Genomic DNA, 70,298 nt, shown 5'->3' on the forward strand with positions numbered 1-70,298 from the left:
ATAAAGATTATCAAAGGTGAAAAAAATGGAGCAAACTTAGAATCCCTACTACATGGCATGTTGTTGTTACGTGCCGTCGAGTCGTTTGCGACTCATAGTGACCCTATGTACAACAGCCCTAAACCGTGCTCTATCCTGTGCCAATCTCATTGCCTCTGACACACCCATCCCGATTACCCCAGTCACGGAATCAATCCACCTCACAGAGGGTCTTCCCTTCCTGCGCTGTCCCTCTACTCTACCCAGCATGATGTCCCTCTCTAAAGACCTGTCTCTCCTAAGGAGAGATACATATGAAGAGATTAAATATGGCTCAAGTCAAATGTACCTTAGTCCTTAAAGTAATAAATCTTTCTTTGCACTGCTGCTTCTATGGGTGGTGTTGGTGGCTTCAAGTAAAAGAAATTCTTTGACTTCAGTCTTAACCATTTATCTCTGACAAATACTCACTTCTAAATATCCCAATTTTGCCTCTCTTTTTCTATGTTTTTTCCTACTCTTCTTTTCTATCATCCTATCTATGTGAAGTTTGACTTCCTATCCAATTGCAAGGGAGCTCCAGTGGCCTAGGGCTAAGAAACTGCGCTGCTGTCATCCCAAAGGCATGAGATTTGAATCTACCAGCTGTTCTGTGGGAGAAGGTTGGGCTATCTCCTCCCATACCTCTGAATACTTGCTTGAGGGTCAGCTATGGGTTGGCTCTGACTCGATGGCACACAACATCCAACTATACAAAAATGTTTGTGTCTGTCAAAGCGGTCATTTCTTCACTCTGTGAACAAAGATGTCATACTGTCAGGACCATACCTATCCCTCAGTAAATCTTTTGCTTTTGTCTTAAATCAACTCAACGATATGTGGGGTTTTTTTGTTTTTTTCTTTTTTATATTTGCCCTCCAGGTCCCCCTCCCCTAAGACAGGACTAAAGCATCAAAAGCACCAAAGAACACATCCAGACAAGTTCCTCCATTCTTTATGTCTGCTGCCTGAGGGCAAGCTGCCACTCCTGGGGTTTGCCAGGGATTTGTAATCTACTTACAACCACATTCTTCCTGAGGGCAAGCTACCTTTTCCTGTACAAAGGTGCATCATTGGTTTAATTGCTTTCCCAGCAAGCACTGGGGAAATAACATTAAGCCCTAATAGAGTTTGAGTTTGTGTCAAACCCAAAATGGAATAAAAGCTCCTGCCGAGGACTTCAGCTTTCTACATAGCAAGTGCTTTAGAATTTAAGCTCTAGTGAACTTTTTAAGAGCCACTTTTAGAAAGCAGAATTTCTTGAGAAGAGGGGAGGAAAAGTAGATGGCAGAGGGGTGTGTATGTCTGTGTGTGTGTGTGTGTATGTGTGTGTGTGTGTGTGTTAGAGAGAGAGAGAGAGAGCAAGAGTGAGAGAGAGAGTGCGCATGTGTTTCTTCAGATAGTTTTATTTTAATGCTTGGGAGAAAGACATGGTAGTCTGTGATTTCTGTGATTATACCCTTGGAAATCCTATGTTGAAATTTGACTGTCCTGTAGGGTCACTAAGTTGAAATGGACTCAATGGCAATTTGGGTTTTAATCAATGAATTAGGAAACAGAATACATTTCCTGCTGTATGGGAATCAGATTACACCAAATAGTTTCAAAAGTACATTTATGCTCAACATATGTTGTCAAGGAACTGCGAATTGAAACAGTAAGATCCAAGACATTGATTCTTCTGTCATCCTTATTCCTTGTTCCAGCTTCATAGCAAATTTATGATGGCCGTTTGAATTAGGTGCATCTTAGCCTTCAAACAGACATCATTACTTTTCAGCACTTTGGAGAGGTCCCCGACAGCCAACATCCCCAATGCTGTATGTCTTGATTTCCTGGCAGCCAGGTGTCAAGGGTTGTGGATCCAAGTAAGAAGAAATCGCTGACAACTTCAATCGTTTCTCCATCTATCATGATGCAGCCTATTGGCCCAGTGGTGAGGATTTTTCTCTCTTGATTTTTTTAATTTTTTTTATTTTATTATTTTTGTGTGCGTGTGCCGTCAAATCAGATCTGACTGGTACAGGAGGAGATTGTCCCTCCTTACCCGGCAGAGCATCTGGTGGATTCGAACCGTTTGCCTCTGGGATTGTAGTTGCAGCTCCTTGCCACTAGGCCACCAGAGCTCCCCCTCTCTCTTGATTTTGAGATGTAACCCATATTGAAGGCCATATGTAAGCTTTGATCTTCTGCGGCAAGGTTGTGTCATCTGCATAACCCAGGTTGTTGATGAGTCTTTCTCCAATCCTGATGCAAAAGACCCCCGAATGGTTTAGGATTCAATAACTTCTATGTAGTGATCTTCTTTAAATTATTAATTGTTTTTAAATTTTTATTATTTTGTATATGTGTACCGTCAAATCAGATCTGACTGTTACAGGAGGAGATTGCCCCTCCTTCTCCAGCAGTGCATCTGGTGGATTTGAACCGCGTACCTCATGTTGTAAGGAGAGACAGGTTTTTGAGAGGGACATCATGCTTGGTAAGGTGGAGGGACAGCGCAGGAGGGGAAGACCCTCTATGAGGTGGATTGATTGATTCAGTGACTGGGGTAATTGGGATGGGTGTGTAAGAGGCAATGCGATTGGCACAGGATAGAGCAGGGTTTAGGGCTGTTGTACATAGGGTCGCTATGAGTCGCAAACGACTCGACGGCACATAACAACACCACCACCTCTGGGAATGCAGTGCAGCTTCCTGCCAGTAGGACACCAGAGCTCCCTTATGTAGTGGTCTTCTAGGAGTGATTATTCACTCTTGGGAGAAGCAGTCTGTTAGAGTGACTATGCAGTATTAGAAGAACCACTGTTTATTTTTTTTTTCCAGTGTTAGAAGAACCAGTATTTATTTTCTCCCAGCCATTTGTCGAATAGTAGGAAAAGAATACAGGTATTTCATTTGCACTTTACCTAAGCCCTGCCATGATTGAAGTGGAATAGAAATCAACCGTTCTTGCCTGTAGTAACCACAAGCCATCAAGAGGGGGCATTCGTTCAAAGGCCCCAGGGGGCGGGTCTCCCGAGCGCGCCTCTCCGTAGCGGCGTGGTACCTCTCGGCTTCCGTAGATCACGGAGCAAGATGGCAGCTTCCGAGACGGTTAGACTACGGCTTCAATTTGATTACCCGCCGCCAACCACGCCGGACTGCACTATCTTCTGGCTTCTCGTCGACTTGGGCCGATGCCGAGTTGTCACGGATCTCATTAGTCTTGTCCGCCAGCGCTTTGGCTTCAGCTCCGGGGCCTGCCTAGGCCTCTACCTGGACGGGGGGTTCCTGCCTCCCGGCGAGAGCGCCCGCCTGGTGCGAGACAACGACTGCATCAGGTGTGCGGTGGGCTGGGGGCGGCGGGGCGCGCCTGCGCACTCGGGCGAAGCGAGCGCTCTGCTGGCGGGGCACCCAGGAGGGGTCCTGCACCGGGGGCGGGGGACTGGGACCCTTTACAAGCATCATTGTTAGAAATGCAGATTTGTGAGACTCAGAGATTTCTCCTCGTTCCAATCATGCCGTGTTCAGCAGTCTGCCTTTAGAATGCCCATGCCTCCCCTGGTGCTTCTCATGTGGATGATTGCAGAACAGACTTGCGAAAGCATCCATTTGATGCATGGTCAAGGCCCGTTTGTTTCAGCCTCGATAGCATAGTGCCTAGCGTGTTGCGTTGCTCATCAGAAGTTCAGAGTGGTTAGCCCGCCAGTGGCCAAGAGAGGACTGGGCAGTCTCCCGCTCCCGTTTAGATTTTACAGATTCTGAAACCTGTTGGAAGTAGCTGTGAGTCAGAATCAACTGGAAAGAAGTGGTTGGGGCTATTTTTTTTGGGGGGGGGGGATTTATTTTTGTCTTTTACACTTAGCCAAGCGTTTGACATATATGTACCAGAGCTGTGATCTTCCACGTGGCAAACCTCAGGGTATGGTGAAAGGGACCCACGTAAATGGAGAGGAACAGGAGGTTTTCATTAAATACAGGTTGGCTAGCCTTTTTTGTTCACTAGCAGCATCCCAGAGATTGCTGTGTCTCGCACGTGTTTGGGAGAGTGGGGTGGTGCTTAAATAGGTATTTGTGTCCAGAAGAGTTGTGAATTGGGAGAATGCAAAGTAGTTTTAAATGTGCTTTTGGAAATTTAGGAGGTCTGGTGGCTGTATGTTTAAGTCATTGGGCTACTAACTAGAAAGTCAGTGGTTCAAATCTGACAGGCACTGCTTGGGAGAAAAATGGAACAGTCGGCTTCCCTAAAAATGTACAGCCTTGAAAACCCAGTGGTAGTTTCACTCGGTCCCAAAGAGTGGGAATTCACACCACAGGTTTGTGGGAATGTTATAAAATGATATATAGTGAGGTGAGCAAAGAGACGAAATTGTGGTTTGAATTGACCAGATGTGATTGATTTGTCCCAGTAAAACGGTGAGACATAATCATTCTAGTTGAGATAATCTTGGGCTCATTTATTGAAAGCCTTTATAGGTATTTACTGATTTTTAAAATTACAAACTACATTTCTTTGATTCCAGAGATGTAGACCAACCTGCTTCCTCTTTGCTGTTGGTTATTGTTAAATAGTCATGTCCCCAGAGTGTGTCAGAGTCAAGATTTCTTCAGAAGATCTGAGAATGTAATTTGCAATGATTATTGTTCTTTGAATGTGTGTCTCTCTCTTTCAAGTTAGAAATACTATGATTATTAAGGTGTTCACCACCTCCTCATGATAATTTAGAGCAGTTTAAATTTCTAAAAGAATATTGTTTTCTTTTCTGTGAAGTATGTCCATTCTCCCTGCAGCTTAAGGGCCATTGTCAGGTTTGTGTCCCGCTATTAAATTTGCCATCTGAACTGTCTGTCCCCTGACTGATGAATGAATAACTTGCCTCTAGCTGACTCCATTTATACTTTAACTAATGGATCTCTGGCAATTACATTATAATTAAGGTAACAATGTAAAAAAAACAATAACCAAAAACCTGTGAAAACTGTTGTTGTTGTTATGTGCCATCGAGTTGCTTGCAACTCATAGCGACCCTATGTACGCGAGCTCTGGTGGCCTAGTGGCAAGAAGTTGCACTGCAATCTCAGAGGTGTGCAGTTCGAATCCACCAGATGCTCTGCTGCAAAAGGAAGGGCAATCTCCTCCTGTAACAGTCAGATCTGATTTGATGGTACATACATAATAAAGAGCTCTAAACGCCGTTCTATTCTGTGCCAACCTCACCATCTCAAACACACTCATTCCCACCATGCCAATCACAGAATCAATCCATCTCATCGAGGGTCTTCCTCTCCTCCTGTTATAAGTAATAAATATAATCCGATGTTGTCATTAGGTGCCATTGCGTCAACTATGACTTATGAACAAGAGTCGTACCTTTGAACCTTGTCCTGGCCAGTGCCATCCTCATTATCTCTGATACTGGAACCTACCGTTACAGATACTATGTTGATTCATCTTATTGAAGACCTTCCTCTCTTTCCCTGACCCTCTACCTTTCCATGCATGATGGCAGTGAGGGTTGGCAGTGGGAGTTAAGTGGACAGTGTCTGAACCAGACTGATACTTCGAGTCCAGAGAGGATAATTTCAGTTCAGGTTGTGTAACTCTGGGTCTTTTGAAACTGAATTTTGTTTCACAGCATGTTGATGATTTCTAAACTTGACAGTCTTGAGAGCTACTTCTTCTCTGAGCAGACCAATAAAATTAGACCATTGCCGCTTAAATTTCTAGAGCCTTTGAGGTCCCTTCCCACCTTTTTATTGAAACAAACAAAAATCTTCATCTTCATTGCTATCAAGTCAGAACCGACTTTTTAACTGATCCTCCAGTGGGTTTTCAGAGGCTGTAAATCACAGGAGAGATTGGAGCAGCTTTCTCCCATGGGGCAGCTGGTGGATTTGAACTGCCAGCTTTTGGATGCCAGCACACAACAAACAAAAAGTTTGTTTAACAAATACTTCAAAATAGGTCAAGATAAAATGTGCTTCATTCCTCTTCTCACATATATCTTTTCCAGAAGTACCATCTCTCAAGAAATATTTTCAGTTAGGTTTAGAATACATCTTTCTAGATCCTCTCTGTACATACATAAGCATATATTTATATTCTTTTTTTTTAAATTTGTGTGTGTGTGTGTGTGTGTGTGTGTGTGTGTGTGTGTGTACCATCAAATGGGATCTGATTGGTACAGGAGGAGATTGCCCCTCCTATATTCTTTTCTTTAGAATGAATAGGGAGCTGTGTGGCTGGTCTAAAGGGGCCACCTCCCTAGCACTTTTAATTATACAGCAACTCCCAGGGAGAAAGATGAGCAGTTTACAGCCTCCGAAACCCACTGAAGGGTCAGCTGTGAGCCAACTCCAACTTGACTGCAGTGAAGTGTTTCTTTTTTTTTTTAACAGAAAACTTGGATTTCCATTTATTCATTATTGCACATTTTACTCCCTGCCCTACCCCAGTTCACTTTTCTTTCTTCCCCCCCCCCCGTTTTTAATTTTAATGGAAGTTTATAGAGATTTTGGATTTCCATTCATTCATCGTTGCACACTCTCTTCCCTGCCTCCCAGTTCGCTTTTCTCTTTGAAAAATACAAAACAATTTTTTCATTGTTATACAGTCTCCCTCCTCCCCACCTCCCCAGCTAGTCCGCTCTACTGTGCAGCCTTCACTCTAGACTCTTGTCATGACAATAATACCTAATCATGTACTCTTCCTAAACAGTTCTCTCCCTCAAGTGAGGTGTTTCTTGTGACAACTTCAGTCTTTTTATCCATTTATCACAAAGTTCCTTATTGGTCTAATAGTGGGGATTTTCATTTTCTTTTTTAAAATTTTCATTTTCTTGATGTTGAGATGTAAGCGTGTCAAGCCCTCTTGACTTTCAGCAAGCAAAGTTGTGTCATCTAGATAACACAGGTTATTCATGAGTCTTCCTTCAATCTCGATACTACGTTCTTCAGCATATAATCCAGTTTCTTGGATGGGAGTAGAAAGAGTGTGAGCTTCGAAGTTAGATAAGTTGAGTTTGAATTCCGTTTTTGGTACTTAATAGCCATTCATCTGGGGCATGTGACTTGTCTGAAGTATAATTTTTTTATCTGTAAGATGAAGGATACGCACTTCATGGTGATGTTAGAGGAAATTTACAGAAAATGTGGGGATACAGTAGCTTTTCAGTAAATAGGACTGGTCATTTGAAAGTTGACCATTAAGTGTCTTGTAAACATTTTGTCAGTGTCTTTTGTCCCCAGGGTTCTGACAGTTTCTGCAGTGATGATTTGTAGAGTCCTCTCAGTGTATAACTACATCTCAGAGAATATGTCTGAATGACTCTTTCTCACTGTCTCTCTTGTTCTCTTCACAGAGTTAAACTAGAAGAGAGTTGTGTTACCGACAGTTCTGTAGCAGCCAGTTATGGTGTATTATCTAGAAAAACAAAAAAACGGACATTTAAGTTTGTGGAAGATAAAGAAAGTGATTCAGGTGACACATATCCCAGGAAACACTGGAAGCAGCAGGAGAACAGTAACAGTAATGATGAGATCATGGATAAGGAACCCAAAACGGTCACAGATCAGAAAGTGAGGAAGAAAACCAAGAGGAATAACAAAGCAGCATGTGAGGTAGTGAGTGACGATGACAAAGAGACCAAGAGAAAAGCATCTAAGAAAAAGGAGAAAGACCAAAGTAAAAGGCAGGTCAAGAATCACAAACCTCCTAAAACACAGGCAGTTAAAGAACGGACCCTCTTGAACTGTAGTCCTCTGAAAGGTTCGCCTGCTCGAAACAGCCATGCTAAAGTCAAAAAGAAAGGTATGGTGAGCATCTGTGCCAAAGAGAATCCCAGTTCCTCATCAGACTCTGAGGATTTGAGCACATCAACCAGCGATGGCCTCAGCAATGTGGGGGTCAGGCTGCCCTTGGAGAAGAGCACTGGATCATCGAAGGAAAGGCCCTGCCTGAAAAGCACAACCTCAAACAAAGGAGTTACAAAAACGAGCTTCAACCAAAACGCTGTCAAGAGCAAGGCAAATAAAACATCATCTTCTAGTTCAGATTCCAGCTCAGAGTCAGACGACCAGAGCAGAGAGAAACAGGGACCCCAGGAGCAAGCTGCAGATTTCTCAAAGACCACCACAAGAGGTTGTCCAGGGCCATTGAAGTCACAGACCCCAGATGCCCCTGGATGGAAGCATTCAGATTCAAACAGTGGCAGGCAGGCTCCCGGCCCTCCTTTCAGCTTGTCTCTTCCCGCCAATTTGGGAAGAGGATGGGGTCGAGGAGGGGATCTTCTTCCTTGGAAAGGAGCTAGGGGTCGGGGCATGCGGGGCAGAGGCCGAGGACGGGGACAAGCCATGTCCTCTGTTTCTAATAGAAACAATGACTATCAGCCCCAGCAGCAGCTTAACGACATCGTAACGAACTCCTCTGTGATCATCCAGGCAAGTACCACTACCTCACTTTCCCTCTCACCCATGTGATGTGCCTTGAGTTGATTTTATGGGTTTGGATTTTCTCACCAGTAACAAAAGTCACATGATTAATCCTGTTATTTTTCAGAATCCAGTAGAGGCACCCAAGAAGGACTACAGCATGTTACCGCTGTTAGCGGCCCCTCAAGTTGGAGAAAAGATTGTGTTTAAGGTACATATTAAAAGAGTTACTACAGCGCAGTACTTTCCCTTCCAAATAAACTGACTGAACTAGTAAGGTTAGAAACATTTAATGTATACATTAAAATAGAAATACATCCTTACATGGTAACAGTGGGCTTAAGCATTTCAGAGATTGTAAGGATGACTCAGGATAGGGTCACTATGGCACTTAACTACAGGTCAGCTGATATTTTCACTGGAACCCTTACTTTGTCCTAGGTTCATGATAGGGTCCCCAGAGTAGTTGAAATAAACTTCCCCCCATCGGTATGTGAGGCACCATGGGAATGTGTGAGTTTAAGAACTTATGTATTTATGGTGCTGTGTATTTTGTTTTATGGTTGGACTGTTAATCAGAAGGTTAGTGGTTCAAATCCTCTATCCTGCTCTTCAGAGAAAAGATGAGCAATCCCTTTCTATAAAGATTTGTAGCCTTAGAGTCCCATTGAGGGCCGTTTAGCCACGAAGAGTTTGAAACAGCTCACAAGCAGTGAATTTGGGGGGTTGTGTGTATGTGTATTTATATATTTTTAAATTTCTTTTTAGCTTTTGGAACTAACATCTGATTACTCTCCTGATATCTCTGATTACAAGGTATGGCCATTTATTAAAAAATATGAAGTTGCCAAATATTAAACAAATCATATTTAATACTTCTATAGGTAATTTTTTTTAAAGTATATCATGTCATAAAGCAGAAAATAAAAACACTAAAATGTAAAGTCTGATACCTGCCAGCACTGTTTTCCTCACACTTGGAAAAACTGTGAAATGAGAATGCTAAGCTTATTTTTTTTTTTTAATAGCTACCTTTTGTGTGTGTATTTAAATCAGCTTAGAAATACAAAATTATCTGAACCGCTCTCTCTAATGATCCTGCTTTGGAAGAAAATAATTTCTATGTAGTTTTCAACGAAATTTTCTTTTTATCATTGTCCTGTGTTTTATATACTTGTGAACCATTTCTGGTCATGCTCTAATACCATTTCTTTGGCACTGTCAGCTAACTGTAGGTAATGCTCACATAGAAAGCATGACTTAATCAAATGGATCATTTATGAGTTTTCTTCCCATTTTTCCCCACTCACGAATTTGTTGTCTCACTAAACATCTGTGGCCTTATTTTTTACGGTGAGTGCCTTGATGGTCAGTACTCCTTTGAATAATACAGCATCCTTGCTTGTTTTCCCCTCTGCCTTTTTCCTTCGTTTGTCACTTGGCAATCCAGTACATTGGTGTCACCTTTAATTGTAACTGTTTTCTTTTGCTGAAATAGATTAACATAGTGACTAATGATGGGTTTAGACACATAAGAGATTGTGGGGATTGGGCAAGGTGGGACAGGATTTCATTCTCTTGTATGTCAAGTAAAACCTAGAAGTAGCACTGACCAAGTGGAACCTAAAAACAGTATTCTTTTTCTAGGATTCCCTGTGGTTATTGATACCTTGGCATTCCCTCCATAGTGTAAATTGTTAACAGATTCAGCTGCTAACCAAGTCTCATAGGAACATTGGAAGAAAGGCCTGGTGATTTTTCTTCCAAGGAATTAGCAATTGAAAACCTCTGGTCTGGCACAGTGGGGTTGCTGGGAGTTAGGATCCACTCAGTGGCAATTGTTTTTTGGAGTTGGGTTGGGTTTTGTTTTTTTTTCCCCTTCCCTCACCCCATAGAGATTTTATGTATATTCATTTAGAGGGTTTATCAGTTCACATATTTATTTGTATTTCCTCTACATGTTGATTTAATTTCCATGTTGAGGACTTTCTTAATGAACATAAAGTTCACTGTTATAACTATTAAAAAATGTATATTTCAGTGGTGTTTAGTATATGGACATGCTGATTTTTAACTTGGATTTTTATTTTTGAAAGGAAGGAAAAATATTGAGCCATAATCCTGAGACCCAGCAAGTCGATATAGAAATCCTTTCATCTTTACCTGGTGAGTCTTTTAGGACGGTATTTGGGAACCCAGGCTTTTCTTCTCTCAGCAGTGATTGTGCACAGAATCTCTCCCGCTTTGCCAGCCTCCTGACCTCCTGTGCTCTCTCTCACTCCTCTGTCCGCTCTGGGGTCCACACCCCCACCACTACACATGGAGTCATGAGTTTATTCAGAGCCTGGTGGGTTCATTGCAAAGCTGTTAGGCTAATTGTTCTTATTGCTATACATATATATTTAATAAATTATATAAACTAATACAAATTGATGGATACATTGAATCCTGACTCAGGAGTGTTGATTTAAAAAAAAATACTGTTGAATTACGTGGAGCTAGATCAGCTGTAAATGGGGGAAATTCTGTAAAAAAGCAAGAATCCTGCCCTCGGATTATCTTGCAAATTTCTACATTCTTCTGTCACTTTATAAAAAGGCCCCAGTTGGAAAGTAAGGACATTAGAGGAGTACATTATGGGTGTGGTTTATGTGAGAACATCATCTCTATAGCAGTCCCTTATTCATAGACTACTAGACTACTTGAATCTGGTTCAAAAGATTGGCAAATAACATATTTTTGTGCATTAAGTTAAAATAAAATGGTTGAAGTATGAGGACGCACACTCTTACAGGTGCATTATTATCATCATTTGTTCCCTGTTTTATCCCTGATCGATTCCACCCAGGACTGGTTCTGAAAGAGGACCTTTGCTCTATAGGACTTAATTTTGGAATGAGATTCCTAGCCAGAGAGCAAGGGAGATTTTTTTCTATGGCAGACTCCATAAAGCAGTTGTTTTCAGTCTTTAAATAAAATAGTAAAAGATTAAAAACTCAAACAGAAGCTTGTCAGGAAGTTTTTCCAGTAAATTCCCTTCTTGATGCAAGAAGCGGATGTAGCTTATACTGGTTTTCCAGCTCCTGATTAGGTTTCATTTGTGGACGCCCCTCTTCTCAGGAAGCAGAGGAGTTTGTCTGTGAATCTGTGGGCACGACTGGGTCACTGCTCTTCAGATGATTGGCAGTGATGACATCCAGTTAGAACTTTTCTTCTTTAGGGCACCAAGAAATTGCTTTGCCTCTAATAGAAAAAAAGGCAGTCTTTGCATGGTTCCAATGTACATGAACTTCATCAGTTACTATGATTTAGTCAAATCATACAGTCCTCCAACAACATGGAGTTCAGATTGCTGTTACTGCAATATGTTAAAGGAGCCCTGGTGGTGAAGTGGTTAAAGAGCTGGACCATAAAGGGAAAGGTTGGCAAGTAGATGTCAGGGGAAAAGGTGGGACAGTCTCCAGGGAGGTTTTACGGCCTCACCCACAGAGTCAGAGTTGGAATCGACTTGATGTCAATGGATTAATGGTATATTAATGTGCATAATTGAATAAGGTCCTGCTGACATTTTAGCCCATAAATCACTGAAAACATGCAAATTGTGACCAGTCACATCATGTTGACTGCCTGTCGATGCTCAGTCACCAAGCATTTGTTCAGCTCGCGCGTAGACAGCAGATCATGCAATGGTACCCTTGGTCCTTGGTCATAAACCCACATAACACTTTACAAAATTAAAAGAGGGACTAATTGAAAGGAAGAATTAATCAGCAAAGATGAAAACCTAGCAAAGAACCAAAAAGTGGTAATGCTGGAAGTAAATTTTACATTGAATCTAAGTGAAGTTTAGAAGAAATAGTTACATGTAGGAATGTTGGCTGCTGTTAGTATGAACTTACAGAAATGAGAAGAGTGGTTGTAATGAAAATAAAAAAGAAAATATCCCAGAGGACGTTAACGATAGTAAAAAACCTTCAATTTAAAGAAACTTCTTGTTGAGTCAGAACTGACCCATAGCTGATCCTTCAGTGGGTTTTCAGAGGAAGTTAATCATATGGGAGGAGATCGCCTCTCTTCCTCCTGTGGAGCAGCTGGTGGATTCAAACCATAATACCTTGAGTTGACAACATAGTTCTTTACCATTAAGTCACTAGAACTTGCTAAAGAAACTTGAAAAGCTACTTTTTGACATTAAAAGTGCAAAAGTTAAAATATTGGAAGGTGACCCACACTTATATGACAATTTGCCTAAGCATAGAGTAATAGATACTTTCTTTGAAATTATATAACAAAGTGTGATATATCACTTTGAAATATAACAAAGCAAGAACTATTCAAAGACCCTTCATAAGATTTTTACCGAGAAATAAAAGAACTTTGTTCCCAGTGTTTGTAATGTTTTAAATCGTAGTGGTGGTGTTCATTGCTGTTGGGTCAGAACTGACTCATACCTGACACTCGAGCAGCGTTTCTGAGGCTGTAAATCACATGGTAAGAGATTGCCATCTTTGTCCTGCAGAGCAGCTGGGGGATTAAAACCAGTTACCCTGGACTGGCAGTTCAACGCCTTACCAGCCAGGCCACCAGAGCTCCCTAAATTATAGTGTACTTCATCAATACAAGTTTTCTTTTTTCCATTTCCCTATACAGTCAGAATTAAAGATTGGAGGATAATTCTAATTTTCCTCATTAATTACTTAAGATTACTTTGCAGAGTTTTTTAATTTTCTCACAGTATCATGAGAAATGAGTACTGTTTGTATTATTAAGTAGTAACTTTGTATTATTTGAATTTGTATTGTAAGTTTGTATTATTAAGTAATTATTAAGTAATACAACACTTGTATTACTAAGTGTTGAATCACATTTCAAAGAAGGCATCTGTTACTCTCTGTGTTGGTGAGTTATCCTAAAGTGTGATTCACCTTCCAGTATTTTAACCTTTACATTTTTAATGTCATAAAGTAGCTTTCCAAGTGTCTTTAGTGAGTTAGAGCATTTGTAATTTCTGAGGGCAGAACACGATGCCAAGATTTTATAAAACATTGTCCGATGAACTCCTTACCGAGCTGGTAACCCAGAGGTCAGCAGCTCCAATCTGCCAGCTACCCTGAAGAGGAAAAATGACCAGTCTCCTTCCATAAACATTTACAGCTTTGGAAACCCCTCGGAGGGTTGCCGTGAGTTGGAATCAGCTCTTAAGCATTGGATCAGGCTTGTTCTGTGGTCTGATAGAGAAATAACAGGTCTCTTTTGAGATTCAAGTCACTGGGCTTTGTGGTTTTCTATTCTAGGAGGACTAGTGACAGTTTTTTCAAGCACATTTTTTTCCAGTGACACAAGGTTCTCCTTTGGCAAATAGCCGGGAAACCCCTGTCTGCGAACGTGGGCTTCTAAAGCTCTTCTAGAGCACGGCATGCTTTAGCTGTGTGCACCCAGCCTTCCCATTAACCGACTGCTAGCCCCTGGTGGGTCTTCTGATTGTACAGATTGCCCAGAGAGGAACATTTCAAATATTGGGGAATCACTTATTGCCTGTTCTCCTTACCTTTTGGTTTCAGTTGTGAAAGAACCTGGAAAATTTGACTTGGTTTATCACAATGAAAATGGAACTGAAGTGGTGGAGTATGCTGTGACGCAGGAGAAGAAGGTAGGTGGGCTTCTCTTGGCATCAATCTGTCTTACAGTCTCTCTTGGCCTGGGGTCTAGAAGGGGACACTAAATTTCCTGCACTGCCTTCTTAAAACCAAGAAGGATACAAGGGGGGGGGGACGGGACAGGACAATGACGACGACAACGGACACACCTTGCTCTACTTAGAATGTAGCACATGAACAGCAGATGCAAAACAAAGGCCCTACATGACAAGATGCACACAAATAACAAACTTGTGAATGGGTATTCTTCTGTGAGTTTCAGTTTTGCAAACTCAAGTTTAATCTAAAATGCAAACTTGGAGAAGTCTAGATAGATGATATGCTTGAGAGTTTGTTCCAAAAACACATTTTTAGAGTTTGTATGAAAACCATCAGATTTTCAGTTTATATGCAAACCCACTTTTAATTGAAATTTATCCCTGGAAACGTGTCTTTTCCTTTCCGGCCTGTTAAACAAGACACCTGAATTACGGTTAGAAACCCTGTAATTACCTCTCCTTGACACTAGGTGGCGCTCATTGATCCAGAAAGGCAAGTGTAAAAAAATTGCTTTCTCTTTATAAAAGGGGAACTATCTTCTGTAATTTAGACAGCAGAAGGTAAGACTTACTGAGCTGCAAAAAGGAGCATAAGAATCTAGTGATAATCCCTGTGGGTCACCTCTGACTTTGTTGGGGCCTGTACTGACCATTTTGTAGCCAAGCACCCTATTTTCCCATCCCTCGTTCTAAATCAAAGAAAGATTATGTTAGTTAAATGTAAAATGTACGTGCTTTAAGTAAATTAGTTCCTTTGTCCTAATTGAACTCAGTGTACTCTAGGATTCAACTAGTCCATTGGGAGTTAATGCTGTTAGGCCAAAGGTTCAAATCCACCATTGACTCCAAAGGACAGAGTAGGCCAGGCTCCTCCCATTACTGCTCCGGAAACCCAATGGAGGATTGCCCAGTGGAACCAACTTGATGGCAGTGAACTTGAGTTTTTGAGTTAGTTTTCAAGCATTCCGCATCAATAGGACATACTCCCCTGAAGGCTCCCTTGTTGGGCAACAGATAAACCCTCACGTGCTTACTGAAAGTTGGTGGTTTGAACCCACCCGTTGCTCCACAGGAGAGAGATGAGGCGGTCTGCTTCTGAAAGATTTCAGAAGCAGTGTTGAAACCCTAATGAGGCAAGGCAGCTTTCTCACAGGTACAGTTGCTATGAACTGGGATTAAACTCCATGGTAATGTGTTTGGTTTTGTCTTCATATATGACCTCAGATGAAGTCTCTCACTTGAATATTTTGTGTCTTTCCTCAGATCACTGCTGTTTGGGGAGAACTGATTGAACCCAGACTAATTCTTGAATCTGCAAGTGGCAATAAGACAGACACCGATAAGACCTGAGAATGATCTCTGCTACTCATCATTTATAAATGTCTTGCATATGAAAGTGACTGTACCCAGAACTTTTTTGTAAAGAAGATTTTAAAATTGAATGCATTTTTGTTGTTGTTGTTGTTATCTTCACCTTACTGCATAGGGGAAAAAATATCTACCTCATCACTTAAAGTCACCTGTTGGTTTTGTAGACTTCTTTTTTTTTCTAGTTTAATTAACAAAGTTTAAACGTGACATTCCCTGCAAGTATCATTATATGTGGATATGTGTGGTTTCTTCTCTTTTGAATTTTTTTTTTACCATCCAGTAGCAACCGTCAGTGGGACTCTTATGAGAACAAGTCCAAGAAAATGCTGTGTGTCTTGTGTCATTTTTATTAAGTAACACTTTTAAACATGAAAGCATGTTACTTTGACCTAATTTTTTTAACTTTTGAATTGTTCTCTTAAATGTGGAACACCTTCTAAATTTCAAGTATTTTATACTTGAAATGGTCAGGAGTTACTAGGTAGTTGGTTTTATTGCAGACACAGAGGTAAGGAATCTTGTCACATTTCTCTCATCTTTCAGTTGAAGGATTTCTAGGGCCCTCTGCAGAGCTGTGAGGTTAGGCACTCCTGTGTGTGCCTGGAGAAGAACCGGCTCTGCTTGGGTGAGAGGGTTTATTTACTGTGAGCTTTGGACCAGGGAATGCCCTCCTTGTCACAACATCACACTCACCTGGCTGAGTCTGATGGTCTGGGGATCTTGAGCAGAAATAATCCTCATATGTTATGGTTCTTCACAGAGCTAAAATGGCAAAATATATACTGTGAAAAATGGCTTCCTTCCAACAAAAGATCAGATCCCTCCTTCAGCTTTGCAAATTTTTGAATAAAATTATATTGAACTAAAATTCCCTACTGAGTCATCCTGTTGAGTATGGCAGATTATTTTCTTATTTTAGAAGAATGCAAGAGATTACAGTTTTCTGAAACATGGAAGTTTACCTTGTGATCACAAAAAGAGAGGATATGGTTGTCCTTGAAGTGAAGTTAATGAGTGGTCATTGTGTCTAGAAGGAAAGAAAGACTTGGTTAAATTGAAGGGAACTCTGGTGGCCTAGTTGTTAGGAAATGCGCTGCCAAGTCTAAGGCAGGCAGTTCAGATCTACCAGCCGCTCCCCAGGAAGAAAGATGGGCCATTTCCTCCAGTGTGGTTAACTGCCTCTGAAAACCCCCAAGAGGGTCAGTTGTGAGTCATTTCCAACTCTAGTGCACATAACAACAGGTTTAAATTGCAGAGCAAGAGAATTGTTTTAAGAGCTTCCAAGTGGAGGAAATGCAGATTTCACCGCAAAAAGAAAAAGATGGACATTTCACCCCAGCTGCAGGATCATATGTAAACTACAAGCATCTTAGTCTTCATTCTGAAAAGACTGTTGTAACTCAGTAATGTTTAATAAATATACTAGAGCAGTTTAGTTCATTTTCTAAGGCAACTTACAGTTGTTCAAGGAAAATTTGAACTCCTTTGGAAATTTGACAGAAGGTGAAGGGCCTGGAAAGCAGACAGTTGTGTATACAGTTTAGGGAATTTCACAGACCAGAAGCTCCTCCAGAAATCCCATTGAAAAATGTGTTGTAATGAGCAGATTGGCAAAGGATGTTGATGATGGTTGTATAACAAGATTGAGGCAAATGAATTTATTGAATTGTGCGTTTGAAAAATGTTGCATTGGCAAATGTCATGTTACCTGTATTTTTACAATAAGAAAAGTAAAATGCCCCACAAATGTGGACAAAAACACCAAAACCCAAAAAGTTTGCTTTAACTAAAGTTTGATTCCCAGAATACAGGCCAGTTAAGTTTATTTGCTCCAGGACCCATTGGGCCAGTGAAGCCAATGGCGCTACTATTTATCAGAATGTGGGTGTATTGATTTGTAATGAGAACAGTTCTTTAGAGTGAGATTCTTGTGAATGAAGGGATCTTTGCATTGGAATTCTGAAGTAGCAGATTTGCCTTTCCAGAGTTAGGAAAACTAATTGAGGCAGCCAGTAAACAATGCTAGAGCGAAGGGAACTATTCATCTCAGTGTGTGTTTTCCTCCAATTGTAATCAGCGCATGAGTCATTTCCTCCCTGGTGGTGGTTTTCACAGTAGGAGGAGCAGGCCATCAGAAAGATCGTGAAACCAATTCAGTAGTGGGTTTGAGGAATGAAATAGTATTTCAATAGAAATACTACTCAATACTATTTCAAAAGAAATAGAAAATAGTGTACCATATACAATAGATTAACTTTGTTTTAAGAAACTTTTCTTTCATCTGCAAATAATCCACTATGTGCTGGGTCACCATGTAACAGGTAATGCATTTCTTAGAGCTCTGGTGGCCTAGTGACAAGAAGCCATGCTATAATTCCAAAGGCACACAGTTCGAATCCACCAGATGCTCCGCTGGAGAAGGAGGGGTAATCTCCTATGCCAGTCAGATCTCACTCAAAGGAATCTCAGAGGTGCATGGTTCGAATCCACCAGATGCTCTGCTGGAGAAGGAGGAACAATCTTCTCCTGTACCAGTCAGATCTGATTTGACGGTACACACACAGAGAAATAAAATAAATTTAGACAAAAAAGGGGATAAATAATGTATAAAAAAAAAGTAATGCATTCACCACAACAAGATAAAGGTAAATAATCCAATAAAAAAATGGACACAGGATATGAACAGGCACTTCACCAAAGAAGACATTCAGATGGCCAGCAAGCACATGAAGAAATGTTCAAAATTCCTAGCTCTAAGAGAGATGCAAATTAAAACAACTATGAGATAGCATCTTACCCCAGTCAGAATAGCACAATTTAACAGAACAGCAAGCAACAAATGCTGGCGAGGTTGTGGAGAAATTAAAACCCTTATTCACTGTTGGTGGAAGTGTAAAATGGTGCAACCACTGTGGAAGGCGGTATGGCACTTTCTCAAAAAGTTGCAAATAGAGCTCTGGTGGCCTAGTGGCAAGAAGCTTCACTGAAATCCCAGAGGTGTGTGGTTCAAATCCACCAGATGCTCTGCTGGAGAAGGAGAAATAATCTCCTCCTATACCAGTCAGACCTGATTTGACAGTGCACATACACATAACACAAAATAAATAAACTTTTTTAAAAAAAAAGTTGCAAATAGAGATACCATTTGACCCAGCAATTCCACTACTGGGATACCCCAAAGAGACCATAACTGATATCCAAGCAGACATATGCACACCCATGTTTATTGCGGCTTTGTTCACAATGGCAAGGAGTTGGAAACAACCTAAGTGTCCATCAACAAATGAATGGATAGAGAAGCTGTGGTATATTCACACAATGGAATACTATGCTGCATTGAAAAACAAGGAACTCATGCAATATTATTCAAAATGGGTGACCCTGGAGGACATTATGCTGAGTGTAGTATCTCAGTCACAAAAGGACAAATACTGCATAGTGCCACTGTTGTAAAACAGGACTGACCTTGGGGTTGAGGGGAGACTGTGAAAGATGGGTTCAGTAATGTATACTGCATTGAAACAGATGAGGGAGAAAACTGTTTAAAAGGGATATGTGATTAGGTATCTTTGTCCTGTCAGGAGTCCAGAGCGAAGGCTGCGTAGTGGAGTGGCCCTGGGAGGAGGGATTGTAAAACAAAGAATTTTTCTTTTACTTTTCCAAGAGGGTAGTGTTCTAGGGGGAAAGATTGGGAGGGGAGAAAAGTGCAACAATGAGTGAATGGATATCCAAAGTCTCTGTGAATTTTCAGTGAAATTAATAATAAAAAAGAAAAAGAAAAAAAAAGTAATGCATTTCTTGCTGCTTGAAATAGGGATATAATTATTGTGTCACACTCAGAAACTCTAAACTCTACCAAAGTTCATCTCTGAACTTTACCTCAGGAGTGAGACGGAAGGAGAAGGGAGAGGAAAACAAGGCGCTGAGGAAGAGGTACGTGCCAGGGACTAAACCTTCGCCTCACTGCTCCTGGCACCATTCTAGGTGCAGAAAAGAGGATGCACTCAAACGTCAGCCATTATTTTATGACTCTTCCATGGACTTAAATTCATTTTTTTCACCCCATTTTGGAGAACTTGCCAAAGGTAACCCAGCTATCAGAGGTTGGGTCTGGTATAACTTCAGAGAAACGTTCTTTTTCTCCAAGATGTTCTGGTGGCTGTCCCTAAAGTGACTCTGGCCCGGCTTCCAGTGTTAGGCTGCCTGCTTCACATTTCCCCCTTGGCTGCCTCTGTCTTTGAGAACATGAACCCTCTTTAGCTTCGGCCTCATGACTCAGTCCTGACTGCCTTCAGATTGTCCATTTCACCTTTCATTCACAGCTATCCAAATGTATATAAAAAGACCCAGACCTTCAATCATTTCAGTATTCCACCAGATCTTTTCCCTTCTTGAGAAACCTTCCAACTTTTTCCAATCCATGCACATCACTGGTACAGTTTGTTTATCTGCAGTTTATTCTGGACTCCCTGAATTGCTATCCTCTTAACTTTTTAAAAAGCCACTTCCAAGCCTAAAACAATTGGATCATTTACTCCCTACCTCTTTAAATATCTTAAAGGGGTGGCGTTACAAAACCTCTTTTCATAAGTGAAAGAACTGTTACTGTTAGGTACCATAAAGTTTACTATGACTCATCATAGTACTGTAAACACAGATCTGACCTAGCCTTATCCTGTACCATCCTCATCCCATCTCTGATATGCAAGAGCCCATTCGTACAGTCACTGTGTCTATCCCATCTTCTCGAGGGTCTTCCTTTCTTTCTCTGACCCTCCACCTTTCCCTCCATGATGTATTCCCTACCCTCCAACATGACCAAAGAACCTAAGATGAAATTGTATGATCCTTTCCTGTAAGGATCACTCTGATTGCATTTCCTCCAAGACAGATTTGTTTGCCCTTTTGGCAGTCGGTGGGATAGTCAGTATTCTTAGATTTCAAGTAGCAGAAGAACTGCCTTACTTAAAAATTTGGGTATTATTAGGCTCGAACTACATAACAATCTTACTGATTTCACATGCAAGCAAGATTTTACTGAAGATTATCCAAAAACGACTCGAATAGCACATCAACAGAGAACTACCAGAAGTCCAGGCTGGGTTTAGAAGGGGTCGGGGTACTAGAGATATTGTAGCTGATGTTAGATGGAAGGAATTGGAAGACACAGAAGAATTTCATGAAACAACATATGAGCAAGAGCCTATGGTGATGAAAGAAGAAGTTCAGGCTGCTTTGAAGGACATGGCCAAAAATAAGGCTCCAGAAATAGATGGTATACCAATTGACATATTTCAGTTAACAGATGCTGCCCTGGACATGCTCACCAAGTTGTGCCAAGAAATCTGGAGAACAACCACTTGGCCAACTGACTGGAAGAGATCGATATTTGTTCCTATCCCAAAGAAAGGCGACCCAACCGAATGTGGAAACTACAGAACAATCTCACTGATTTCACATGCAAGCAAGATTTTACTGAAAATTATCCAAAAACGACTGGAACAGCACATCAACACTACCAGAAGTCCAGGCTGGTTTCAGAAGGGGTCGTGGTACTAGAGATATTGTAGCTGATGTTAGATGGATCTTGGCTGAAAGCAGGGAATACCAGAGGAATGTCTATCTGTGTTTCATTGACTATGCAAAGGCATTTGACTGTGTAGATCATAACAAACTGTGGCTGACTCTGAGAAGAATGGGAATCCCAGAACACTTGATCGTTCTAATGCGAAACTTATACTTGGACCAGGAGGCAGTCGTCAGAACAGAGCAAGGGAACACTGCATGGTTCAAAATTGGGAAGGGCGTACGCCAGGGATGCATCCTATCTCCATACCTTTTCAACCTATATGCAGAACAGATTATCCGGGAGGCTGGGCTCTATGAGGAGAAATGTGGGGTAAGGATTGGTGGACAATTTATCAACAATCTGCGTTATGCGGATGACACAACCCTGCTCGCTGAAACTGAGGAGGACCTGAAGCGCCTGCTGCACAGTGTCAAGGACTGCAGCCTACAATATGGATTGAGGCTCAATGTCAAGAAGACAAAGATTCTCACCACTGGACCAATCGGCAGCATCAGGATGGATGGTGAAGAGATTGAGATTGTACACAGCTTTAGTTTGCTTGGCTCCATAGTCAACAGTCTTGGCACCAGCAACCAGGAAATTAAAAGGCGCATTGCCATGGGTAAGTCTGCTGTTAGGGACCTCTCCAAAGTACTGAAGAGCAATGGTGTCTCTCTGGAGACTAAGGTGCGTCTGATACAGGCCATGGTCTTCGCAATCACTTGTTATGCATCAGAGAGTTGGACAATGACCAGGGAGGATAGAAGGAGAATTGATGCCCTTGAGCTGTGGTGCTGGAGAAGAGTATTGAGAATACCATGGACTGCTAGGAAAACAAATAGATTTGTCCTGGAAAGGGTTAAACCAGGTGGCTCCTTGGAGGCAAGGATTCTGAGGCTCCATCTAACATACTTTGGACATGTTGTGAGGAGAGACCGGTCCTTAGAGAGGGACATCATGCTTGGGAGGGTGGAGGGACGGCGCAGGAGAGGAAGGCCCTCTATGAGGTGGATTGATTCAGTGACTGGGGTAATTGCGATGGGAGTGTCAGAGACAGTGTGATTGGCACAGGACAGAGTGGAGTTTAGGGCTGTTGTACATAGGGTCGCTATGAGTCGCAGGCGACTCGACGGCACATAACAACAACAACAATTTTCAGTTTTTATTTTTTGGTTTTTTCTTTTCTATTTTTGTTGTAGTTTTAATTTTATTTTGTTGTTAACAGTATACAAGCAGAACATACATCAATTTAACAGTTTTCTGGGGTAAAATTCTGAGTCATTCCTTCATCCCCTGTAACATAATTACTCTGGCCCCTAAGGTTTCTTCCCCACACCAAGGTTCCTGTCTTTGGAATTGCTGTTGTCAATTGGATCTTGTATATTGTTGTTGCTATGAGTCGCCTATGACTTGATGGCACTGGACAAAATAGAGACCAGTTGGTCTAGTGGCCTGAAAGCGATGCGACCAAGCCGAAGGTGGGTGACTCTAATCCGCCAGCCCTAAGGCCTGTTTTAAATTGTTGTTGTCAAACACTCTTCTAGGTTGTATAGCCCTGGTGTGTCTACTTGCCTTACAGAGGTAGCTTGTGGTCGCTGTGAAGCTGAACACTGTGACACTGACGTGTCAAATGCCATAGTGGTTACCCATGGTGGACAGTGTTTGGTGATGCTCCCCAGTTAAAACAAGCTTGGAAGCAAGAGTGGCATCCACTTCCATAAATAGCTTGCCTCTGGAAACCCCATGAATCTGGAGAGGACGAAAGTCACACATGCAAGTGTTGAGGACTTTCATTCATAGGGTTGCTATGAGTCACCTACAACTCAGTGGCACCGAACAACAACATGTTGTTGTTAGGTGCCATTGGGTCGAGTACAACCCCTAGTTACCTTTTGAACAGTAGCTCTGAACCTTGCCCTATCCTAAGCTAATCTCACTGTCTCCAACACACCTGCCACCATTATCACATTCACTGTGTTAATCCATTCATCTGGGGTCTTCCTCTCCTTCACCGTCCCTCTACCCTTGCAAGCATGATGTCCTTCTCCAAGGACTGGTCCTTTTTGGCAACATACCCACAGTACGTGAGGCAAAGCTTCAGAATCTTTGCCTCCAATAAGTGTTTTACCCTTTCTAGGACAGACCTGTTTATTCTCTTGGCTGTCCATGGTATGTTCAATACTCTTCTCCAGCACCACAACTGAAAGGCACCATCCTTAGTCATTGTCCAGCATTGTCCAGATGCATAACAAGTAATTATGAAGACCATGGTCTGGGTTGGGCACATCTTGTTGTTCCTCAGCACTCTGGAGAAGTCCCTGACAGCAGACTTTCCGAGTGCAACTCATCTTTTGATTTCCTGACTGCTGGTGCCAAGACTGTTGATTGTGGATCCAAGCAAGATGCGATTGTCGATAATCTCCATCTCTATCGTGATGCTGCCAATTAGATAGCTCTTAAAATAATGCCCACGGCAGACATTTTTACAGGTTAAGCTGAACAATTGTTTGGTTTTAAGAAGGCTTCAGGGGTATTTTTAGTTTAAAGCTTATCTCAGGTCAAGAGTTTGAGGGGTTCATCTAGCTTCCATACCTCTAGCAAGTCTGAAGGCCATGAAAATCTGACATTGTTTTGTTTTTCCCCCCCTTTCGATCAAGGTTCTTCTATGAATTCTTATGAAAAGTTGAAAAATTCAACTTTATTTATACCTAAAGGCAAAAGTTCCATACTTCCTCCTTCAAACCCATACTTTCCTCTTACATGTCAAGTAGATGACCTCCTGTTACTTGAGAAACAAGTCTGGCAGGAACAGGAGGCTTTCTTTTGTTCTCCTGTTATGACTGTGCTGGTTCTGGTTTTCTTTATGGTTAATTGCTCTCTTACCTCAATGACAAGCTTGGCTTTTATCAAAGTACAACCAAAGGAGAAAAATCATACAGTAATTTGACTGGGAAATGTTTAACATAAAGAGGTACTGACAGTGTGAAAGAGTAGAGATATGAGGAACTGGCTAGAAGAAAGAGAACTGAAGATTATGTCATTAGACAGTGTCAAAGTAATTCTGACAGTAACCCTGTAATAACGCTTTATATTTACAAATATTGCTGAGTTTGAGCCTCATTTTTGCAACCACTTTGCCAATTCATCCTATTGAGAGTCTTCCTCTTTTTCACTGACCCTCTACCAATCATCATGTCACTTCATGAAGGACTGGTCCTTTCTATGTCCAGAGTACATGAGATACTAATTTTGCAAGCCTTACTTTTAAGGAATATTATGGCTACATTTACTAAAAACCCAGTTTTATTGGATCTTCTAGAAGGCCTTAATATATTTACTATTCTGAGGCAGCACTGTAATGAAAAGGTAGCAGGTCTTTGGAATGTTATGTTATCCTGCCTCAAGACAGAGTGGAGCAGTGACAGGAGGACAGACCAATATCACAGAAGTGTCTGTTACCCTGAGCCACCATACCTAGGGTTGGCTGTGGGGAGGGAGGAGGGAAGTGCTGACCAGGCAGGATTAGGGCCCAAAGGGGCTGGAGTAGATGCTGGAGGAAGTGGATGCTGGCAGAGCATGACAAGGGCAGAACAAAATCGTAGATGCCAAAGTGGGGGTGGGGAGGTGGGGAACCAACACTTCTGGGTAAAACATTTGTCTGCCAGATAGTACTCTGAGTTGAACATCTAAATTAAGGCAGACTAGGGAGAAGGATTGGCCATCCACTTCTGAAATAACAGGCCTTGGAAAATGCTATGCACAATAGTTGTTATGTGCTGTTAAGTCATTTGCAGCTCACAGTGACCCTGTGTACAACAGCTCTGAAGCTTCCCCTGTCCTGAGCCCAGTCTCACTGACTCTGACACACCTGTGCCCATTGCCCCAGTTATTGCATCAATCCATCTCATCCAGGGTCTTTCTCTCTTGCGCTGGCCCTCCACCCTTCCAAACATGATGTCCTTCTCCACGGACTGATCCCTCCTGGCCATGTGCCCAAAGTATGTGAAACTGAGTTTCAAAATCCTAGCCTCCAAGGAGAAACTTGATTTCACCCTCTCCAAGACAGACCTATTTGTTTCCTTGGTGGCCCATGTTTGTTCAAGACTCTTTTCCAGTACCACAACTCAAAGGCAATTCTTCTTCTGTCATCATTAGTCATTGTCCAGCTCTCTGATGCATAGCAAGTAATTGCAAAGACCATGGCCTGGATTGGGTACACCTTGTTGCTCTTTTGCACTCTGATAGCTGACATACCCAGTGTAACTCATCTTTTGATTTCCTGACTGCTGGGGCCAAGAGTGTTGATTGTGGAGCCAAGCAGGCTGTTAACCTCAACTCTTCTCCATCTATCATGATGCTGCTGATTAGCCCAGTGGTGAGAATCTTTGTCTTCTTGATATTGCGCTTCAATCCATCTTGAAGACTACAGAGCTATTATGCATAGGTTCACTATGAGTCACAGGCAACTCTACGGCACATAAAAACAACAACATGAGGCAACTGAAAATACATCTCAGGTCAAATGCACCTTAGTACTGTACGTGACATTGTCACTTCAAAATCTTGAAAAGAGGTCTTTTGCAGGAGATTTACCCAGTGTAGTACCTTGTTTAATTTCTTGACTCCACATCCATTCATTATCTCCAAACTATTGTACCTTGTCCTGATGGCTGAGCAGGATATAGCCTTTCTCCTCAGCCACTTACCACACATGATCCCCATCTCCAGAGATGTGACATTCAAACAACAAAACATGCTGCTTTCTCATTTTAAGTTAAGAAGATACATGCCATCCACAGATGAGGCAGTGAGGAATCATGGGAAAATAAGCACAATGAAACCCAAACAGTGCAAATGGGAGACAAGGAGCTTGGCAATTGACTGTCACCCTCTGCCAGCAGTTTACTTCGTCATTTTGCTGGCTTTGCAGTAATGCCACTGTCCATGTTCAATGAGCGGGCACCGCTTACAGGATTTTGGCTAGGTTGTGCTATTTATTTGGATGGTGGTAACAAAGCCAAAGAGCCCCTGGTGGCACATTAGTAAAGTGTTCAGCAACTGATAAAAAAACATTGAGCCCCCCAGCAACTCCTCAGGAGAAAGCTGGTGCATCTGGCAATCAATACCTGACTCTGACAAAATCAGAGTCCAGGTTAACAAGAACCACCATGAGTCCAACTGAATCAGTAAGCAATAGAAGTTGTCACTGATTTCATTTTTCCTTGGATCTATAATCAACAGCCATGGTAGCAGCAGTCATGAAATCAAATGAGTTGTTGCACTGGGAATTTTTTTTTTATGTGTGTACCATCAAATTAGATCTGACTGGTACAGGAGGTGATTGTTCCTCCTTCTTCAGCAGAGCATCTGGTGGATTTGAACCAGGCACCTCTGGGATCGCAGTGCAGTTTCCTGCCACTAGGGCACCAGAGCTCACCAAAACTCTTCTGTCAAAGACCTCTTTAAAATGCTAAAGCGGAAGTATGCCAAGGATGAAGGTGTGCTGCTTTCCCCCTGCTGCACATGCGTGTGAAAGCTGGATGGTGAAGAAGGAAGCCAAAAGAAGAATTTGAATTGTGGTGTTAAAAAGTGAACACCACGGACAGCCAAAAGAACAAACACTTCTCCAGGGACTGTTCCCTCCTGATAACGTGCCCAAAGCACATGAGATGAAGTCTCACCTCTTGTTAAGGGGCCCCTGGTTGCATGTCTTCCGAGATAGATTTATTAGCCCTTTTAGTAGTTCTGTGTTCACTTCGCCAGGAACTGGGAGCCTGTTTGGAAATGCTGAATCAGAATCTGCATTTTAACAGACTCTCAATGGGACTTGGTGCTCAGTGAAGTCGAAGAAGCACTGAGCTAAGAGAAAAGGCAACTAAATGAGAGTCACATAAATGAAGCATAATTCAATTGCTTCTGTTTGACTACATCTGGTCTTGGTGAAGTGTTTTCTTGGGGACTACCTTGGCAAATGCAAGCGTCGACTTCACTGTAAAGAAAAAAGGAAGCTGGCAGCCAGCCTACCCAGCTGCTCTGCTCTGGGCTTCCCTGAGTTGAAGGTTTTATTTGAGCCAAGAGTCACAATTTATTTGACTCCTGTAATAACTGCTTCCCAGGTCAGGTCACACATACTAAATGACATTTGTAGGACACATAATGTGGTTAGCAGTCAGAAGTGATTGGGTTTTGGCTGCCTCAGTACTGATATTGTTGTTGTTGCTAGGTGCCACTGAGTTGACTCTACCTCATAGCCACCTGATGTACAACAGATTGAAGCCACTCCTGCTCCATCCACAGTCTCCTTTGTGCTTAAGCCCATGGTGGCAGTCACTGTGTCAATAGAATTGAAGTTCTTCCTCCCCTTCACTGACCCCTGCTTTTCTAAGACGCCTGTTTCCTCCTCCCACCTGTTAACATGCCTGCAGTATTTGACACAGCGTCTCACCATCCTTCCCCCTAAGGAACACGTTGGCTGCCCTTCTTCCAAGATACATTTGTTTTGTTCTCTTGACAGCCTTTGAGATATTCAGTATTCTTCACTAACACCACAATTCTGGGAAGATTGAAATCTTGGCACACAGGGACTGTAATCCACCTGAATGTCAGTGTTTCATGAGCCTGCAATTCGTGTAGGGATAGGGAGCGGGTCTACTGTGCTCCAAGCAGTCCCCTTGACACCTACCATGTTGGGATAGTCTAGTCATGGCCTAGGAGAACCACTGGTGCCATACTGACTCCAGACCAAGGGCCACCACTGCAGGTGAGATGATCATCAAGTGGAAGCTTTCCAGGCTGGAAATGCTATGTGCCCTTCATATGTGCTCTTAGTCCCCGAAGTACAATGGGGTTCCATTCAACATCTCCACCCTAAGTGAGTTCTGATTCGAGTTGAATACTCCATATACAATTTTTTTTCACTCTCACTGTCTTTTAGTATAGATATCTTTATGAATCTGATTTGTGTTTGTTTTGGGGGATTGGAAACATTACATATCAATTTACAGATATGGTAACATCAGCCCTCTGGGGTGCACTATATTTCTAATAAAACATACCGGAAAAGCACAGTCACAAGTTTGAGTCATCATTACCTGAACATTAAGTAAATCAGGAACCACATGTCTTAATTCATTAACAATCAATTTTGTGTCTCAGTTTTCTCTCCTGTAAAATGGAGACAGAAAACGGTACCTGCCTTGTCCAATGAAGTTCCTTGGCCAGGATCACGCAGCTAGGAAATGAAGGAACTAGATTCCATCACAGATGTCTGCTCCAGAGTCTACAACCATAACGAGTGTGCCCCACCATCTCTCCTGCAGTGGAAGACTCCAGGGAAGAAACAGGGTATTCCATGAAAAAGCAGCTTTAACATGTAATACTTCTTTAGAATATATTTCCTATTTGTGGTTTTTTGTTCTGTTTTTTTCCCCCAAAAAAAGTCTGCTGCTGAACATGCATGAATCGTCACAGTGGTCACTTTACATGCACTGGTGGGAGGAGCCTTTTACCTCCTTTGCAAGTGCTTGACCAGGTGTATGCTACATTTTCATAATTCTGTAGACTTTTTTGAAAAGAAAGGGATTTGGTATTACTAGGAATGTCACCAAGGAAGACAAGTAGAACCAGGTGGCAACAAGAAGTGGAAAGCCAGTGGGGAGGTGCAGGGCGAGACTCAACTGCTTGGGTCCTGATGGAATTCCAACCTGAAAGAAGCCAAGTGTGGCTGACTGTGGCCTTCATGGATGTTTCTCTGCTCAGTTATCCAAGGAGACAGAAGATTAGAGAAGAAAGAAAATAAGGGATATATTTGTGTTCCAAAAGGACTTCTATGAATGTATGAAGAATGAGAAGCATCAAGGGATGAAACCCACCGCCAACAGCAATCTTGATCTCCAGGCCTCCACAGTCAGGCAATCACGGGGCTGTAGGGTGTGGCCGAGTGTGCAGGCTCCTCCCTTCAGGCTAATCTGGCTGGAAAAGGGAGAAGGGAAAACAAAAGTGAAACTCTGCCATTAAGAATTGAGCTAGTGGCGAGCTCTGGTGGCCTAGTGGCAAGAAGGTGTACTGCAATCCCAGAGGTGTACGGTTCAAATCCACCAGATGCTCTGCTGGAGAAGTAGGAATAATCTCCTCCTGTACCAGTCAGCTCTGATTTGACGGTACACACACACACACACACACACACACACACACACACACACACACACAAATAATAATAAAAAAATTAAAAAAAAAAGAATTACACTAAAAGGACAAATACTGTATAATGCCACTGTTGTAAAACAGGACTGACATTGGGGTTGGGGGGAGACTGAGAAAGATGGGATAAATGATGTATACTGTATTGAAACAGATGTGGGAAAGAACTATTTAAAAGGAATATGTGTTTGGGTATTACTGTCATGACGGGAGTCCATAGCGAAGGCAGCATAGTGGAGTGGACCTGGGGGGGGGGGGATTGTTTAACAATGAAAGAATCTTTCTTTTACTTTTCAAAGAGCGAATTGGGGTGAGGGAGGGGTGGGCAGGTAGAAAAGTGCAACAATGAATGAATGAAAATCCAAAGTCTGTAAATTTTCATTAAAATTAATAAAAAATATGATAAAAAATTGAGCTAAAAGATCCTTTTCCGGTTCATAAGCACGATGATTGGGGCTTTTTATGACATGTGCCACACTTTAAACCTTGTTACAATATGGGCACTTTACCCATCTGACATGGGGCGGGTGGAGGAAATGAGCTAGAATTAAAAAAACACTTTCCAGCAAAATTAAAAGAAAACATACTGGCAATACTGATGATGTTATTGTTAAGTGCCGTTGAGTCACCTGCAACTCTTAGTGACCCTGTGTACAACAGCTCTGAAGCTTGCCCTGTCCTGAGCCAGTTTCACTGACTCTGACACATCCACCTCCATTGCCCCAGTTACTGTGTCAATCCATCTAATCCAGGGTCTTCCTCTGCTGCGCGGTCCCTCCACCCTTCTGAGCATGGTGTCCTTCTCCAAGAATGGGTTCCTCCTGGCCATGTGCCCAAAGTATGTGAGACAGAGCTTCCAAATCCTGGCCTCCAAGGAGAACCTTGGTTTCTCCCTCTCCAAGACAGACCTATTTGTTTTCTTGGTAGTCTATGGTATGTTCAAGAGACTCTTCTCCAGCACCACAACTCAAAAGCATCAATTCTGTCACCCTTAGTCATTATCCAGCTCTCAGATGCATAGTAAGTAACTGCGAAGACCATGCCCTGGATCAGGTGCACCTTAGCCTCTAGACTAACATCATTGCTTCTCAGTACTCTGGAAATGTCCCTAACAGCAGATTATCTAATGCAATTAGTCTTTTGATTTCCTGACTGCTGGTGCCAAGAATGTTGATTGTGGAGCCGAACAATCTATAACTGTTAACAACCTCAACCTCTTCTCCATCCATCATGGTGCTACCAATAGGCCCAGTGGCCTAATCTTTGTCTTCTTGATGTAGAGCTTCAACCCTTAAAATACCAATATGAATGTTTATTTTATACTGGTTTACTTACAAAGTTCATATACATTGTTTTTCACACTGGGTCTTTCCCATTTCCTTTACGCACCTCTCCCTCTACCCATCAAATTGTGTGACACTGTGATTATCCCCCTGTCCATCCTCACCCCTCTGCTCTCCCACTTCCCCTCTTGGATCCTCATACACATTTTATTAGTTATCTTTTGACTTCTACAATAACGGTCTTATGTAATACTTGTCCTTATGGGACTGAGTTAGTTCACTTAGCATATTACTTTCCAGTCCCTCCCAGGTTAGAAAAAAACATTTGGCAATACCATTTCAGACAAAGGTCTCATAACAAAAGTTTATGGAATCCTACAGGGCCTCCACAAAAAAAGATTGATCGCACAAGTAGAAAATTGACAAAAGACAAAGATTAAATATGGAGTGATAAAATGCATAAATGGTTTAGGAGGAAGAGCTTGCTGGATTACCCAAATGGTCTAGGCCTGAGGACACCAATATAGAATGGAATCCAGAACAAGAGAAACAAGTTTGGAAAGAATGAGAGCGAGGGTGAGGGCGAGGGCGAGGGTGAGGGCGAGGGCGAGAGCGAGGCTGTATTTCTCTGGTGTTGCTCCAAGGTTGAAAGACAAACAGTATCCCTGCTGGAAGGTCACCTTTGAGTTGTAGCTGACTCGACTACAACAGGTGAATAAATATAAATGTGTCAGTGTGTGCATAAAGCTTAGTAAACTCCAAATAGAATGAACACAGAAAAGGTGCCATCTAGGCATACCATAATTAGGCTGCTCAAGGTCAAAACTAAAGATCTTAAAAGCTAAGTTTATCTTCACATCTCTTTCTTTTCTCTGCTTCCCCTTTGTGTCTTTTTTTTTTTTAAATTTATTATTCTTTGTGTGTGTACCGTCAAATTGAATCTGACTGGTACAGGAGGAGATTGCCCCTCATTCTCCAGCAGAGCATCTGGTCTCCTTTGTGTCTTAATGGTACTGAATGCAAATGGATGAAGTTGGAGCCTATCTCATATCATACAAAAAACCTAATTGAAAATGGATCAGGGGAGCTCTGGTGGCCTAGTGGCAAGAAGCTGCACTGCAATCCTAGAGGCACATGGTTTGAATCCACCAGAATCCACCAGATGCTCTGCCGGGAAAGGAGGGACAATCTCCTCCTGTACCAGTCAGATCCGATTTGACGGTACACAGACACAAAAATAATAATAAAATTAAAAAAAGGAAAATGGATCAAACACCTAAATGTAAGAGTGAAAACTTTGAGAACATAAAGGGTGTTAAGTCTTTATGATCTTTAATTAGGCATCGTTTTCTTACATAAGAGCCAAGAGCCCAAGCGATCAAAGCAAAACAGTAAATTGAACTTCACCCAACAGCAAAATCGACTTTGGTGCCTCAAAAGACATTATTAAGTAAATCAAAATACATCCTAGAAAATTAATAGGAAAAAACTATTTACAAATAATTACTGATACTGTCTAGTATTCAGAATATATAATGAACTCTTACATTTTAACAATAACTCATTTTTTTAAATAGGTATGAGATTTGGATAGACACCATTCCAAAGAAGACTGTCAAATGCACAACAGCGCACATGAAAAGACTCTCAACATCCTTACACAAAGTCATCGTGTTGATTCTGACTCATGGTGCCCCTCCATTGGGTTTTCTAGGCAGTAAATCTTAGTGGGAGGAGACTGTGCATCTTTTCCCCCAAGGAGTATTTAAACTGTCAAAGCTCAACAAACCTACTAACTATATTACCAGGCTCCACTCAACACCAGTTGTCATTCTCTCTCTTTGCTGTTGAGTTGGAACCCATTCATGGCGACCAGGCCTCCGGAGATATGTCGAATTTTATTGGGTCGAAGGTAGCAGGTAGGGTGGCCAGGTGTGATGGCTTGTACTTCAGAAATGACATTTTGTGAAATCCACTTTTGAGAACATTTTGGAGGTTCCTCAAAATATTACATACACACAGAATTATCCCATGACTAATATTTCAGCCGAGGATCTCTTTAAAGTGTCAAAGAGCCAGGATGTCAATGTATAAACTAAGGTGCATCTGACCCAAGCTACGGTGTTTTCAGTTGCTCCCTATGGATGTGAAAGTGGAACAATGAATAAGAAGACTGAGTAAAAATTGATGCCTTTGAATAGTGATGTTGGTGAAAAATGATGCATCTATCAAGGACTACAAAAAAACCCACCAATACCAAAACCACCAAAAAAACAAAACAAAAACCCTAATACAACACATCTGTCTTGGAAGAAGTGAATCCAGAGTGCTTTTTTAGCATCAAGGATGGTGAGATTTATCTCACATACTTTGGGAATGCTATCAGGAGGAACTGGTCCCTGGAAAAGAGCCATCATGCCTGAAAGAAAGGAGGGTCAGTGTGGAGGAGATGGACTGATGAGTCAGTGTAGAGGAGATGGACTGATGAGTCAGTGTAGAGGAGATGGACTTGATGAGATGGATTGACAGAGTGACTGTCATGGTGGGTTTACACATCGCCGAGATTGTGGGCAGGATTGGGCAGGGTTTTATTTTGAATTTATATAGTTGCTATTGAGATGGTTCTGACTCCAGAGCACCTAGCCCTAGGGAGTTATGCTGCTAACCTAAATGTGGCTGGTTCAAATCTACCAGAACCTCCTTCCTTGGGAAAAAAGACAAGCAATCTCCTCCCATGGAATTTACAGCCTCTGAAAACTCACTGGAGGTCAGCTATGAGCTGACTCTGACTGGATGGAAATGAGAGCAGGTGAGTATCTCTGAGAAAATGAGGAATTTTCTCAGAAATAGTACTGATAGACACTACACATGGATGAACCTTGAAAACAGTGTGCTAAGTGAAAGAAATCAGATGCAAAAAATCGCATATTTTATGATCTCATTTGGATGAAATGCCGACAATAGGCAAATTCATAGAATTTGAAAGTTTATTAGTGATTGACAGGAAGGACAGAATTGGTGGTTTTGAGCTGTGGTGTTGGAGAGTACCGAATACTCCATGGACTGCCAAAAGAGCAGACAAGTCTGTCTTGGAGGAAGCGCATTAAAAGATGGGGAACCTTACATACTTTGGGTATGAAGTCAGGGGGGTTAGAATTTGGAAAAGGACATCATTGATGCTGGAAAAGATGGAGGGTTAACGAAAGAGAGGAAGACCCTAGACAGGCTGGATCGACACAGTGACTGTAACAATGCACTTGGGCCTCTCAGACCAGAGGGGATGATGATGGGGCAGGACGGGGCAGAACAGGGCAGGTTCAGATCTGTTGTTTATAGTGTTGCTATGAGTTGTAATTGACTTGATGACACCTAACAACAACAAAAGCAAGGATAGGGAAGATGGGCAAGTGGGGAATTACTGCTATCGAGTACAGAGTTTCTTTCTGGGTGATGAAAATGTCTAGGATTAGACAGAAGAGACAAGTGTGGACGTTTTTTGAGATGTCAATTTGAATTTAAGTTGGCTCAGTATCAGGCAAGTCCAGCCTGAGCTTTTGCTCCAAAGCACCAGTTTTCACTTAGACAGGAGACAACTGAAAATACTACGGCTTGAGTCAGGGATATCTTAATCTTCAAAGCAACATTTTTTATTTTTAATACTTGAAAATAAGTCTTTTGCCACAGATTGGCGCATTTGGTTTCTTTACTGCTGCTTCTTTGGGCTTTGTGGATCCTCGTAAAACAATATCCATGACAACTTCAATCTCTTTTCTGTTTTTCATTATGCTTCTTATTCATCTAGTTGGGAGGATTTTTGTTTTATGTTGAGGTATAATCCAAAGGCTGAGGTCTTGGACCAGCAACATAAATGAATGCATCAAGTGCCCACTTCGGCAGCACATATACTAAAATTGGAACGTACAGAGAGTAGGATGGCCTCTGCACATGGATGACATAAGTGCATCAAGTGCTCTTGGCTTTCAGAAGTCAAAGTGGTGTCATGTGTATATCACAGACTATTGATGAGTCTTCCTCTAATTCTGATACCAAATTCTTCTTCACATACTCCAGCTTTTTGGATTATTAGCTAAGCATTCAGATTTAATAAGTATGACGAAAGGATAGAACCCTGATACAATCTCTTTCCTGATTTTTAACCAAGGAACTGTGTGTGTCTTGTCTATACACAAGTTCCTCATGAACACAGTTTTGTATCCTGGAACTCCTCTTCTTTGCAATGTTATCTATACTTTGTTAATTTATCCACACAGTCAAATGTCTTTGCATAGTCAATAAAATACAGGGAAACATCTTTCTGATATTTGCTGCTCTCAGCCCACATCCTTCTGATATTAATTACATCAACAATGATATTCCTTGTTCCACACCCTCTTCTAAATCTGTCTTGAATGTCTGGAAGCTTCTTGTTGATGTACTGCTGCAATAAATTTTGAATTACACTTTGCAAAATTTTACTTTTGTGTATTATTAACAAAATGATTCAGTAATTTCTTTATTTTATTAGATCACCTTTCTTAAAATGAATCCAGATATGGCTGTCTTCCAGTCACTCGGTCAAGCAGCAGTCTTGCAATTTCAGAGCATAGATGGAAGTGCTTCCAGGATTGCATCTGCCTGTTTGTTGAGACATTCCAATTGGTGCTCTGCCAGTTCCTGAAATGTCAATTGGTATTCTACCAATGTCTAAAGTCTTGCTTTTCCCCAGTGCCTCTAGTGAAAAGAGCAACTTGGACTTCCCCCTTGAGTACCCCTGGCTCTTGATCATATGCTTCCTTCTGAAATGTTGGGCACTCAACAGTCCTTTTCAGTACAGTGACTCTGTGCATTCCTTCCATCTTATTTTGTTGACTTCTGCATTGTTGATTATCTTGCCTGCAGAATCCTTCAATATTGCTATTTCTTTAGATTTTCAGCTTGATAAGTGCCAACCTTTCTTCAACCTTTCTTCTCTTCTGGACTTTCTAACTCCAGATATTTCACATTTCATTATAATACCTTCTCTTCTCAAGCTGCCCTTCAAAATATTCTGTTTAGCTCTTTTACTTCATTACTTCTTCCTTTCACTATTCTGCATTCTAGAACAGGTTTCAAGGTCTTTTCTTCCAGCCTCAGAAGCTATAGAAAGAAAAATTTCAATGAGCTATTAATTAATAATGACAATAATGACAGGAATAAATAAGATAACAAATGTTGGTGAGGTTGTGAAGAGATTAGAACTCTTGCTGGTGGGAATCTAAAGAGGTACCAGCACTTTGGAAAATGATATGGAAAGTGGAAACACAGAAACAGAAATACTTTATGACCCAGTAATCCCACACTTAGGTATATACCCTAAGAGAAAATGCACAGCCATGTACACTGTAGCATAATTCACAATAGCAAAAAGAAGGAAACAGTGTAAGTTCCCTTCAATAGAAGGATGGATAAACAAACAGTGGTGCATATACACAATGGGATCCTAACTGATGATAAAGAATAATGATGAATCCACAAAACATCTCACAACATAAATGAATTTCGAGGACACTGTGCTGAGTGAAGTAAATCAACCACGAAAGGACAAACCGACTAAAATAATAAGAAATAAAGGAAAGGTTTATACACAGAAGAAATGTTTCTTTTATATTTAACAGGGGTGAGAGAGAAAGAGAGGATAAATTCTTAGATAGACAACTATTTTTTTAGTTTTTTAAGAAATAGAAAACATGTTAAATACAGTCAAGGGAGAGGCAACACACAAAATGGGAAAGTGAGCACAACATGATCAAAGGAAAACAAGTCAGGAATGTGAGAATAAAGGGAAACGTTGATCTTTACTCTGACAATTCTGCAATAGATTTAACAAATAATATTGTACAAATAGCTATATGCGTAGATGGTATGCTAAAGCAGTTGGGGGAGGGGAAGGAAGCACATTCATTTGCAGATAAAGGTTTGATTGAGGCTATTTCTACACACACGGTTACAGTTTTTCAACGGCTCCTAACAACAATTGTTGGTGCTTAATTTATATTAGTGTTGGTAGTAGATAACGTGAATGGCACAGTTATGGAAGCTTTGCTGATATAACTAAGCTCCTCTAGTGACCAAGTTTGTAGGCTTGAAGCACACTTGGTAAATATCTATGTCAACTGGAGCAGCATAGTCCGTAAAGATAATTATCTATGTCCTTTCTTGGTAGGTAGTGTCCAGACTGTTAAGTTTTCGAGAAGCCATCTCAGACACATCTACTGATATATTGGCTAAACAGAAAAAAAAAAAGAGTGAAGAAAACCAAAGACTCAAGGAGCAGCTAATCCAAAGAACTCTTGGACCACATGAACCACACAGCTCAGAAGAAATCAGTCAGTTAGTGCCAGAATAGCATTGCCAACAACCACAACAGAGGGTCCTGGACAGTCTGGGAGAAAACTGTAGAGGATAAAAGGTCTGACCAAGAAAGTCCAGATTTAATGCTCTGCTACAGATGGCGGGAACTCCGGCTCCAAGACACCCTTTAGACTTGAAACTGATGCGATTCCAGACACCACTTTTCAGCCAGACGACAGGCTCACAAAGTAAACAACAGTATCGCGCGAGAAGAAGGTGTACCTTGAACAACCAATAGCTGAGGTCAAAAGAATCTTGGGGGCGGGGAGCAAAGATGGGAAGGCTGCAAGGGATGGTGAAAAACTGGGAACACAGGGCGGCCAAAAGAAGAGTGCTGACAAACGGTGGGACGCAACCAGTGTCATGGGACACTATGTACAATCTATCAAAAGGAAGTGGGCTCTGGTGACCTGCAGTGGTAAAGTTGCATTGCAATGCCAAAGCCACGCGGTTCGAGGCCACCAGCTACTCTGCGGGAGACAGATGGGCAATCTTTTTCTGCGCGATTTACCTGCCTGTGAAAACCCCACTGGAGGGTCAGCTGTGTTTCTACTTGATAGCAAACAAGAACAAATTGAGAGGACACCTAATGTGCTCTGTAAACGTTCATCTCAAGTGCAATTGGACCTCGCCTGAAGATGCTAAGAAACCCCTACTCAGCAGCCTTGGAAACCACCATGGCGATGAGCGATGAGCTCCCCCAGGGCAGCTAGTGGGGGACTCGGCCCCCCACCCTCCCCCCACTCTCGCCCCGCCCACCTCCCTTAGGCCGGGTCCACAGGCCATCGATGCCCGACCACTGCTCTAAGGTCACGCTCACCGGCCATAGGCCACGCCCACATGCTATTGAGGTTCTCCTATCGCCCCCTCGGCCACGCCCACCTCCCCTCTAGGCTCCGCACATCGCTCCTCGGCCACACCCACCGCCCCACTGACCCCGCCCCCGCGACCCCATGTGACTTCCTGAGTCTCTGCCTCTGTATCACTTTCGTTTCTTCTGTCTCGGCCGACGGTGAAGCGCTGCCGTCGCAGATTGAGGGCGTCCTGTCCCATTTCCCCGGCTTGCCATGGCGGAGCTGAAACCGCTGGCCGAAGAGCTGTCGTGCGCTATCTGCTTGGAACCCTTCAAAGTGCCGGTGACCACGCCATGTGGCCATAATTTCTGCTCGCTGTGCCTGGACGAGACGTGGGCGGTGCAGGGCGCTCCTTACCGGTGCCCGCAGTGCCGCGCCGTCTACCAGACGCGGCCGCAGTTGCAGAAGAACACTGTGCTGTGCGCGGTGGTCGAGCAGTTCCTGCACACTGAGCTGGCCCGGGCGGCCGCCGACGGCTGCACGCTGCCCACCCGCGCTGAGGCCCTCGTGTCCGCCGGGCAGGTGGCCTGCGATCACTGCCTCAAGGAGACGGCCGCCAAGACGTGCCTGGTGTGCATGGCCTCCTTCTGCCAGGAGCACCTGCGGCCGCACCTCGACAGCCCGATCTTCCGGGACCACCCGCTGCAGCCGCCCATCCGCGACCTGCTGCGCCGCAAGTGCCCCCAGCACAACCGCCTGCGGGACTTCTTCTGCCCAGAGCACAGCGAGTGCATCTGCCACATCTGCCTGGTGGAGCACAAGGCCTGCTCGCCGACGCCACTGAGCCAGGCCAGCGCTGACCTGGAGGTAGGGGTCGTCGGGGAGGTCTGGACGACTTGGTTATGCAGTGGACATGGCCCGGGGCAAGTCTGCCACTCCCTGGATCCCCTGGGGGCTTGGCTATGCAGGGCCTGAGAATCCAGAATGCCAAATAGAAACAGATTCTGCATATCATGTATGGGCCTCCCCCTACCCCCACCAAACCCACATTCCCACATACGTTTAGAGAGACCACCTTGTTGTGCTTATCTCTTGTTCTTGTGGATCGTTTTAAATATCAGTTATGAGCCCAGGGGGTTATCTCTGTTCATTCACGAGGTCCTGGGAGCATCCAGGACACCAGTCTGATTATTTTCAATTTATAGTTAAGGAAATACGTCCAGGGAGGTTCATTTAGCCTGAGATAATGCAATGAAGTGATGGAGGGGGAATTGAGAGCCCAGGTGGTTTGACTCCGCAGAGTGCAATTTCGCTCCGTGCCTCTTGTGAATAGGTCCACTGGCTTCATACCTTACGTGTTGCTTGTGCTACAAGCTGAAAGATTCGGGGTTCAGATCCATCTATGCGATCCCCTAAAGATTTAAAGCTTTTGTTAAGAGAAAAGCAGTATCCATTAAGGGGATGATCAACACAATGTCACTAAAGAAAAAGGCAGAATGGTATAACAAGACTAGTGGAAATCAGTATTTTAGGAAGGAAATGGTAAGGGTGTGATTACGGTGAGTATTGAAATTAATGTTACAAAACAAAATGTATATGAATGGTTGAATGAAAAGTTAATTTGCTTTGTGAACCCTCACTAATGCTAATAAATAAAAAAGGTTTGTTTCAGAAACCCAAAGGAAATCCCTGTGAGTTGTTATCAACTCAGTGGCAGTGAGCTTGGTTTTGATTCGCAGAGTCCAGAGCACAAGGCATGGTCAGAGGCCAGAGGTTATGGAGGCAGAAGCCCCTGGTGATGTAGAGGATTAATGTGATTAGAGGACAGAGGACATGTGCAGGGCCCCTGGAGTCCCTCGGCAGGAATGACTCACAGGGTGAGCTCGCCTTTGAGCTACCACAGCGCCCTCTCCTGGCTGCTTGGCTGCTTCTCTGGCCTGAGGCCTCATCAGTGAAAAAGGGAGGGCAGTTAGATGAGGTCAATTTCTAAGGGGCCTTGGGCTGTCATCACCTAGTGGTTTAGGAGGGTCATACCTTTCCTTTGAACTCAAGGCAGAAGCTTAAAGATGTGGTCTTTCACAGACCCCTCTGAGCTGTCCACAAGTCCGAAGTTCCAACGCTAGGCTTTATCTCATTTATCACAGCCCTGGTGGCTGCTATGAGCAAGAAGAATAAAGGCATTTCTTGTTTTGTGAAAGGAGACAGGCTGGGCAAGGTTGGGGGAGGCGGTTTACAGAGGTGCTGGGTCCAGAGTACAAGCCTCCCCAATTCCAGGCCCCGCCCTTCCTTTATCTTATCGGCTTCTCTGGGAGCTGGATATTGAGAGACACCTGAGTCTAAAGCCTAGCTCCCTGTCCCAGCTGGGAGTCATAAAATAGATGATAATAGTCCCTACCCGGAAGTTCCACCACCTGCCTGCAATCTGTTGAACTTTGATGGCCTGTGTGTTAATGTTGGAAACCTGCTGTTGTATGCTGTAAAGTTAATTTCAGCCCCTAGAGGATCCAAGTGGTGGTGGTGGTAGGTGTCGGTTGAGTGGAGTACAACTCTTATCGACCCCTATGAACAACAGACATGAATCCTACCCTATCCTGTGCCATTCTCACCATCTCTGACACACTTGAGCCCATTGCCGCAATCACTGGGCCACTCCATCTCCTTGAGAGTCATCTTCTCTTTTCCTGCCCCTCCACCTTTCCAAGCATGATGATGATTCTAAAGAATAGCCCCTCCTAACAACATGCCTGAAATACGTGAGGTGAAGCTTTGCCCTCCTTGCCTCTGAGGAGCACTCGGGCTGTACTTTCTCTAAGACACACCTGTTTGCCATTTTGTCTGTCTGTTCATCACTTAGTCAACACCACAGCTCAAAGGCATCCGTTCTTTTTCTGTCGTCCTTTTTCATTGCCCAGCTCTCAGGTGCATAGCAGGCGATTGAAAACACCGTGGCTTGAATCAGGCACACGTTGCTCTTTGGGACTTTGGAGCGGTCCCTGACATCACTTTCCCAATAGGATACATCTGCTGATCTCCTGACTGCTAGTCCCAAGGCTACTGAGTGTAGATTCAAGCAAGATGAATTTGTTGACAGATTCAATGTTTTCTCCATCTATCATGATGTTGCCTATTGGTCCGATGGTGCGGATTTTTGTTTTCTTGATGCTGAGATGCAATGTAGACTTGTCTTATGTGATTTCTGAGCTGAAATCTTTACAAAAGCAGATCACAACTGGGGTTTTCTCCTTCAGAGTGGCTAGGGAGATTAGAAAATCAACTTTTTGTTTCGCAGAAGAGCAGTTAACTGTACTGTGAGCAAACCCAAGCCAAGCCAACCCACGCCAACCGACTGTTATCAGTTCTGAAGCAGAGCAGCTCTCCTCTGTTCTGAAGCTGGAAGTGTGTGTGTAGGGGGAGATAGCCCATCTTACTCTCCTGGAGCAGTTTGCGTGCTTGGATTAGAACTGCTCACCTCTCGGTTAGCAACCTGACATGTTGCACGTTATGTCACTAGAGCTCTTTATGCTTTAGGTAGGAGCTTTCAGATGTCAGCAGGATCATCCCCGGAGGAAAGATTTCAGCAGAGCTTGCAGATGAAGGCGGGGAAGAAAGGATGGGGCAGTCAGATTCTAAATACTCACTACTGAAAACCCTGTGGTTTGCAGTTTTCGGGGTAGAGACTAAGAGCTTCTGTTACCGTTTCTATTGTACTCAGGCCTGTGTAGAAGAGAGCTTGCTGGATGAGGGTGCCCTCAAGCAGCTCATGGGATCAGACTACCCGGATCTGTGCCTCCGGATACAGAGTCTGATTGTGAGGACCGGCAGCCTGGTTCCTGCGGGAGAACTCCTTCGGGAAGTCCTTACCTGCAGAGATGAGTAGGGGGAGCCGCAGATCTCATTCACCCTACACATAGAGGTCTTTCCCAGTTTATCTGGTTTTTTTAAATCCCCAGACAGGACCACCCCATCTAGCTCCATTATCCTGTTTTTTTTTGTTGTTAGTTGCCATCAAGTTAGTTCCATTGATTGAAACCAACTCCATATACGACAGAGTGAAGAACTGTCAGGCCCCGCACCATCTTTGAACCCACTGGGCTTCCTCTTTTTCACGGACCCTCTACCCGCCCAACCCTTTAATTGATCTCCTTTTCAAACTCTACTGCTGTGCATTGTTGGCTGCAGGACCAGCCTTGTTTGTCATCTGGATAGTGCCCCAGCCCTGGGCCACTGGCCTGTCCCAGCCACCAGCCTAGGAACCGTGCCTTGTGAAGGACTCTTTAGAACTCAAAAAGCTCTTTGCCTTCATTGAGCTACTGTTGAAGCCAGTCAGGCTCCTGGGCCATATCCCTTTTGTTTACTCCTGAGGGCACCTACTCACAGTCAGGAGACACAGATGTGTCCATTAACGAGAGATAACGTCTTTCAAAAGAGGGAGTTCTGAGGTGTGGTACAAGAGGCGCTCTTGGGAGAAAAGCAGTGGGCTAACCCTGGGCGTTTGAAGGTGTCTTCCAGCTCAGAGGCCCCGAGTGGCTGGATTTGCTGGGGCCTGGCCTTCTGCCATTGGCCCATACCTTATCTCAGCCACTGTTGGAGCCAGGTCAAAGGGCATCATCAGAGGTCGATTCTAAAAACAGTGTCAGTGGTTTGGAATTTCAATATCCAGTTAGTGTGGTCTTGGTTCCTGTTTTCAGTCTTTACATGTGACTGCCACTGGGTCATTCAAATTTAGGTTCAAGGTCAGCGTGTTCAGCTCTGAGTATTCTGGGTGGAGTGGGAGAGGCAGGGAAGTGGAAGGGATAGAGTATGTTGAGCCAACTAGTTAGGGGAAGTACATTTGTTTTTTTTAAAAAAAAAACAACCTAGAAGTTTCCAGTGATTGCAGCTTGGGCCTGAATCTATAATTGTAATGCCAGACTTTTAGCTGCATCAACTAGTAGTGGTAAATTTGGGTTTCATTGAATTGCTGTGTGCCTCAGTGTCCTCATCTGTGAAGTGGCAATAATAATAATAATAGTTTTTCCTTTCCCCAGTTGTTCCTAGATTTATTAAGTTAGTTTAGTATGTCTGGAAACTCATTACCATCAAATCTGAAGCAGCTCATTTCTGACCCTCCCATGGATTTTCAGAGGCTATAAATTGTATGAGAGGAGTTTGTCCATCTCTCCTGGGAGCTGCTGGTGAATTTGAACTTCCGGAAGGCGCCACTTTTGGTTTAGTCAGGAAGCCGCCTCCAGGCTATAACACCAGCGCTCCCTAATACCTGGTGAGCGCTTAGCACTGACACAGGTTGTAATTGTTGTGTGTCATCAGGTGGTTTGGAGTCTGAGTGACTCAATATGACAAAATTAAATTTCCCCGTAGAATGTCTTAGTTTGGCTCCCTGAGGCTGAGATGTTTTCCAGCTGTCTTTATGAGCTGATCACCAAGTTTTTCTCCTGTGGAGTGGCTGGTGATTTTGAACTACAACCTTTTGGTTAGTCACAAGCAGTGAGGGTGCTCTGGTGGCTTAATGCTAAGGAGTTGCACTTCTCCTGCGCAGCTCACTGCCTCTGGAACCTTCTGCATGATGTGTCAGCTGTGGGTCAGTTCCAACTCGATGGTACACAGCAGCTAGCCACGTACTTACTTAATCATCGCATCACCAGGGGTATGTTATTGCATGCCACTGAGTTGATTCCAACTCATAGTGACTCAGTGAAATGAAATCAAACATATGTACTCAGTCTGTCAAGTCAATTCCTAGTCTTAATGGGAGGAGATTGATTGCCCCTCTTCGCCTGAGAAGCTGCTAATGGATAGGAACCTCTGAAGATGTGCAGCTTTCTTGGTATGAACTACGCCCACAGAGCTCCGTAATGACCTTGAAGGACAGAGCAGGACTGCCACATAGTGTGGAACTGACTTGATGGCAGTAAGAATCTACAAGAGTATATTGGCAGACCTTCCCGTGAAGACATTTGATAGGTTTGAACATTTTGGTTAGCATCTGAAAGCTTATCTGTTAAAGGGGTTTCTTAGCAGAGAGATATAGCAAGTGCATCATAAATTAGTAGCTTCTAGTGTGTTAACATGTGACCTGCAGAGGAAAGGTGGGCAATCTCCTCCCATAAAGATTTATGACCTAATGGAAGGTCAGCATAGGTCAGAATCGACTCAGTAGCAGAGGCTTTGACTTTAGAGGTGGGGGGCATTTACTCTTACTATGGTATGGAGGTGGTAAATGGGGGTATAAATGGTTAACATGGTTGGTTACTAAAAGAAAGTTGGAGGTTCAAGTTCACCCAGAGGCACGTCGAAGAAAGTCCTGGTGAACCACTTGTAAGTTAGCCACTGAAAACTTACGGAGTGTAGCACTACCCTGACCTGTGGGGTCAATGCATGGCTTTCCAGTTTGATGGCAACAGGTGATGGTTATTTTCCTTCTCATGTCTGTGTTTGTACACTTTATTGGCCCAAGGAGAGAGGAGACTCCGATTGGATTAGGAAAATTTACAGAAGTAATTACAGAAGTAATATGAGGCCTGGGATGATGATATCCTCCTTCATGGACAATTGACCTTTATTTCTAGAGGTAACTTGGGACCTAGCAACTCTGAATCACCTCAGGTCAGTTGCACCTGGACTGTAGCCTCTGTGGGCTGGTCAGCACTGCCTGTTCCTTCTTGCTTATAGCCCTTGGTGCTCCCAGCCTGGGGTTCACCAGCTGAGCCTTGCACTCTGCTTTTTGGCTCCCTGAGGCTGAGATTTTTTTCTAGCTGACTTAAGAATTGGCAGATGCCCTGGGAATAATGACCCAGGGGCCAGGCTTAGCCTTCTAGGTTTTTCCTCCCAGATTTTAGCTCCTGCATTGCCTGCTTAGCTCGCCAATATTCTTAAGCAGATTTATTATTATTATTATTATTATTAAAGTTTAGTATCTCATGTACTTTCTGCTTGTTTACGGTGGGAGGGCTGTTGGAACGACCTCATCCATCATGACTGACGCAGCTTGCCCACTGTTTCAGTCAGTCTCTGTATGAGGCTGGTCATTTTGCTGTCCTTCTCGCCTTAGTCTTAAAATAAGTAAAATGTGCAGCTGTAACACAGGTAACAGTGATGAAACTCGTAAGAATATCAGTTTCCTGAGACCCAAGTCCTGTGTTGAGGATTTACAGGATTTCAGTTCATCCTCCTGACAACCCTGTTAAGGAGAACGTTTGTAACAATTTTTGTGACTGTGGTTTTAATGGCTTATTGTTCAAAGTGGCTTCCCTATCCATTCATTTACTTTGCCTTGTGCATGGGTGGGAATATGCGATTAGGGTTGTTAGTCTGCCCTCAGGGGATTGGTTAGTCTCACTATTACATTGCGCAGATCCAGCAGCAGAATTGATGAAATCTCACCACCAACAAAGAAGAAATGAGAATGTCCACGTTCTTCAGAGTGAGAGATTCTTGTACCAGTCAGACCAGGACCTACCTGAGCAGCAGCTGCAGCATTTATAGCAGAGAATCAAAGACCTGACGTGAGATAGAGCAGTCCTTGCGACTGCTGTGTCATTGAACCAGAGCTAAAAGACTTTTTTTTGCCCAAGTTTGTTGTACAGCTGAGGGGGAGGGAAGAGCCGTAATTGGCAGGACTGAGCTTTGTGACTCTGACCTAAAGCCATGAGGGTCAAGTGTCTGTGATCACATTTCAGAGGCTGTCCTTACTGTATGCTGCTACTAACCTGGATAATAACCTTTTCACTTCTCCAGTTTCTGTGAGGTCTTGTGTTATATTTTGGAATCAGTAAAGCGGTAAAATTGGGATAAGTAAAAAGAAGTGCAGGAGCATGGGGGAAGCATGTTTAACCTCATGGGAATTGGTTTTGTGTTGTTGATATTGTTGATGGGGACAGTTCCATTTTGTGAAGTTGATAAAGGTCAAGTATGGTCGTCTGCATGCTTACTCTTTTTACAAGTATGGTCATCTCCATACTTGCTCTTTTTACAGTGACCAATTAAACTGAAGTGGAAGCAGGTTGTACAGTGGGAACTGGGACTTTGACTCTCACTTTCTTGCTTCAAAGAATTTTTTACACTGCAATCCCAGAGGAACACGGTTCGAATCCACCAGACGCTCTGCCGGAGAAGGAGGTGCAATATCCTCCTGTACCAGTCAGATCTGATTTGACGGTACACGCACACAAAATAAAAAAAAAAAAAAAAGAATTTTTAAAAAAAAATTATAACAAAAATCCATTGCCACTGAATTGATCCCAATGCATAGTGACTCTAGAGGAAAGATTTCCAAGGCTGCCCATCTTTACTGGAGTTATGGCCCCATCTTCCTCCTCTGAAGTGGCCAGTGGTTTTGAACCACTGACTTTTGAATTAGCAAAAGTTCAGTTTGTTGCACCACCAGAGCTCCTTGAAAAATCTATGGGCAACAAAAACATTTGCTATTTCAAGAGTCTTCACATGTACACATCAGTTATATTCATCATGTTCAACAGTCAACATTAACCATTCTAGAACTTTTTTTCACTCTTGTTAACAGAAACTTAGTATCACCTAAGGAATGTATTTTCCTGTACCCCACCCAGTGGTAACCGCTAATAGATTTTAGTCTCCACATAATCTCTTATGTAAATGGGTTCTTAAAGTATTTGTCCTTTTGTGACTAGCTCATTTCATTCAGCCTGTTTCTAAGTTGATACATGTTGGACAGAAGGCAATTCCCACCTTTTGGCTATTATAATCAGCATTGCAGTGAACAGAGGTATCCTCAATCCTATTCTCTTTCCTGCTCCAAAAGAACCAAACAGGTGAGAATTGGAGTGGAGGAATCACCCAGGAGACAGGTTCAGGGTGGTTGTCCCAGTGCTTGGATGCTGGTGTTGGGCCGAGTAAAGAGGTGGCCTCCTCTCACCCTGGTTTGTTTTCTCTGCAGAACAAGCTGAGGCAAAAACTGGCCATCATGTACAGTCAGATCAATGGTGCGTCAAAGGCGCTGGAGGACGTGCGAGTCAGGCAACAAGACCTGCGGGTGAGTAACAGCCTCCGCCAGCTGGCCAAGCAGGACAGACGTGGCCCTGACCTTAGCTCCCAGGGATGTGAATTCACCTTTATCCTGGAAAAATGTGCAAGAAGCTATGTGCTGAAGAAAGCCTCTACAGCCCTGAGTGGAAGAGTGGCCTAAAAATCTAATCTTGAGGCGATTGTTAAAAATTGGGGTTTTAAGAAAAGTGGTGGTTATGCTACAAAGCAAAAACAAAACAGGAAGCAAAAGAAATCATTGGGCTTGTAGTAATTTCTAAACTGACCTGTATCAGTTTCTTAAGGCTGGAATAACAAATTATTACACCTGATAGGTTGAGGTAACAAAAATGGATTCTCTTCTGGTTCTGGATGCTAGAAATCAAAATTCAAGGCGTTGGCAGGGTCACATTCCCTCCAAGGTTTCTTGTTTGTCTCTTCCAGCTTCTGGTAGCTCGAGGCATTCCTTGGTTTGTTATTTTGAGCTGTCAAGTTGGAATCAGCTCATAGCTGATCCTCCAGTGGGGTTTCAGAGGCAGTGAATCCCACGAGAGAAGATCGCCCATCTTTATCTTGCAGAGCAGCTGGTGAGATATGAATCACGTGCCTTTGGGTTGACAGAGCGAGTCTTTACCCTCTAGGCCACCCAGGCTCTAGTGAAACCCCAGTCTCTGGCTTCATTTGGCCTCCTGTGTCCACGCTGCCTTCTCTCTCTGAAAAGGATATTTGTCATTGAATTTAAAACCCTTTTTGAGGATCTATCTCAAGGTCCTTAACTACATCTGCAAAGACACTTTCTCTAAATAAGATGATATTCGCAGATACGGCAATCTGAATATCTTTTTTGGGGAGGGTCACTATTCTATTACCGAAGAGAGGGAAAAAAGAGTGAAAAAAGAATAGTTAAAAGATAAAAGCAGAAGTGTTAGAGTGGTTATTTTTAGGCGCTGTTGAGTCACTCACAAGTCATTTGACCCTTTGAACGACAGACCTGTCCCTGACCTGCACCATCCTCATGACCGCTGTCATGTTTAAGCACTTCTGGTAATCACCGTGTCAGACCTTATTGCTGAGGGTTTTCCTTTCTTTCTTTGATCCTCCACCTTTTCCAGCATGTTGTCTTTCTGCAAGAACGGGGTTCTCCAGAGAATATGCCCAAAGGAGTGGTATAATTAGGGATATGTTATTTCCCTTAAATTTTTCAGATTTTTGCTCAACAAAGTTATATCAGTTTTTCATGAAATTATTTTTAAAAGGGGTATTTTTTTTTTCCAGAGCTGCAGAACAAAATATTTTATTGTGACACCTGTGACTTAATTCGATGCAATCTAAGTTAGAATACCAGCTGTTACCTGCTAGTCTGTGTGGTTGTGTGTGTGTTGGTAGATCTCTGAGCCTCAGTTTTCTAGTCTGCCTGGCAGAATCACAGCTCCTCTTTCTGAAGAAAGCCGTGTGGCTTGAATCAAAGATTGCATGTGAAAGTATTTTCATTGGTTAGGGACAGACTAACCACATGGGAGGGAATAATAAAGATACCCCCCTCAAATTCAGAGGCTTAAATAGCATAGTTTATTTTGTTCATTAAAACAGTAGAGTTAAAAAAACAAAACAAAACAAAACAAAAAAGCAGTAGCATTCAGGCACGAGCAGGTACCCATACTAGAAGGACTGGCTCTATTCCATGTGATCATTCAAGGATTCAGGGTTCTTCCTTCTTGCTCCACTGCTCCGTAGGGTGTCACTTCATCACGGCTCCGTAGGGTGTCAGTTCATCTCTTTGATTGAAGCTGGGGCAACATTACATCTTTGTCCTAGCTCTGTGGGAAAAGGAAGCAGGAAAGAAGTGGAAGAAGGAAACTTTTCTCTTACCACGGCTTAGCCACATGCCACACCTAGCTGCAGGGGCGTCTAGGAAACGTAGCCTACAGCTGAACAGCCACTTTATTGATGTTGAGTCTCACAGAGTCGATTCCAACTCGTAATGACCTCATGCGATGGAATCAAACTGTCCTATAGTTTTCCAACTGAAACATCATCTCACATATTTAGTTCGGGCATGTTGTAGGAGGCACCAGTCCTTGGAAAAAAAGACATCCTACTTGAAAAAGTAGAGGGTTGTCAGAAGAAAGGAAGGCCTCAGCAAGCTAGATTGGCACAGTGATTGTAACAGTGGGCTTGGGCGACATGGAGGGGATTGTGAGGATGGCACAGGCTAGGGCTCACTTTCGACCTTTTGTTCACAGGGCTGCTGTGAGTCATAGTTGACTTGATGGCCCCTAACAAAAGCGATCTATTGTGGGAGTCCTGGTGGCATGGGAGTGAAACATTTGGCTGCAAACCAAAGTCATTGGTCCAAACCCACCCACCAGTCCTCAGGAGAAGGATGTGGCAGTCCGCTTCTGTAAGGATTTATACCCTTGGAAACCCTCTGGGCGTTTCTATTCTGTCCTGTGGGGTTGCTGAGTAGGAATTGACTCAGCAACAGTGGGTTTGGTTTTTGTGTGGTAATTTATATAGATTTCCAGGTCTTTCTTCTGTAGGACTACTGAGTGGGTTTGAACTTCCAACCTTTCAGTTTGTAGCTGAACTCTTAGCCACTGAGCCATCAGGACTCCTTGGGCAGCTGTTTGTGCAGCTGGAACCTCAAGAATGTGCTCTTACTAAAAGGAAAAAGGGGGACATGGACATGGCCACCGTATTGGAAGTGGCAGAGTAAAGGGTAAGAGAAGGAAATACTTGACTTCCATGCCCCCTGCATACGACCTTCCTTAGGTGTGTTTCTGTTTGTCATGTTGATTCTGAGCTATTGCGGTTTCCCCAGATACAAGAGAAACTGCGGCTTCTGAAGCAGGGCAGCCTGAGAGAAACGAGATGTGACCCTCTATGGAATTTTAAATCAAGTGACACAGGAAGTTCATGTTAAGAATTTATTAACTTTTAGCCAATGTCTGAAATATTACCATTTCAACATGTAAGTCAAGAAATAAAAAGTGCACATGAGATCTCTTACTGTTTTGGGTACCAAGACATCTAGAGACATGACCATTTTCTTTGAAGAGTTTAGCCACATTTCAGGTGTTTAATAGGCACACGTGAAGAGGGACGATGGGATTGGAGCACGTCGTTCTGGAGGTTGATGTCTTGAGAGTTTTTCTAGAGCTGTATCCTGTCTTTTTTATTTTTTAAGAAAATTGCTCATGAACCCTCAGCTTAAAAAAAATAAAATGTCATCAATGAACACACCTCTGTGCATTTCCTTTATATCTCCCTTCTTCTAAAATTAGCTGCTGTTTTAATGTACTCATTCACCTCCATATACTGCTTTACACTTTTCTTGTATGTGTATGCATTCTCCAGCAATAGAATCCTACTTTCCCCTGAATTCCACCTTTCTACTTGTTTCTGAGCTCTGGATAAAGAACATTATACTACAGGTATTCTTCTACTAGCTGCTTTCTCTTCATGGGGATTTATCTGTGTGCTGCTCCAGTGCATTGAGTATTATTACTGCTAATGTATGTTGTATCTAATCTACAAGCTGTATGTCCAGTTGGCTATTGGTGGACATCTAGGTTATCTCCATGTTTTGCTATTTTAATGTGTTTGTCTTTGAGGTAGGTGTTTGGGAAATTTACTAAGGTATATTCCTAGGATTGGAGTATTAGCCCATGTTGTTGTTGTTGTTAAGTGCCGTCGAGTCGCAGATGACTCATAGCGACCCTATGAAGGAGAGTCCTTGACTCTTGGGTGCCTTTCATCCTCTCTCCAGGTTCATAGGGTTTCTGGAGGCAAGCTGTTACGGAAGTGGATGCCACTCCTCTTTCCAAGATTAGCCCATAGTGTATATAATATAAAAACAAACCAGTACCCACTTAGTACTGTCAGGTCACACTGAGTCATTGCTGCCCCTCCAGCAGGTTTTCAGAAGCTGTAAATTAAACGAGAGGAACCTGCCCTTCTTTTCCTGGAGAGCAGTTTAAATCGTCTGCATTTGGCTTGGCAGCATGACTTCTTGCCCACTGGGCCCCCAGAGCTCCTTCAGAGTGGCTGCTGTTGTTAGCTGCTGCCAAGCCAGCCACTTACTTGTGGTGACTTCATGCACAATAGGATCAGACTGTTGATGGAGAAAGAGGGTTTTCATTGACTGATTCATGGAAGAAGAGAGTCAAACCTTTTGACTTAGTGGGTGAGGAGTTGTGCTGCCAGCCCAGAGGTGGGCGGTTCAAATCCACTAGCTACTTTTTGGGAGAAAGAGGGTAGTATTCTCCCTTGCCATGCATGGCTTCTGAAAGCATGTATGGTTTCCAGAGTCATGTTGATGCTGAGTCTGACTTTCGAGTCATTATTTTGACTCAACAGCTGTACGTTTTAGGCTTTGGGTGTTTTTTATTTTTATTTCTTTTTTTTAGTCTTATTTTAAAAGTTTCACTGAAACCCATTCAGCATCATAGCAACATACAAGTCTCCACTGACAATGGGGGCTGCTCATGATACTCACACTGAACCACCAGTGGCCCCTGAGATTTACTCAAGTTTGCCAAACTGCCCTTCAACTTGGTTGTTCCAGTTTTTACTGCCACGGAGGACGGGGAGTCCTCGCCATGTATCACCTTGGTGTTGCAGGGTTAGCACCTACCAGTCTGACGGTCCCTCCTGTCTTGTCTCGGCCCTCTGTAGGAGGCAGCCAACAGGAAGATTGATGTAATCAGACAAGAGTACTTGGAAATGAAGGCTCTCATCGATGCCTCGGAAGCCAGCTCTACACGGAAGATAAAGGAAGAGGAGAAGAGGGTCAACAACAAATTTGAAAACATCTTTCAGATCCTTCTAAAGAAGAAGAGTGAAATCCAGACACTGAAGGAGGAAATTGAAGCCCAGCTGACCAAGGGAGATGAGTTTGAGTTTCTCGAGGTGGGTCTTGGTGAGATGGGGCTGGAAGAGGGGCCGCTGGCAGCATCCCTGAGACGTGCTGTTTCAAGTCCGTGGCGCCAACAACTTAGTGTAAGAGCCATGGCTTCTAGAAGTGGACATTGATTATTTCGCAATTTCTGTGGTTCAGGGTTCCGGGCTTGGCTTACTGGGTTGTCTGGTGGCATCTCAAGGCTGCCCTGTGGTTGTCAGCCAAGTTAATGCCTTTGAGTCCTCGTCTAGGCTCATGTGGTTAGTGGTAGGATTTCATTCCTTGCAGCTCTAAAGTGAAGGTCTCTGCTTTCCCATTGTCAGCTAGGGCCTGCTCTCGGCTACTAGTGGTTTCTGCAGTCCCCCGCCTTGTATCCCTCTTCTCATTTGGCATCTGAGTTCTGCCAAAGGCCCAGCCCAGCCAGGCTACTTGCCTTGCCCTGTTGATGAATTAAATTTGATCAGTTGGGAATTTGAATTGTATCTGCGAAATTCCTTCAGCTTTGCTACATCATATAACATAATCTTGGGAGGAGTTGCTCTGTCTTCACGAGTCTCATGTCCTTCTCCAGACCGCTCCAGTGACTAGGCCATCGCCCTGGGCACGCCCTACTGTGCCGATTGCTGGTGCTGTCAGTGGTGTTGCTGAGAACGTTACACCACCTACACTAAAGAGCATGTGCTGATGCTTCAGACGTGCTTGCTTCCGTGGTCCCCTCGGGTGGGTGGAGTCCACCCATTACTGCCACCTCTTCCTCCGGCTTGTTGGGTGTCTGCAGAGCATCTGGCCTGCAGGGGCTGTTGTGTAAGCACTGCTGACTGGGCCTCTGGCCCTGTACTGCATAGACTTCACTGTTCAGGACCCAGAAAGAGTCCTGGGAAGAATAAGGACTTCCTTTCCTGGTCACGGGCTTTTCTTCTGTTCCCTTGGCCCTGGATGCCATGAAGTCTCATCCCTATTTTGTGAACTAGGTGCCTTGGGCTCTCTAGGAATTATTCCGAGTCCTCATCTGGGCCTCTTATATGACCGAAGTTTGGGGCTGCTCCCACGGTCCTCAGTCCCTGTAGGGCATGCTCTGGCTCCGCCGTCATCAGAACTTGTTTTAGATTTCTCCTCAGTGGGTAAAGATGGTACCGAGTCATCTGCACGTCTCTTGGGGTGGAGTGGGATGAACATTGCCCAGGTGTGGGTGTGGAGACTTGGGTCCCAAGCTCACCTTTGCTCCTAGTTGGCAGGGTTCCTGGTAGGCCACTGTCATCCCCAGACCTCAGCTTTCCCTCTCAGTTCCAGGTGGCTGTTTCCAAGTGGCGCTTTAACCCCTGGTGGCCCCCCTCTTTCACATGCAAAGGCTGGGTGGACCAATCCCCTGTGGGCACATGAGGGTAGAATTCAGGCCCTGGCTCCCCCAAAGCTGCCTGAACTAACCCTCTGGCTCATTCTAGAAAGCCTCAAAGTTGCAAGCAATCTCAACAAAGCCGGTCTACGTGCCCAAGGTCGAGCTGAATCACGAGCTGATCAATGGGGTCCGTCAGAGCACAATAGACCTCAAGAACGAGCTGAAGCGGCACATCAGGCAGTCCCAGGAGAGGAAGCCCGAGGACTCCCCCAGCTCAGGTGACCACGAGCGACCCCCACACTTCCCCAGAGGGGCCCTGAAGCTGCCTGAGGAGTTGGGTGGAAAAGGGGCTGTGATGGGGAGGACTCGGGGTCTGGGTCTCATGGGCCTTGGAGCACCACCCTTTGTTGGGGGCAGTGGGAAGTCTTTGGCCTATCCTAACTTTAAAGCTATTCCTTCTAGAAAGTGGCAGGGTCTTGTTGGGATGAGTCCTTCTGGACAAGCTCTTTTGGAGTGTGACAGTTGAGGTAGGCAGAGATGGACTTTGAATGAACTTGGAGCCTTCGATGTATTTAGTTGAAGAGAGGCTATTTAGTTGAAGAGAGGGGTCAGAGAAGCCTAGAAATGCTCTGCAATGCTCCCTTTTCTAGTGCTGGCCTCCATATCCAATCCCTCACCAGGGTTTGCGTGCCTCCTGGCCCATTCCACTGCTCTCAAGCCTAGCACCACCACCAGCCTGCCCCTAACAGCCATCTCCTGTGCCTATGACTGTGGCAGCTTTCTAAATGGTCCGTCTGCTCCTACTCTTGTTGCAGCCAAAGAGAGCTTTTCAGGATGCATATCTGACCCCCAGGGCCATTTCCCTTCACTGCTGCTCCCTGCTTCAGGGATTCCCATGCTCTTAGACCACATTCTAGCCTACAAGCACGCACGTCCTTGCCCACCTCTATTAATTTTCTGAAACATGCCTCAGGGCCCTTGCACATGCGCTTCTCCCACTGTCCAGAAGGTTCCATCCTCACCAGTCAGCACCCTTCAAAACTCTGGTTGAAGCATTACTTTCTCTACAAGTCCCCCGCCACCATTCTCAGTCTCCACACTAGGTCATAGGATTTCTATGATCTCTTGACCTTGCCTCTTGGCACCTGTCTTACCTCCCCCACTAGATTATGCTTCTGCTATGAGGGCAAGTCTGTTTCTTGTCTATTCCTCTCTCCCCCGTGTCTGGCATGACCTGAGAGTGGGCTTGTGTTTCTGCTTGGCAAGATGAGCATCCTTGCAGAAGAGTGCCTCTGAAACAGACTGCAACGTGGCGCCACGGTGGTCCAGGCAGTGAATGTGCTTAGTAGCCAGGAAAGCTGTCGTGAATTAGCCACATGTGTGTTGTCCTGCTGTGTTAGCTAAGGTCTAGAGGAGGAAGTGGGAGAGAGAAGACCTGCAGGAAGGAAGTTAAACTTTGATTCAGCGAGTCACGCACCAGGCTTCGTGGTCTTGTTTGGTCACATGAGCCATGAGCACAGTGGAATCAGTCTCACTGTACACGTGGGTGAAAGAAGCCAAGCGCAGAGAGGTCACCGAGCTGGGTGGTGATGGAGAAAAGACTTGATCCCGGTTATGCTCCACTCCAGATATTCCAGATGACAGTGGGAGCCAGCAAATTGGCCCTTCTAGCACCTTCTTTCTGTAGAAAAATTATTGCATTGGGAGGATCAGTGGAAATCACTACCTTTATAAACCCATCGGTGCATGGCAAAATGTGTTGGTGGGAAAGAGCTGAATAAACAAAAATCTCTTTTCTTTATCCCAGGTGATCCTGGAGAACATGGCCCATCCACCATGTACAAGTTGCCACGCCCAGTGAAGAAGGTCCCAAGTAAGTACCCCACCATTTTCTCCAGGCCACAGCACACCAATGACTTGGAGACACCAGAGTGAGACACAGGTGTCCCTGCTCCTTCCAGGGAAGTGGAGAAGAAACAAACCATGGTCCTTCTGATCCTTCAGAAGGGTTACTTTTTTTTTTCCTTTAAATTTTATTATTATTTGTGTGTGTGTGTACCATCAAATTGGATCTGACTGGTACAGGAGGAGATTGCCCCTCCTTCTTCAGCAGAGCATCTGGTGGATTCGAACCGCACGCCTCTGGGATTGCAGTGCAGCTTCTTGCCACCAGGCCACCAGAGCTTGCCCAGAAGGGTTACTTTTGAGTTGGTTTTTAAACCAGTTGCTTTTGAGTCAGTTTTGCTTTATGGTAACTCCCTGCTAGAGTAGAACTGTGCTCTGTGGAATTTTCACTAGCTGATTTTTTTTTAAATAGATTGCCAGCCCTTTCTTCTGAGGTACCTCTGGGTGTACTCTACCTATTCTGTTAGCAGTCAAGAGTTTAGCCATTTGTACAACCTAAAAACTCATCAAAAAGGAGACGTCCCCTAAAAGCTTCCTCACTGTTGCTCAGAATCAAATACTAGCCTCATTCTTCTTGGCTAGTATTTGTCCCCCTCCTGCCCCCTTGGAATGACACATTGCTCCCCTTTGTGGATCTTGAAAAACATTGGAACCATAAAAGTCAGTATAGGAATGAGTTAAGCCTCGTGTATGTTGAAAATGGCTCTGTATAGGCTTTCATGGGAGAACCATAAGTGTTAAGTTCAGGAGTGAATAAAGGATTCCATATGTTGAAAGTGATTCAGCATAAATAGACTGAAGTGGAGAAATAGCTAAGGAGGGATGGACTGGCCACCACACAGCTGAGACATTTAAGGGCTGTAGTGACCAGGGAGAGTGCCTACTCCACCACCACGGCCTGGGGGCCTCTGGCCAGATGAGAATGAGGAGAGCATGAAGACAATTCCTGGGGGAATTTAGCTGTGAAAAGAGTAGTTAGAGGAGCACCTGGGACCGTGAGAGGTCCCATGGGGAAGATGACAATGGTAAGAGAACAAGAAATGGGGTCCAAATACCCCTTCATCCTGATGTTACACTTGAACTTTTGTCAGAATCACCCTGAGGGCTTGAAAAATAGGGTTGCTGCCCTGTCTCCAGAGTGTTTGGTGGCAAGGTTTGGGGTGAGTCTGAGGATGTGCATGTCTTAAAGTTCACAGGTGATGCTGTTACCAACTTGGAGACCACACTTGGAGAAGCACTGTTGTTGCAATATTAGTCCCTATGGGCTCATACTTGAGGGGTTTTTTTTTTGTTTGTTTGTTTTTTTAATTTTTGTGTGAGTGTACCGTCAAATCAGATCTGACTGGTACAGGAGGAGATTGTCCCTCCTTTTCCCGGCAGAGCATCTGGTGGATTTGAACCATGTGCCTCTGGGATTGTAGTTGCAGCTCCTTGCCACTAGGCCACCAGAGCTCCCCTACTTGAGGTGTTTTGAAAAACACATTTTTTCTGACTTCTTTCATTTGAATTTTTCCTTTTTTTTTATGGAGATACCATTTACCTGCGGTAAAATGCAGAGCTTAAATGTACAGTTGGAAAAATTATAATAGACACAGGTATGTGTATTATCAAGAGAAAGAATGTTGGTCATCTAGAAAATTCCCTCAAGCTCCTTATTAATAGTCCCCCCCCAGCACCTGATCGGATTTCCGTTACCATAGATCCATATTGCCTATTGACTCCTTATATTCTTCAAGTTCAAAATCACCAGCTTTATTTTGTCTGAGCAACCGAACGGATTCCTGCAAATGAGTGTTAAGATGATCTTTTGAAAATGTCGTTGTGATGCACTTTACATGCTTGTTAATTATGGAAACTTTCTTTTTCAGAAGATGAAAAGAAATCCAAGAAATCCAGTAAGTTTTTCCTTCCTCTATTTTTGTTTATTTATTTCTTGAAACCAGCCAAGTATAGAATTAAATGCTGGGAGCGACAGCCAGGCTCACTTTCTGGAGTTCTGTGGAGGGGCCCTGGGTGTTAGGATGGTAGCCTGTAATGACAGGCAGATCTAAGGCTGGAGATGAGGACAGTGGCAATAAGTAAGGTCAGATGATGGTAGCCCTGTCTGGACCCACCTGCATTGCCTGGGCAGCTCAGGTGTGTGTGTGTGTGTGGACGAGCTTCTTGGAAGGCAGCTCTGAGGAGAAGAGAGACTAGTCACCCTGTGTCACAAGGTCAACCCATTTTCCCCTCCCTCTTCCACAGCCATTGTCTTCTCTGCCTCATCGAGCAAGGTTCCCAACTTCAAAGCATCGGAACAAGCTGACCTGGAGGGTGAGTTCTGGTAGACTAAGGGCTTTGGGGTTTGCACTATGAATTGGTTCTGTAAACAGTTCTCTCGTTTTCCTCTCCGCATACAGCCAAAGCTGCTCCCGCACAGTCGAACACAGCTCTCAAGTTCAACGTGCTGGAGGCGTTCTTGGCCAAGTCCAGACCTGAGCTCCTGGAATGTGAGTAATTCCTGGACTTGAGCTCCATCTGAAGGTCCCCCTGGCCTCCTCAGTCAGCTACTTCCTTCACCAGCCCTCTATTTATTGCTCTTTAAGCCTTGTTTTTCCTCATCTCTCTTCTGAGCTAGCTTAGACTTCACAGGCAGCTCTTTGGATTCTCCTCTTCTTGATCCCAGCTTATCCCTTTCTCTGGGGGTTTACTTGCTAACAGACCTTGCTTATTGAACTTTCTAGAAACTTCATGAAGCTCCGTGTCTTTCTGATATGTGGTTGAATATGTGGCACAGAATCCAGCCTGAATCAGGTGCTCAGGACATGGTTTCGGGTGGACACATGGAAGTGTGGTGACAGATAGATGGATAGGCAACTGGAGTGATGGCTGGCTGGATGATGGATGAAATAAATGAACCAGTAGTCCTCACCGGGAGAAGGTTTAAAAGTGACGGTGTTTAGATTGCTTGTAACTCCTCCATTTCCAGATGCTGCAAAAGTTGTCCTGGACTTCAACACGGCCCACATCAAGGTGGCGCTGTCGGAACACTACACTGTAGCGTCTGTGGCCGACACCCCCCAGAACTACCGGCCCCATCCCCAGCGATTCACCTACTGCTCTCAGGTGCTGGGCCTGAACTGCTACAAGAGAGGAGTCCACTACTGGGAGGTGGAGCTGCAGAAGAACAACTTCTGTGGGGTGGGCGTCTGCTACGGCACCATGGAGCGCCAGGGCCCTGAGAGCCGGCTGGGCCGCAACAGCACCTCCTGGTGCGTGGAGTGGTTCAACACCAAGATCTCAGCCTGGCACAACAACGTGGAGAAAACCCTGCCCTCCACCAAGGCCACTCGGGTCGGGGTGCTTCTCAACTGTGACTCGGGCTTCGTCATCTTCTTCGCTGTCTCTGACAAGGTCCATCTGCTATATAAGTACAAGGTGGACTTCACCGAAGCACTGTATCCGGCCTTCTGGGTGTTCTCGGCTGGTGGCACGCTCTCCATCTGCTCCCTCAAGTAGGCCAGCCCTGGGTGCCCAGCTAACTGCCTCTGGAGTGCCCAGGACATGGGGGAAATGGTGCTGTCACAGATGGAACTGTCTAGAGAACTTGGATGGGGATCCCCAGGGCTGGGGAGTGGGGGAAAGATCTTGTTCTAGGGAACAGGCAATTCTGCCTCCTGATCCTTGGAGTACAGTGACCTCTTCCCACTTCTTCAGGAGCAGTTGGGTAGACTTTGGGGAGTCAGAATGGCTTCTTTCCTCCTTGTAGAAAATCTGTAGCGACCATAGGTTCTTTCTGGGGCCACCAGGTTCATGCTCCTTTGTTCACTAGGGAGGCTTTCAGATTTGATGTTTTGGTTACATCTGTGGGGCTATTCAGCTCCCCAGATTTAAAAAAAGTTCTAGTCCTTAAGTTTCAACAGGATCTCTACCCCCCCCCCTTTCTCCTATGCACATGTAATGGGATGAATGAAGGGTCTCTTTTCTTTATTATCCCCTATGCTCAAGAGGAACCACAGAGTGACAATGCCCAGCTTTGGCCAGAGCTCCTTCACCTGGACATTGATGTGTAGGAAAGGGACCTCAGCAGAGGTGCTGTGGCTGTGGCACCTGCTGGTCCCTTTCTTCCTGTGGTTTAGGGTATGTGGGTAAGGGCCATCACCGGGCAAGAGCCATGCTTTTACCGTGATCTGGTTAACAGAAGCGTGGTTTTGCTCTTTTTAGATCATCTGGCTTTGTTAGCAGTAACCTGCCTCTCAGAGCCGGGAGCTTATGGACTGGCAGATGTTGACAGTCTGCTGTCACGCGGTACAGCTGCTCAACAGACAGTCCTAGGTCACCTGCTGGGGTCAAAAGGGCCTCACAGCAGACCCATGGGAATGATCAACGTTCCTGTTTGTCTTTGGCCTTAGGCCACAGACCCAGTACTGGTGCTTGCCTGACATCAGAGACCCGTTACTGGCCCTGTACTGTTCTGCTGTCTTGTTTAAGTCGAGTCTAGATGTGCAGATTGGTTATCAAGACTATAGGCACCAAAGACGAGACAAACTATAGAGATCAGACAAGGCATTACGATTCTCTGTAATGCTGCTGTTCACTGAAGATAACCCCGGTCCACTTAGTGGCAGGAGTGAGAGGTCGGCTGGTGTCCCAGCTCTTTATGTCCTGATGTTGTCAGGGCCCAAGTTCTCATCCCCAGAGTGAGGGACAGTTAACCTCTTGTGAGGAAACGAGTCCGGCTCTGGGCTTTTCTCAGGAGAAGGGCTTGAATCTCTTGTGAGATTAAAAAAAGCACTTCCACTGGGCAGCAGGGACCCTGAGGCCTCCAGATAGATATTTGAGACCATAACACATCTCGGGCTTTGTGCTGGTTGCCTAGAGCACGGAGCACCCAGCCTTCCTTGTTGATGTGTTCCTCTGTTGTCTCCCAACAAGGATTTTCTATGTTTTAAGAGAGAAAATCTTTGCAGGGCAGATATTTCTGCAGTAAGTGATATGGGGTTGTATAGCATTTTCTTCTTTTGCTGTTTGGGAGAAATTTCTTTGAGATTCTTTTCTGCTTAAGAAGGGAGTTTCGTCAAAAGCTTGGTTGCAAGCTGGGCTTAGGAGGACGAGGATGCCCAAGGTGAATCTGTGGCTCTCCTGCGACACCCTTCTGCACCCTTCTGCAGAAATGAAGGGCTCTTCCTGTGCGAGCATGCCGCTCGGGTGGGGAAGCAAGGTCCTCCTGCTTCTGAAAGAGGCCAGTGGATCGCCAAAGCAGAGCTCTGTGCAAGGTGCTCTGGGGTGGAGATTGAAGTGGATCCCTAACTGTTGTGAAGCCCGTCCCAGCAGGATCTAATCTCAGCGTTGCCCGGCTTTGCAGGACTGTTGTGAACCCATCGTAGCAGAGATCAGATCTCACATTGCCTGGTTCTACAGGGCTGCCCTCCCCACACTTCTGGAGCCCTAGATTTGGAGCAACCTTTGCATACTTCCAGTGTTCCATTTTTCAGAAGGAAAGATGACTCCACTCTCTCCTCCTGCCACCAGTGGAGGTGATTCCTCCTTGGGAGTATGTGGGGAAAACCCTGGGGCTCTGGGTTGGGGTCCGAAAACCCTAGAAACCCAAGCCTCCAACCACGCCAGGCACAGATGCCAGGGACTGGCTCAGCCAAGTGTGGTATTCATAGTTGACAGGCACTTTCCCTGCTTTAATTACTCTGAAATGGATCTCTGATCAGTAACTAATACCGACTGATTATCTTTTACGTTATTTCCCCTAATTATTGAGTCTTACTGATGATGATTTAAGGACTTGAGCTGTTTTCTCTTGAATTTATTTTTTAAGAGTTGAAATCAAAGTTTATTGAGCAAATTATTTTCTTGTTTGATAGTTTGTATATAAGGTGTTCGCCCTGGGCTCCCCATTTCCTGTTCAGATCCTTGTCCCTTCCTGCCTGATCTTTACTTTTGGGTGGATGAAGTCTTTTTGAGAGTGTATAGTTGATTGTTCTAAGGACCATGATTTTCTTAGTTGCTACTGTTTCCTATATGTCCTATCTGTTGTTTGATTAAAAGGTGGTCTCTGGGAGTGACTTTGGGCCCGCATCAGAAGGTGTTTTGGATGTTGTAATTGCAGGGCCTTAGCGGCAGCCTGGTGTTTCTCATGACTTTGATTTTTGTGCTTCTCTGTTCGCCACCCATCCTTCCCAGCACCCTCGGTTGGGATCCCACGAGAGCAGCTGGAGGTGGTAGCCGGGCACCAGGTACCACCTGCTTCTCCCTGTGGGGCTGTGCAGGCTGTGGCTCATGTGCCCATCAGTCCTGTGGATAAAGTGCTCCCTTGAGTTTTTGGGTAGGGAGTTGGGCTTCCAACCCCAAAGCAGCCAGTTTGAATCCACCATCTTTCTTTGGGGGAGAAAGATGAGTGATCTTGTCCAGTGAGATTTTCAGTCTTGGAAACCCAGTGGTTGGCTGAGTTGGTTCCAAGGCACCACAGCGAGCTGCGTGTGCTCCTTTGCTATGCCGTTCGTAGGGTTACTGAGTTGGCGCCCCACCCGTGGCACATGACCACAGCGCTCCAGGGAGTGTAGGGACTGGCTTGTTTACCCACTCAACTCATCCGTGGGTAAGCACCGAGTTACCTAGTACTGCCCTAACGGGGTTACCACTAGTGGGGAGCTTTAGCAAACGCGCTTATTCTCTCACCGTTTGTTGTTGTTTAGTGCCATCAAGTCGAGTACAACCCATAGCGACCTTACGAACACCAGATCTGGACGCTGTCCGTCTTGTGCCATCTTCGTTCCTCCAGACATCCTTGAGCTCATTGCAGCAGTCAGTTTGTCAGCCCATCTGGGTGAGGGTCTTCCCCTCACCGTGTCGGAGGCTGAAAGTCCGTGTTCAGAGTGCTGCCGGCTCTGGGAGAAGTCTTCTTGTCTCCTGGCTCTAGGGGTTTCCCAGTACAGGAACTGGGGTCCTTTCTCCTGGGTGTGCTGCTCTCCTCTCTGCTCCTATTCCTCCAATTTTGTCTCTTGTGAGAGAGAAGTGTTGCTGCCTGCACCAGGCGAGCCCCCCTAACACCACACCAGGGCTGGAGGGAAGAGTCCCCTTCTTAATCCTCTTCCAGCTGCTTGGCTTAGCAGATCATGAGGGTCGTTATGTAACCTCCAAGTCATATGCACATGGTTGTGGGTGCCTCAGTTCAGTCCTAGACATGAATCCACCAGCTCCACGGACGAAGGAGGGGCAGTCTGTCGTCCTCTGAAAACCCACTGGAGGGTCAGCTCTGAGTCTCCTCCAACTCGGCACCACACAGCAACAGTTCAGTCCACAGCAGTTCCCACCTCTTTGCTGTTGTAAATAATGCTGTCATGAAGGTGAAAATGAATATGTCCGTTTAAGATGGATTCTTTAAAGAGATAGTCAAGGTTGTAGACAAGAGGTCTGAGCCCTAGGAGCTTGTGGTAAACCTCTGAAGTGTGTGTGGATACCACTGTCCCAGCACGAGCATCACCGACCTCTCCCAGCCACCCCAGAGGGTGAGATTTCCCAGGCCTATAGCCCATGTGAGGCTGTCAGGGGTGCAGCCCCACTTGCCATGCAGGATTGGGGGGGCAGGAAGAAGGGGTGGTGTAAATGAAACGACAAACCAAATGCAGTTAATCAGCGGACTGGTGATGGGAACACAAAGGGCCTTTTAATTGCTCTTCCCACTATTGTACTATCGTTTAAAAGTTTTCTGTACTCAACATTAAAGGTCAAACCCCCACCTAGGCCGGCAGTAAGTCCTGCTCAGCACATTTCATTCTGATTGGAATCAGGGTGGATGGGTTTGCGGTGGTGTGACTTGCAAACTTTGAATACGCCCGTCGTGTGAGGTCCCCTGACTGTGGCAGAAATAAAACACAATATTCTTTAAAAGAACTTGGATATCCTGGAATGCTCTGAGTTTTGTCTTTCAGTTCCTCCCCACTCCCTCATCCCCATACAAGTCTTTTTTTCCTAGCTGTTCCCTATTTTATGAGCCTGTCACTGTCACTGTGAGAACACTAATTTATGCCAGTTAGAGAATCAGCTTCTTATTCAGACAGGGCCACTTAAGCTGCGTAGGCCACTCTTTCACTTCTGTCACAAATTAAGGTGAGCCTTATCCAGGCCATGGTCTTATCAGTTACTGCAATGCATTTGAGAGCTAGACAGTGACTAAGGATGACAGAAGAATAATCTATGCCTTTGAGTTGTGGTGCTGGAGAAGAGTGTTGAACATACCATGGACCTCCAAGAGAACAAACAGGTCTGTCTTCGAAAGGGTGAAAACAGGTTGCTCCTTGGAGACAAGGATTGTGAGGCTCATCTCATAAACTTTGGGCATATTGTCAGTCCTTGGAGAAGGACATCATGCTTGGGAGGGTGGAGCACAGAAGATGATCTGGATGAGATGGGTGGACACAGTGATGGGTGTGCCGGTGGAGGGCAGGTGTGCCAGAGTTGGTGAGATTGGTTCAGGGTAGGGCAGGGTTCAGGGCTGTTGTTCACAGGGTCACCATGAGTCATAGTCAACTTGATGTTATAAAACAACCACCTGGTGACACCTCTTACTCTACCCCCAGTGAGTTCATGGAACCCCAGCCTTGTGCAGATGCCCTGGCCTCAGCCCCAAGCTCCAGCCCCCACTGGCTAGTGAAGGAGGGAGCCACCTTTGGGTGATCCCAGTCCACAGCTTGCCTTCCAGCCACCCCTACAGACTCTGCACAGCAGAAAGGAGCTATCCTCACCCAGACATGCCTGACTTAAAGATTTAGGAGCAAAAGAAATGTTTATGGCTGTGGGATTTTAATATCCAGAAGTTTTTTCCTTTTTAACCTCCCCGACACCAGGAATCTATCTCATGGACTGCTAAAAACAAGTGTGTTTTGGAGGAAGCACAATCATCATCCTTTGAGACAAGGGAAGCGAAACTTCATCTCACATACTTCGAGGATTCTGTCAGGAGGGGCCAGTCCTTAGAAAAAGAAGTCATGCTGGGAAAAGTGGAGTATCAGAGAAAGAAGATTATCAACAAGAGAGCAAAGCCACTGTAATGGGCTCAAGCATACCAGAGGTGGGAGGAAGATGCCGGACAGCACATTCAGAGCGTTGTTCAGAGGTCCTTGTATTTGGTATGATGGCTCCTAACACCACCGCACCACCACCACTGTCATCCTTTATTTACAAAAAAATATAAGGGGAAACATTTAGGAATTGATTTTAAAGTTTAGCATGTGTTTATTGGAGCAGAATTATAAACACACACATACACACAAAGACAACCAGAAGGCTTAGAAACAGGAAATTTTCAGGGGAAGTTGAAGAATCTGTTCTGGAAAACAGTGTATTCAAATTCGAAAGTAAACTAGTAAAATAATAAAAACAAAACAACCACCTCACCCCACAAACACAAAACAAAGTTTATTATTTTAGTGAAAGCTTACAAAGAATACTGGTTTTTCAATCATTCATATATACCTGTTTTATAATACTAATTATGAGACCCACAATGGCTAATTAAATAAGCCCCTTAAGTTTTTGAGAGGGAACTCTAGTGGCCTAGTAGTAAGGAGTTGTGATGTCAACCCCAGGGCAGGCAGTTCAAATCCACCAGCTTGCTCTGAGGGAGAAAGATGGACAATCTCCAAGATGATTTACAGCCTCTGGAAAGCTGCTGAAGGGTCAGCAATGAGTTGGTTCTGACCCGATGGCACATAACAACAACAGTTTGGGGTGGTTTGACACACAGCTGGAGCACATACCAAGTTAAGTGATAATAAGTGACAGAGGCAGGATCTCATCCCGAACTGCAGGGCCGGGAGCTGTCAGCTATAGCACCACCTCCACAATTGCCTCCCGAGTCTGCACCAGATCTGGTGGCACCTGGGCTCTAGATCAATTCCAGGAACATCCCAATATCAGTTTGCCATTTCTCTAACCAAGATTTTTTTCCTTTGCCTTGAAACCAGGACTTACCTATGTATGGGAGCCTCTGTACCATAGAGCCCCAGTGACCTTATACAGTCCAGGCAGGCAGAGGCTTATCTGGTCTCGGCAGAGCTCTCAGTGGTCCTTCCTAGTGTGAGAAGGCTGTATGGAGCTGCTAGGATCTGGCTCCCACTTGCCTGTTGGCTCCCGTGGGAAGGAGTCAGGAGACAGTTTCTCATCCTTTCCTAGATTTCTGATCAGCCATGAGGCTTCTTTCTGCCCTATTGCAAACAGAACCGCATAGTGTAAAGCTCTCAGCTACAGTCTGGATGCAGCTCCTCAGTGCTGTGTTATTGTCATGAGCCTTGAGCTGAAGTGCAGTTTTAGTTGGGATCCCAAAGTTTGTTTATATACTTTTGGAGGTATTACATCGTATTCAACCAATAACATTCAAATTTTGGGTTTCATTATATTCAACCAGTAATATTAAGAATAAATACATTCAAACTTTGGGTTTTACCAACCATATTAGTTTCAAAACAGTTGTATAACCAATCACATGAGTTCCAAAACAACATGGGTTTGACCAGTCATGTTCTATACTAGTTGTGTTCCTTACGTAACATGGGCAGTAACAAGTCACAACCTTACCACATGTTAGGGGTCTACACATGTTGTGGCCAGTGGGGCCTCATGGCTACTAAGCACCTGTTTGGGCATGTTAAACTGTTTAGTATATTTATCCACAAATATTCTTAGCATATTTTCTAACATATAGGAAAATCCTAAACATTTCTTATTCTTATTTCTAACATATAACATAGCCTGGAAGCAGGAGCGGCATCCACTTCTGAAATGGTTTGCCTCCAGAAACTATGTATGAATGTGCTCAGGCTTTTTGTTCATAGGGTCACTATGAGTCATCTATGACTCGATGGCACCTAACAACAACCACGGACAGCAAATTCGTTATATTTTCTTACACTGCTCATAACAGTTATCATGCAATGTGCAGCTTAGCACTCTTGTGTACAGTTCCATGACCCCTTTTTCATATAGTCTGCTGTATGTCTCAGACAGAAAAAAATCACTAGAGCAGAACCTCTGCTGCCCATGTGGTCACTAAAAGTCTAAATGTGACTCAGGGTAACTTGGCAGTTGAATCAGTGGGGTCTTGATCTGTTTTGTGTGTGAGCTTGACACCTTGTTGTTAGATGCTGTTGTCTTTGCATGTCCTCATGTCTGTCATCCATGTAGAGTTTGCACAATAATAACCTACTGAACAACTTCGTCTTCCAGGGCTCAGGGTTTTGGGTAGTCACACAGTTGTCTTCTGCAAGTCCTTCTAGTGAAATGCTCAACAAATACTTGTTCTTCTAGCACTTACCTTTAGCCCATAGATTCAGTTTCCATCATCTCTTATCTTTCTTGAAAGAATAGGATCCTCTATGGAGTCCTGATGGTGCCACACTGAAGTGCTTGTCTGCTAACCAAAAAGTAGCTAGTTCAAATCCCCCAGCTGCTCCATGGGAAGAAGCTGTGGCAGCTCATTTCTGTAGATGCCTTGGAAACCCTGTGGGGGCCGGTCTAGTCTGGTCTCTTAGGGCTGCTCTGAGTTGGAATCAACTCAGTGGCAAAGTTTTGTTGTTTTTTGTGTGACTGACTTTAGAATGACTGACTAGTGTACCTTGCATGATGTGGATATCCTCCTACCTGTTGTTGTCATTGCTGTGAACTGACCCATAGCAGACACTCTCCAGTGGGTTTTCTGAGGCACCAGAGGAGGTTGTCCATCTTCCCACGAAGCGGCTGGTGACCTCAAACAGCTGTGCCTTTGTGATTTCAGCTCAGCTTCTTGCCACTAGGCCACCAGATAGGCCCTTGTTCTTTTTAAAAAATTATTCTGACCTTTCCCTTCTTCCTGAGGTCTCGGTGTCTCTTTGGCCCAGAGTTCATCATTATTTCCTGAATCATGGCCACAGGCTTTGGTATCTGACACTACCCATCTCACCATGTTAAAACAAAGCTCCTAAAACCTTTGAGTCAGATGAAACCTTTGAGTCAGAGCTATTGGTTCAAGGAACAGAAACTCTGAAGCTGGGCCCAACCTCTTCCCCTGAGGAACTAAGCATGCTATTTAAAGCAGTGCTGTTCAGATTATCTGTGGTAAAGGCCAGGTATATTTTGTTTTCAATTTCCAGTATTTTGCTAGTTAATTTTTTAAAACAAATAGAAAAAAAAGATACTCAAAATAAATTTTTTCTCTCTTCAATTTTATTTAGTTTTTTTAACTGTAAAACTTACACCAATTCAACAGTTTCTACTCTTTCTAGTTCCTGGAGTTGTTAAGTTAGGCTGTTCGAGATCCTTCTTTTTCCATGTGTAGGCAAATCACAAGTTTTTTTTTTTATGACTGGTCAACTCTTAAAATAATGGTAAAGATTTTGAAGTGCTTACTCCCTAGAGCAATGATGCCAGTTTAAAGACTAAGGTGTGTCTGATCCAAGGCATAGTATTTTTTTTTTAATGTGTCCATTCACTTTAATGACTGATGAAATCATGGAAGTGCCAAACTACAGAACACCAGGGCCTGGAAGGGTATGAAGGTCTGGGGACGAGGAACACTACAATGTTATCAGAGGGAGAACCAGGGATCATCTAATGTCGATGGAGGAAGAGGAGATGCACCAGTAGGTCAGGCCTGGGACATATCCTTGGGGGAGCACACATCCCACGTCCAGTGTGGGAGCAAGCCAGCCACGTTCACTCTTGAACATAAATCCTTGTGCAGACCACATTGTTGGGGCTGAATGTCAGGATGAGCTCATTGTTGGCCAGTTCACGGGTCCTGTAGGTTTGGGGACCATCCTCTTCCAGGAGCGTTTGTGTGCAGTGAAATCTTGTTCTCATTCTCCCAAGTGGCTAAACTCCTGCACTTGCGTCCATCCACCGTCTCCTCCTCGAAGCCTTCTCCGACCTTGAAGTTGATCCCTGTCCTGGCGGATCTCCAAGTGTGGTGTGGGCGCAGTCTCCACCGTCACCTCCCTCAGCATGGCGTTCACACCCAATGCCTTGAGTAGCTCATCGAAATTCTCACTGCTGCGCATCGTCCAGGTGCCACGAAGTTGGGCATGGTGGCGATCACGGCAGGAAGGGAGGCACAGGCAGGGACAGCGGCAGCGCAGCGGGCACGCACTGGAGCTGCAGGGCGGAGAATCCAAGGCATAGTATTTTTAGTTGCTTCCTATGCATCTGAAAGTTGGACAGTGAATAAAGATGGCAGAAGAACTGATGCCTTTGGATTGTGCTGCTGGAGAAGGGTTGAACATCATCCAGAGCACCACAAGAACAAGTCTATGTTGAAGGAATTGCAGCTAGAGGGCTCACTGCACATATTTTGGGCATGTTGTTAGGAGGGCCAGTCCGTGGGGAAAAAGACTTCATGCTGGGAAAGGTGGAGGGTCAGAGAAAGAAAGGAAGACCCTCGGCATGATGGTTTTTACCCATACAATGGTTTTAACAGTGGTCTTGTGCGTATCTGAGATTGCGAGAATGGTGTAGGATATGGCAAGGTTCAGATCAACTCTTCACAGGGTAGCTATGTGCTGTAGTCAACTCGATGGCACCTAACACCACTATCCTAACTGGAACAGGTGGAAGTCCCAAGGTGCTTACAAGCAGGGTGTTTTTATATGTAAAATTTTATTTCATATTGGTTTACTTACAAAGTTCCTATACATTGTTTTTCACACCAGATTTCTCCCATTTCCTTAACCCACCCCTCCCTCCACCCTTCAGATTGTGCAACCCTTGATTACCATCACCCCCCCACCTTCATTCACCTCTCTGCTTCTCTCCTCCCTCCACCAAGATCCTCATACATGTTTTACTAATTATGTATTTCTACAATAATTGTCTTATATGGTATTTGTTCTTATGGGACTGAGTTAGTTCACTTAGCATAATGCTCTCCAGTCCCTCCCCAATCAGGTAGTGACAAAATCATTGCTCCTGGGTGCTGCGTAATATTCCACAATGTGAATGTACCATAATTTCTCAATCCATTCAATTGTGGTTAGACATCTGGGCTGTTTCCATATTCTTGCAATGGTGAATAACGTCAAGCAGGGTTTGAAGTTTAAGTCCACTCACAGGTGATCTTGAATCAAGTCAGGCGAGCTACTTGTGCAGCCAGCCACTGGTTAACCCCATGAGGCATGATTCTACTTTGACACATCTGGGGTTACCATGAATTACAGTCACCTGGTGTTAACTGTTTCCACAATCTTTGTGGAGTCGTTCAAGAGACTGCAGCAATAGATGTAGCTGGCATGCTATTTCATGAAGAGTCTTGCTGTCTGTCAGAGCTGCCTGTGAATATAGGGGTTCAGCCACTTCATTCATTCAAAGACCAAGTGCTTCCTCTAAGCTGAAAATCTGAGGCTGATTCCACAGAGTCCTCAGTAACACAGAAAATTATCTTCACAAAAGACAGGCAAAGGTGTGTGAATTTTGGCAAAGGTAAAGCTTCTTGTCCTTAAGTAGTTCAGTGCACACCACTCTCACACAGGCTAATTTACATCTGCTATCTACTCATAACTACTGCTAATCTACTCACACTGTGGTCAACTCTGAGAAGAATGGGAATCCCAGAACACTTGATCATTCTAATGCGAAACCTATACTTGGACCAAGAGGCAGTCGTCAGAACTGCCTACCATGCAGGGTAACACCGCATGGTTCAAATTTGGGAAAGGCGTATGCCAGAGATGTGTCCTATTTCCATACCTTTTCAACCTGAATGCAGAACATATTATCCGAGAGGCTGGGCTCTATGAGGAGAAGTGTGGTGTCAGGATTGGTGGAAGATCTATTAACAAGCTGCGTTATGCAGATGATACAACCCTGCTTGCTGAAACTGAGGAGGACCTGAAGCACTTGCTGCAGAGGGTCAATGACTGCAGCCTTCAGTATGGGTTGAGGCTCAGTGTCAAGAAGACAAAGATTCTCACCACTGGACCAATTGGCAGCATCAGGAAGAATGGTGAAGAGATTGAGATTGTAAACAAGTTAAGTCTGCTTGGCTCCACGGTCAAACACTCTTGGCACCAGTAGCCAGGAAATTAAAAAAAAAGTATTGTGATGGTAAAGTCTGCTGTTAGGGACCTCCTTAGGGTACTGAAGAGCAATGGTGTCACTCTGGAGACTAAAGTGCATCTGATACAGGCTATGGTCTTTGCAATCACTTGTTATGCATCAGAGAGTTGGCCAATGACCTGTAAGGATAGGGGAATTGATGCCTTTGAGCTGTGGTGCTGGAGAAGAGTATTGAATGTACCATGGAGTGCCAAGAAAACAAGCAGATTCATCCTGGAGAGGATTAAACCAAGCAACTCCTTGGAGGCAAGGATTCTGGGGTTTCATCTGACATACTCTGGACATGTTGTAAGGAGGGACAGGTCCTTGGAGAGGGACATCATGCTTGGGAGGGTGGAGGGATGGTGCAAGAGGGGA

The 70,298-nt window shown here is 44.3% G+C and overlaps 2 protein-coding genes and 1 pseudogene across 2 annotated transcripts; 2 read left to right on the forward strand and 1 right to left on the reverse strand.

Annotated features, from left to right (window-relative positions):
• The first annotated feature begins 3,096 nt into the window (after nt 1-3,096).
• Nucleotides 3,097-15,475, forward strand: COIL (coilin). The gene is made up of 7 exons (XM_006889453.1): nt 3,097-3,341; nt 7,362-8,439; nt 8,558-8,641; nt 9,199-9,246; nt 10,527-10,596; nt 13,992-14,080; nt 15,389-15,475. Exons 1-7 carry the CDS (start codon nt 3,097-3,099, stop codon nt 15,473-15,475), a joined length of 1,701 nt encoding a protein of 566 aa, XP_006889515.1.
• A 22,529-nt stretch (nt 15,476-38,004) lies between these two features.
• On the forward strand, nt 38,005-58,367 carry TRIM25 (tripartite motif containing 25). Its single transcript, XM_006889454.1, has 9 exons — nt 38,005-38,604; nt 46,649-46,738; nt 51,406-51,639; nt 53,071-53,242; nt 54,772-54,837; nt 56,738-56,764; nt 57,114-57,182; nt 57,269-57,358; nt 57,838-58,367. Exons 1-9 carry the CDS (start codon nt 38,005-38,007, stop codon nt 58,365-58,367), a joined length of 1,878 nt encoding a protein of 625 aa, XP_006889516.1.
• Nucleotides 58,368-67,547: 9,180 nt separating this feature from the next.
• The window catches only part of LOC102862836, a 6,464-nt pseudogene continuing 3,713 nt past the window's right edge, over nt 67,548-70,298 (reverse strand).

Source organism: Elephantulus edwardii, unplaced genomic scaffold (genome assembly GCF_000299155.1).
Source record: "Elephantulus edwardii isolate Elephantulus edwardi_28Jun2011 unplaced genomic scaffold, EleEdw1.0 scaffold00077, whole genome shotgun sequence".
Taxonomy (NCBI): domain Eukaryota; kingdom Metazoa; phylum Chordata; class Mammalia; order Macroscelidea; family Macroscelididae; genus Elephantulus; species Elephantulus edwardii.

Coding starts and splice junctions, on each gene's coding strand:
- COIL (XM_006889453.1), top strand. CDS start 3,097: ATGGCAGCTTCCGAGACGGTTAGACTACGGCTTCAATTTGATTACCCG. Junction 8,440..8,557: donor ACTCCTCTGTGATCATCCAG/GCAAGTACCACT, acceptor GTTATTTTTCAG/AATCCAGTAGAGGCACCCAA. Junction 8,642..9,198: donor GAGAAAAGATTGTGTTTAAG/GTACATATTAAA, acceptor ATTTCTTTTTAG/CTTTTGGAACTAACATCTGA.
- TRIM25 (XM_006889454.1), top strand. CDS start 38,005: ATGGCGGAGCTGAAACCGCTGGCCGAAGAGCTGTCGTGCGCTATCTGC. Junction 46,739..51,405: donor TCAGGCAACAAGACCTGCGG/GTGAGTAACAGC, acceptor GGCCCTCTGTAG/GAGGCAGCCAACAGGAAGAT. Junction 56,765..57,113: donor AAAGAAATCCAAGAAATCCA/GTAAGTTTTTCC, acceptor CCTCTTCCACAG/CCATTGTCTTCTCTGCCTCA.